The sequence below is a fragment of the Octopus bimaculoides genome, chromosome Z (genome assembly GCF_046866305.1).
Source record: "Octopus bimaculoides isolate indiv1 chromosome Z, ASM4686630v1, whole genome shotgun sequence".
NCBI classification, from domain to species: Eukaryota; Metazoa; Mollusca; class Cephalopoda; order Octopoda; family Octopodidae; genus Octopus; species Octopus bimaculoides.
In genome coordinates, this window is record NC_142944.1 from 6,925,078 (window position 1) to 6,994,487 (window position 69,410).

Genomic DNA, 69,410 nt, shown 5'->3' on the forward strand with positions numbered 1-69,410 from the left:
ATAACCTTCCATGAAGTATGAATTTGTGTCAGCATCAGCAAAAAAAACAAAGTAATTTAACTGACTTGGGGTAAGATTGGGCTTACAGACAGTTAGGGTGGGCAGCTGCTCAAGCAGTATCCACAAAGCCACCCGTGTTACTCATAAAATGTTGTGCAGTTCAATTCATCATCATCGTCATCGTTTAACGTCCGCTTTCCATGCTAGCATGGGTTGGACGATTTAACTGGGGACTGGTGAAACCAGATGGCTACACTAGGCTCCAATCTGATCTGGCAGAGTTTCTACAGCTGGATACCCTTCCTAACGCCAACCACTCTGAAAGTGTAGTGGGTGCTTTTACGTGCCACCGGCACGAGGGCCAGTCACACAGTACTGGCAATGGCCACATTGAAAATTTTTATTTTTATGAACAAAAAGTTTTTAAAAAGTATTCTGTACTTTTGCAGTTTTTATCTTTCTCTATCAATATATCCATCAGTCTATTTCTATGTATATATGCAGTTATTCAGTTTTGCTTCAAGATTTCTTGCCAAAAGAGAAAGAACCAGTTTCTAACCTAGAACCAAGGCTCCTTCATTGGAATTTCAACATCAACAACAAGGTATTTTTGTATGTATGTATGCATATATGTATGTATGTATGTATGTATGTATGTATGTGCAGATTTGTATGTTTCATGTATGTATTCTCATACATATAGTTGCATATCTAGACATACTCAAATATATTTAAATGATAAACTTCTGGAAAGTTTTACAGATTTTTACAGTTCCAGTGATGGACTGGACCTGTAGTCTTTGAATTATCTTTCTCCTTTCTGATTGGTATTTAGGCAGTGTGTTACATATCCCAGGGCCCCAATAATTACAGGTATAAACCTGAACTTATAATCCAGATAGAGTAACTGCAAATTTCTCAATAGTTCAGCATAAGTGTTCTCTTTTTCACTGATCTTCAGCTTTATGTTAACATCTGCTGGGCAACTGATTTCTACAACTATAAACAATTCCTCTTCTCTATCCCAAATCATTATATCAGGTCTATTAAGTTTACATTTTATTGAGGTCTTCACTTTTATTATGACTGGCTATGGCGACATTCAAAGGCATTTTGGATCAATGTTTTCCGCCTTGTTTTCGTTATGTATGTGTGTATGTATGTATGTGTGTATGTATGTATGTATGTATGTATGTATGAGTGCCCCTCTCCTAGAAGAATGCTGTGATAACAGCAAGGGGTCCCTCATTCCCAGTGGTTTTACTGCTCACCAATGACTGAGACAAAGATAAGAGAAAAAAGGACTAATATTGCATCTCAAATGGGTGGCATCAATTCCACCAAGGATGTTTCTACATTTCAAAAATGCATCATTATTTACTGTGAAGGTGCATGGTTTAGTGGTTAGAGTAATCAGTCTGCAGTTGTAAAGTTGTGAGTTCAATTCCTGACAGTGCATTGTGTCCTTAAGCAAACCACTTTATTTCACATTGCTCCTGTCCACTCAGCCAGCAAAAATGAGTAGTATCTATATTGCAAAGGGGCCAGTCTTGTCACATTCTGTGTCATACTGAACCTCCTTGAAAACTAAGTTATGGGTTCATGTGTCTGTGGAGTGCTCAGCCATTTGCCCATCAATTTCAAGAGTGGCATCACATGACCATACCAGTACAGTCATCTCTCTTGCACACCATATCTGATGCCTCTCGTGTCCAATTTTTCTCTCAAGATACTCACACTCTGTCGTACATGCATACTGACATTGCACATCCAGTGAAGCATACTAGATTCATTTCTTTCAAGCTTTCACATGAGGTGTTTAGAGTGTCATGAGTGCCACCCCAGCCATTTTCAAGCTTAGTATATCATTTTCTTTGTCTCAATGTCTAGAATCTGAAAAAGTTGGGAGGAAGAACTTGTGAGGCTTGCAATAAAGTCGAAAATCCAGCTGAAAAATTTGTACCTCGACGCTATTTACACAATGCTCACTCACCCAAACTCAGACCAGAGAATTTAGTAACACACCATTGTAAGCACACACACTCAATCAAAAACTTTGGTGTTGTCCCTGTATCGTTTTTCAAGGTGTTATGGCTCATTTTCTAATATTCCTTGATAATGGGCTATTATCTTACTATTTTGTCTTACTTACCCCTTAAAGATACCTTGGTATATTAAAACAGAAACAATACCTTTGGTGGGTCTCTGTATGTTTTTTCTAAGTATCATGGCTAAAATATTCAAGGCAAATACACCGTTTTGTAGTACTAGTATATTCTACAAAATGAGAAAGATGCAGTTATTGTTCCATCTTTCGGATACATACATAAATAATTTTACATAGGTGGAATGCTTAGAGGTCTTCACGGTCATTTTAAGATCAAAACCAGCTTCCTAACTTCATTCCTGTCTGAGGTATTGCATTCTGAATGTCGTGAAACTTTGACTGCGTTTTTCTTAGCTTTTAAGTTGTGGTGCTTACGACGGTCTGTCACTAAACGCCACATGTGTCCTCTACAGTGTCACAGCCCATGTTTCACTGCCATGTAGTCTGACAGTTCTCACACGTAATCATACAGTGCCTTTCACTCTGAGAGAGAGGCCTTTTGTTACCAACAAAAGTAGAAACTCTCTGAACTTTTACCAACCTATTCTTATTCTAGAAGCTACACTCTCAGGGCATCCACTTCCACTGTTGACTTGGTCACCCACTTAATGAAAGCTGTCAACTACTTTTAAGTATCACCCCCAGGCATTTCACAGAATCTATTTTCTGTATACTTATAGTGTTTATTGTACCTGTGCATCTTCCACACACAAAGACTAGTTTCCCTGTTTATCTTCCTCTGATGTTGCTGTACCTCTTATGTGTCCATAGCTTGCATCAGGTACATCTTATGGAGTTTCTACCTACACCTTTTTTACATACTGAGAGGGTCATCTCCCTGAAGGGATCTGTGATTTCTCTGTTTTCCCACTTACCATTACTTTAGTCTTTGCTACATTAACTCTAAGATCCTTTGATTCCAGACCTTTCTTCTCTAGTTCTGGTAGTGATTCAGCTATAAGAACAAGGTCATCAACATAGAGGAGCTCCCCTGACTTAAATTCCTCTGTTATTTCCTGGAGGACCATGATAAACAGGAGAGAGCTGAGAATTGATCCTTGGTGAGCTCTTACTTGTACACTGAATTCATTGATATGCTTGTTGCAAACCCTCACCCTACTGACAGCATCCCTGTACATGGGATATATATATATATATATATATATATATATATATATATATATATATATATATATATATATATCTCATAAAATATAATTGCCAACTAGATGTGGCGGTCCCATAGAGGACAATGTTACTGTTGATTTTAGCCCCAGGAGGACATCTTCAGCTGGCTAATGACACACTGTCTGTGTCTGATTAGTATTCATGAGGGGAAATCATTGTTCCCATCTCTAGCCTTATGTGATACACATGGACTCAGGTTTCTGGAAAGTAACCCATCATCAGTGCATGATAATCACGAGGTAGTGATGACAACTCTTTCCACATGAAAAATACTTTATGCTTTTTCCAGTGACAAACAGTTCCTGATCTCAAAAAAGGAGAAATAAGCAATATTAAATCTTTGAGAAGTGAAAGAGATGCCCTCCTGGGGTTAAAAACAACAGTAGCATCATCCTCTATAGGACTGCCACATCTAGTTGGCAATTATATTTTATGATTTCATACTGCTACTGTTTACTTCTTGCTCAGAGATTTAATATTGCTAGATATATATATATATTTAGGACACTAAACTCTACTTGCGAAGACCTGTTAAGGCAAGTGAAATCGAATTCGAGTTAAATTCGATGACTGGCACCCATGCCAATATCGTCTCCTTCATTGGACACGAAACTCAGCTTGCAAAGACTTATTGGGGAAAGCGAAAGCGAAATTGTGATGGCACCTGTGCCCAGCATCGCCTTTCTGGCACTTGTGCCCGCGGCGTGTAAGGACTTTCAAGCGAGATCATTGCCAGTGCCCCTGGACTGGCTCTTGTGCGGGTGGCACATAAAATACACCATTTTGAGCATGGCCGTTGCCAGTACCACCTGAATGGCCTTCGTGCCAGTGGCACGTAAAAAGCACCCACTACACTCTTGGAGTGGTTGGCGTTAGGAAGGGCATCCAGCTGTAGAAACTCTGCCAAATCAGATTGGAGCCTGGTGTAGCCATCTGGTTTCACCAGTCCTCAGTCAAATCGTCCAACCCATGCTAGCATGGAAAGTGAACGTTAAACGACGATGACGACTATGATGAAGTTAAAAGTTATGGCTGGTCATAGAGTGGCCGTTGGTTTCACATCTATAAAGCACTTAACAGTGATTGGCTGTAACTTTTAACTCCCTAAAAAAATATATTATTACTTTAATGTTTTAGGGTGAGGTTCTTTTTGGGATATACAAACTACTGATAATTATGTAATGTAATGCAATCCAAAGTATTATGCATATATCTATTTATGCATTATTTATGTGTGTGGGGGGAGAGAGAGAGAGAGAGAGAGAGAGAGAGAGAGAGAGAGAGAAAGAGTATATAAGTGCAAAACAAGGTGGACAAAATAGTACCTAAATATCAAAGATAAACTATAAAAGTTACTCCATTTTTCAATTCTTCATTTCTGTCCATTTTTTAATATGCTTTCCTGCTATTTCAAACCATGTTTTGTCTGTTAATTTTGACCAGTTCCTTTGTGCCTGTATATTAATTGTATTTTTATGTCACCCAACACAATGACTATATTATTCCTTGCTCACCACACTAAAGCATTTTTCTGTCTAATTTCTTATATCATATTTCCTAGCATACAATTTGATGTCATATATAGTGTACAAATTCAAATATTGTTACTATTTTATCAAATCCTGCTGCATTTTACATGGAATTTTTGGTCCTCTGTAGTTGACTTGGTTTATAAAAGGATCTATTTCTTTTGGCATTAAACTTTGGTTTGAGAAATTCAACTTGTATGCCAGAAATTCTGGCACGTGCTTTCCACCTACATCTCCAGCTCAGCCTTGCTTACTAAATATTTTCCAAACTTAAGTTATGAATTGACTAATGTTCATCAGTATTGTGTAAACACTATTTAAAACCTTCATAGCTTTCATGCCTCCCCAGACAAACTTCACTCTTTTTAGTTCTTCACTCCTTCCTTTTCTCACATAAACTCTCTTTTACCCATTTTCCCTATAAAAGATTTATTTATTTATTTACATACTTGTTTGCCCTTGTTTTTATTTTCAAAAAGTTAACTTTCATTTGATGATTGGTTGCATAAAAGTTTAATGAAGTTTTTTTTTACAATATACACACATTATCAGTTATTGCAGGAAACAGAAATTATACAAGTATAATCATACATGTTTCTATATGTCATATTGTAAATTGACCTGTCCATTATTTGTTTGTCTTTTACGGATGCTGAAGTGGACTAAGGTGTTATAATGGAGGCAGTTGAATGCAGATTAGTGATCAGATTCTTATACTTGAAAGGTTGTACACCAAAAGAGACTTTTAATGAAATGAAAGAAGTTTATGGTGATAATGCACCATCATACGATGGAGTCAAGCACTAGCATCGACAGTTCAAATGTGGTTGGACATCGGTGGAGACTGCTCTTATTTCTGGATAACCACATTCCAATATTGATGACGACACCATCCATAAAGTGGAAGCTGCCATTTTAGAGGATCACCGCATAACTATTTAGCAACTAGCCCAAGAAGTGAAGATAAGTGTAGGGTCTGTGGAAAAAAACCATTCACAACCATTAGCAAATGGGGAAATTGTCTGCACGATGGATTCCCCAGACGCTCACACCTTTTCAAAAGCAGGAACGAGTCAATTGGTCCTAGGTTCTTTTGACAATGTGCCAAGAAAATGAGGAGGAATTTTTCAACAGACTTATCACACAAGATAAAATGTGGGTCCATCACTATGGTTCTGAAACTAAAGTCCAGTCAAAGCAAAGAAAGCATGATAACTTACTACCTCCACAGAAGGCTCCTGTCCAACCTTCAGCAGGCAAAGTGATACTCACAGTTTTTTGGGACCAGCGTGGAGTAGTGATGATGGATTTTCTGGCAAAGGGCACCACAATTAATATTATGCTTCTCAGCTGCAGAAATTGCAGGATGCCATCAAAGCAGAGAGGTGTGGCATGCTGATCAAAGGAGTCTGCCTCGTCCGAGACAATGCCCCAGTTCACAATGTGCATATTGCCCAGATGAAAGCACACTCCTGCAGCTATGAAATCCTTCCTCATCCCCCTTACTCTCCTGACCTCGCGCCATCTGACTTCCACCTCTTTCCAACCATGAAGTCTTTTTTTGAAGGGGAAGCATTTTTTGGATGATGGCGAACTTATTTCCAAGGTAAAGTCTTGGCTCCAGACACAACCTACCGACTTCTACAGATGAGGTCTTCACAGCTGCACAAAGCAATGAGAGAGGTGTGTCACCATTGGTGGTGGTTATGTAAAGAAGGACTAATAATTATGCCAAGTTTCATTTATCCCAGTCTTTGGGAAGTGGGTCAGGGAAAATCTTTAGTAAATGCCCCTTTTGTGTGTGCAAGTGTGTGTGTGTGTGTAAATATATATATATATATAAGTATACATATATATATGTATATATATATAAATATACATATATACAATATGTCAGAGTTGACTCCTGGTACATAAGTCAGAGCATGCAGGTATAGCTGTGCAGTTAAGGAGTTTGCTTTCTCACAACATGGTTTTGGGTTCAGCCCCACTATGCAGCACTGTGGTAAGTATCTTCTACTCTAGCCCTAGGTTGACCAATTCTTTGTTATTGATTTTGGTAGATGGAAACTGTGTGGAAGCTCATCATGTTTCCAAATTGAGTCCCACTGTGTGGTACCTTGGGCAAGTGCCTTCTACATATGTATGTGTTTATATAGGTACTAGGACAAGATCTCTCCTGAACAAAATCCCCCACTAGACCAAAACCCCCAGCAGTCAATATCCTCTGGAATATTGTTCTTTCTTTACAATAAAAATATTTTAAGAAAGTGAAATTTTATAAAAAAATTTTTTACAGCTGGATGCCCTTCCTAACGCCAACCACTCCGAGAGTGTAGTGGGTGCTTTTACGCGCCACTGGTACGAGGGCCAGTCACACAGTACTGGCAATGGCCACGCTCAAAAAGGTGTTTTTTACGTGCCCCCTGCACTGGCTCCCGTGCAGGTGGCACATATATATATATATATATATATATATATATATATATATATATCTGTAAAAATATGTGACACTTATTCAGTAGCCATGATAAAACTCCGAGTTTTGGATGCCAGGGTGGGAGCCCACGCCAACATCTCTTCAGTTATCCGGCCATTGAAAATTCCTGTGAAAAATGGCAGCTAAAACAAAGGGAAATTACTGTGTAGTGACAAGGTCAAAATGCGTCTAATATGTGATAATATGCGCAGTTTTAGACGCATTTTGACCTTGTCACTACACAGTAATTTCCCTTTATTTTAATGGTCATTTTTTACAGGAATTTTCAATGGGCGGATAACTGAAGAGATGTTGGCATGGGTTCCCACCCTGGCATCCGAAACTCTGAGTTTTATCATGGCTATTGAATAAGTGTCATATATTTTTACAGATAAATTCCTCTATTTACATGATATCGAGGTATTTCTTTCTTTTGTTGTCCTTCCTATCAATATATATATATATATATATATATATATATATATATATATATATATATATATATATATATATATATATATATATGTATATATATATATAAAATTAAGGACCTTGATGTCTGTCAGATACCTTTAAGCAACCATCTGGCAACATGGGGTCAGAAAAAGTATGTAATATTCCCACTGTACAAACTACACAACTCAAGTGAAATTGAGAGTAAAGTAAGAGGAAATAATTTTATTGATAAATTCAAACCTGTTCTGAATGGACAGTTATAGTAACGGTGCTAATTATAACAATGATGGTGATATTAAAAATAAATACTACTGCTATTACTACTGTTACCCCCACCACAACAACAACAACAATAAATGTGATGGGAAGATGATAGTAGAGTTGACCAAATGAACATTGAATTGATTAAAATCTAAAAATTTCTGGGGTAACAATAGAATTCAATGAAAACAGGAATGTTGTTTACAACATTCCAAAATACAGCCAAACAATTATTCCTTTAAGTGTGATCAAAGTAGAGAATCCTTGACATGCTCACCAAACTGTGATGTCTTAGCCACATACTTATTGGTTGAAATACAATGAGAACTTAGTTGGTATGCTCACCAAATCACGACATCTAAGCCACATGCTGATTGGTCAAAATATAGTTTGTAAGATTTAGCCTGCTTGAGGCCATTGGAGGGTATTTAAAGCAGGGGTCAGGGAACTTTTGAACCAATTACCCCAAAATATATTTATTTATGCCAATGGGATCTTTCTGATTTGGCAGGCGCCACTTTTTATTTATGTTTTATTTAGTGTTTTCTACCGAAACACTTTAAAACTTTGTATACTTGTATATTTTGTCTTATAGAACAGAAAAATTATTATATTCGAAGTTATTTCATGTTAAAAGTTGTCGTATTTCGGTAATTTCAACCAATCACTGACGTCTATTGAGGTGAAAACAATTACTGCTATGGAATGTAAGCAACATGTTCTAGCGGTGTAATGGGATCTTTTCCTTGGAATAAAATTAATGCCATTGTTTGTCAACAACTATTGGTGGTACTGTTATTTATGACATCGTTCGTGCGTTTGTACTGGTTTTAGCTTTAGGGTTTTAGGGTTAGGGTTCGGGTTTTAGAGTTAGGGTTCGGGTTTTAGAGTTAGGGTTAGGGTTAGGGTTAGGGTTAGGGTTTTAGGGTTAGGGTTAGGGTTATGAGTGCTGATAGTTTTTGTTGACAAACAACGGCACTAATTTTATTCAAGGGAAAAGATCCCATTACACCACTAGAAGGTGTTGTTTACATTCCACAGCAGTAATTGTTTTCACCTCAATAGACGTCAGTGATTGGTTGAAATTACCGAAATACAACAATTTTAACACGAAATAACTTTAAAAAGATAAAATTTTCTCAATAACACTAAGAGTAAAATATGTTTTATATGGTACATTCTACCAGTGTCCCAAGTTTGAAAGTGTTTTATTAAGAAAACAAGTGGCGCCTGCCAAATCAGAAAGATCCTGCCAATGTTACTCCCTTGATTTGAAAGGAAGAAAATCATAGATTCTTTGAATTCAAAAGTTTGATTGAATCTATTTATATAGAGAATACAATACTAAATATAAAAGTATAAAACAAATGCAACAAAATAAATTAATATCCTCATTAGGAAACAAAAGGATTTTTCTAGAAACTTTTTCCCTTCAGGTTTTGGAAAAATGATGTTTCATTTCTGTTACAATTACATCAAAATTGGGGCATTTCGATGCCAGAGAAATTTAGATACAGTCTTCAGGGTCCATTCAAATTTGTTAAAGAGTTGAATTAAATAACTACTTAAATCTACTTAAACAAAGCAAAAACATCAAAAAATACGGTTAAGGTGGATAAAAGACAACTGACAAATAATACCTGTTTAGTCACTTGACTAATGCCTTAGTTCAGAATGGCATGACATTTCCTGAACACATCCATTGCTGCCAGAAGGAAAATTTCTGTCATAACAAGGAACATGTTTTTATATAATTTTACTTATGTCTAATGAGTCCTCATTACCCCAAAGGATTTCCTTTTTACCCCACCTGGGGCAATTTACTCCTGTTCACCGACCCCTTATTTGAAGGATAAATCCAACCATTTCACTAAAGTTGTCAATTATGGAACCTGATGATTGCTTAAACACCTGAAAGTATTAGTTTATTTCAATATTGTAAAATTGTAAAATTGTAAAAATTGCAAATAATAAAACATGAAAATCAGACTAAACTGAGTATTACTAATTGGTTGATAACTGATGTTTGTCTCCCATCTAGTTGTACACTTGTGTTTGTCTCCAATCTGGTTGTACACTTAGTATATGCTATACCATTTGTTTATTTACCCTACATTTTTTTCATTTATTATATATATACTTTTATTAAAACTGCAAAGCCCTTCACATAGTGTTACTCAGAATTTCCTATTACTCTTTGTTGGACTGTTGTGATCAATCTAAACTGTCTGATGAACAGTAATGTGAAACTCTGAGTAACAGTTTGTGATGCTTTTTGCAGCTTTAATAAAAGCATATTACTCTACCTCCAGTATTTGAGTATTTTTTCCCACCTTGTTTTGCATTTATGTGCTTACTTGTATATATATTCATATATAATATATATAAAACAGCTTCCGTTCTAGGGGGAAAAACTACAAGTAGTAGATAGCTTCCATTACCAAGATGACCAAGTCAGTAGCAGGGGTGGATGCTCTGAAAGTGTAACTGCTAGAATAAGAATAACCAGAGTAAAGTTCAGAGAGCTCCTACCTCTGCTGGTGAAAAAAGGCCTCTCACCCAGAGTAAAAGTTAGACTGTATGATGCATGTGTACGAACAGCTATGCTACATGGCAGTGAAACATGGGCCGTGACTGCTGAGAACATGCTTAATCTTGCAAGGAATGAAGCCAGTATGCTCCGCTGGATGTGTAATGTCAGTGTGCATACACAATAGAGTGTAAGCGCCCTGAGAGAAAAGTTGGACTTAAGAAGCATCAGATGTGGTGTGCAAGAGAGATGACTGTGCTGGTATGGTCATGTATTGTGAATGGATGAGGATAGCTGTGCGAAAAAGTGTCACACTCTAGCAATAGAGGGAACCTGTGGAAGAGGTATACCCAGGAAGACCTGGGATGAGGTGGTGAAGTACAACCTTCGAACATTGGGCCTCACCGAGGCAATGACAAGTGACCAAGACCTTTGGAGATATGCTGTGCTTGAGAAGGCCTGGCAAGCCAAGTGAGACCGTAACCATGGCCTATACCAGTGCAGCATAACCAGCCCATTTAAGAGTACCCTTCAATCATTGGGCAATAAACTGCACTTGCGAAGACCTGTTGAGGCAAGTGAAATCGTTGTCACGGCCTGATTGGCACCTGTGCTAGTGGCATGTTAAAAGTACCATTTGAGCATGATCATTGCCAGTGCTGGTGGCACATAAAAAGCACCATTTGAGCATGATTGTTGCCAGTGTCATCTGGCTGGTTCCTATGCTGGTGGCATGAAAAAAACACCATTCAAGCGGGATCGTTGCCAGTGCCACCTGACTGGCTCCTATGCCAGTGACACATAAAAAAGCACCAACTACACTCTCGGGGTGGTTGGCATTAGGAAGGGCATCCAGTTGTAGAAATTTTGCCAGATCAGACTGGAACCTGATGACTGAAGGCTAACTTGCCAGCTCTCAGTCAAACCGTCCAAACTATGCCAGCATGGAAAGCGGACATTACATGACGACGAAGATGATGATGATGATGATATAAATGTATGTGTATTTTTTCAATTTGTATAAATAACAAAGAAAAAAAAAATAGTAACCAGGGTAGCAAAAATTCACATAAGTGCCAAGTATTATTGCCAACTTATAAAGATAGAAATTCCAGGGTTTAGTGAAATGTTTTTGTATAACATGGATAAATTAAGAAATGGAGGTAAACGCAGGTTGAATAACACCTGCATACGACTCCATTTCTTAATTTATCCATATATATATATACTCTTGACGCACCCATACAATGGTTTTACCATCATGAAACCAGGATTTTCTACACTTGCAGAATTTCAGTATTAGTCTGAAATCCAACAATCTGTTGATAGTCCAGAACTCAGGTTGACTGTTTCTCTGGAAATACTCTACCTTTATACCTTACCAGGACCCTAATCCTGCAGAACAACAGAGCTAGAATTATCTCCTCCTACGCCTCACAAGCGGGACTGCCAAATGATCAGAAGGACCATTTTTATGATACCCTTCTACAGGCTACCTCAAAAACGAGTGACAATGACTTCATCTTTGCGACTAGAGATTTTAATGGGCATGTTGGGTGGAAATCCGGTATCTTCACTGCTGTACATGGTATTGGTTCCCAGAACAATGAGGGAACTAGGCTACTGGAGTTCTGTGATGCATGTAACCTTTTAATCTGCAACACTAAGTTCAGGAAGCCAGACAGCCACCTGATAACCTATCAATCAGATGACTGCAAGCCAGATTGATTTCATCCTCACCAGACAGTGGGACGCAGTGTTGCTCTTAAATACAAAACCCTCCCAGGTGAGGAATGCACCCTCCACTCCTAGCATAGACTAGTCATTAGTGACTTTTGACTCGAGACCAAGAGGATGCCTAGAAGCAGACTGATCCAGAGGAGAAGGATTTGGAAGCTAAAGAACCCGCATCAAGAAATTGTCACCCTACTGGTGACAAAGGACCTCTCGCTCAGAGTGAAAGGTAGATTGTATGATGCATGTGTGCGAACTGCCATGCTTCACAGCAGTGAAACGTGGGCCGTGACTGCTGAAGGCATGCATAGGCTTGAAAGAAATGAAGCTAGTATGATTCACTGGATGTGTAATGTCAGTATGCACACACAACAGAGCGTAAGCACCCTGAGAGAAATGTTTGACACAAGAAGCATCAGATGTGGTGTGCAAGAGAGACGTTTGCGTTGGTATGGTCATGTACTGCGGATGGATGAGGAGAGCTGTGTGAAGAAGAGACACTTCCAAACAGTAGAAGGAATCCAAGGTAGAGGTAGACCCAGGAAGACATGGGATGAGGTGGCGAAGCATGACCTTCAAACGTTGGGCCTCAGAGAGGCAATGACAAAAGACTGAGACCTCTGGAGGTATGATGTGACTGAGAAGACCCGGCAAATAAAATGAGGCGTTAGGAAGGGCATCCAGCTGTAGAAACACTGCCAGATCAGATTGGGGCCTGGTGCAGCCTCTGGGCTTCCCAGACCCCAGTCGAAGGTAGACTGGCAGAGGATTCTATCAAAATACATAGAAAGCACGGGATCTCCAAATAACAATGCAAACTTCATATAATGAAGGTATCCTGGACCTGAAGAGTAGCTTGTGGTCTACTCCTCGTTTGAATAATCACAACTTTCAAAGTTCTGCTAGCTATGAAACATACATACATGCATGAGTGCGTGCATACGTGCGTGTGTGTGTGAGTCTGTCTGTGTTTGTCCTCCAACAAGAGACCAATAGAATATGTACCAGGTTTTTTTTTTTTTAAATAAGTACTGTGATCAATTTGTTCGCTAAAATTCCTCAAGGCCATGTCCGAGCATGGGTGCAGTCTAATGGCTGAAGCAGGTAAAAGATAGAGGATAAATGATGATATTTACACTCGTGTGATCACGCGCGCAAGCATGTTTGTGTCACCTTATTTTGACGCAGTGCGACATTTGGTGTCATTTGTCTCCAATCTTCTGTGAAAACATGTTCTGTTGTGGGTTGTAATATGAGAGGAAAGGCATCCAGCCATAGAAAATTGGCCACAGCAAATACTGTTTGGCTCTTGCATGCATAGTAAAATCTGATTTGTTATTCGCATTTATTTATATATCCAAGACTCATAACACCAGTTATAAACTATGTTTGAAAAGACAGGAGTGGGTGTGTGGTAAGTAGCTTACTTACCAACCACATGGTTCCAGGTTCAGCCCCACTGCGTGGCACCTTGGGAAAGTGTCTTCTACTATAGCCTCGATGGCTTTGGTAGATGGAAACTGAAAGAAGCCTGTCGTATATGTGTGTGTGTGTGTGTGTGTGTGTGTGTGTTTGTGTGCCTCTGTTTCTCCCCCAACATCGCTTGACAACCGATGCGGGTGTGTTTACGTCTCAGTAACTTAGCGGTTCGGCAAAAAGAGACCGAAAGAATAAGCACTCGGCTTCCAAAGAATAAGTCCTGGGGTCGATTTGCTCGACTAAAGGCAGTGCTCCAGCATGGCCGCAGTCAAATGACTGAAACAAGTAAAAGAGTGAAGTAATAATTGGAAAGTCTTAGAGGCAAGATGTACTAATGCAAAAGTGATTTGAACTAGAATGTCTTTGACTATTTGGTATACTAGAACAGGATTTGATTGATGCTAAACAACCCCAAAATCTCATTATTGTGAGATAATGATAGTGTAAATTATTAATTTTGCTAGCCTCCTGTCATGAGGTGAAGATAACAAGGGGAGATCACTCCAGTATATCTTGTGAATTACAGTACGGTAGCATAATCTAGTGAGAGCCTGGCTAACATTTATCGAAGTGGCGCGTGGCTTAGTGGTTAGGGTGTCAGCATCATCATCGTAAGATTGTGGTTTCGATTCCTGGATCGGGTGACGCGTTGTGTTCTTGAGCAAAACACTTCATTTCACGTTGCTCCAGTCCACTCAGCTGGCAAAAATGAGTAACGCTGCGATGGACTGGCGTCCCATCCATCTAGGAAACACATACGCCTTTGAAACCGGGAAACCGGACCCATGATCCTGGCTAGGCTTTAAAAGGGTGCATTTATTTATTCCCAAATATTGGTTTCGAATTTCGGCACAATGCCATCTGTTTCGATGGAGGTGGGTTACGTCGCTTACATCGATCCCAGTGCCCAACTGGTATTTATTTTATCGAATCCGAAAGGACGAAAAGCAAAGTCGACCTCGGCGGAATTTGAACTCATAACGTAATGAAAAGCAAGATGCCGCCTCAGCATGCTAACAATTCTGCCAGCTCACCGTCTTAATCTGAAATATTGACGTCTTTTACTTTTGTTTAATGATGTAAATTTTACTGCAAAATGATTTGTTATAATGCATATGAAAGTTTTTTCTAATAAAAAACAATGCGAAAAGTACTTTAGCATCAATAACCCCTAGACATTATTATCCCGCGTCCACGGACTAACAAGGCCAGTTACTTGGTTTCCATGGTATAACCACATCTTTAGTCTGTAGCGAAAGTGGAGCAAGAAGCAACCTTTCAGGTATAAGCACAAGGCCATTATATATGGCAATTGTGTTTGGAAGAGATTGATTAGTCGATACCAATGACTCTTAACCTGGTTTTTTTACTTTATTTTACTGAGCCTCAGAGACGAAAGGCAACGCAAGGATTTGAGCTCAGAACGTAAAGAGCCGGAACAGATACCGCTGCAAAGCATTTCTACGGACGTTAATCAACCATGTTCAGGAAGTTGATAATGAAATAGATAACACCATACTTTGTAGAGAACACAATGTACGCCTACCTCAAATTACGTCGTTTCGTGTTACGTCTTTTTTTTTACTTGCATCGTTTTTTGTTTGTTTGTTTTTTTTAAATAAATTAATGGAGAAAATAAACTTCACCCGATTTATCTGTCAGTCTCAATCAACGTCTTTTAAAAGATTAGCATTTTTAATAATACATCTAAAACTCAATACTGAAATGAAAATCGAATGAATATATGTAAAAAAATATGTACAAAAAATTATTGATCTTTCTAGTTAAGTCGCATGTCATGGAATCAATTACCGGCGTTAAGTATGCCAATATGTGTGTGTGCGTGCGTGTGTGTGTACGTACGAATGTAATGCGTGATAAATGGTTGCGTAAACCAAAGCAAGGGAGACAACTCGAAATTTCGTTTTCAATGAGTTCTTTGTTACTGACTTGTAACAACAAACTTTTCAGCTAATAGTTGATACTATTAAACCTCTGGTGTATTCACAAGAAAAGCATAGGAAAGGGAGGGAGGGAGGAAAAGAAAGGAATAAAACCAAAGTGTTTTGTTGGCAAGGTACACAACTCTTTTCATCTCAGTATACTCTGCTTATGATTTTGTCAGCTCCTTTTGTTGGAAATGGTCGCATAGGAAACCACTCTCAGATCACAATGCATCTGCAGTGATTCTTAAAACTGACCAAGTGGTTTACTGCAGATAAAGGAAAATATCGATAGCATACATCATTGAAAAATAAATACAGGTTTAAAATGAAAACTTTAGGAAGAAAAAAAAAGATACAAACGACTACTTATTTTCTTTTATTATACATATTCGCTTCAGATTTTGGTACAAACTCAGCAGTTTCGGAAAGGGGTATGTCGATTACATCGATTGGTACCTATTATATCGGTCTCAAACGGATTAAAGGCAAAGTCGATCCTGGCATAATTTGAACTCAGAACGTAAAGACGGACAAAATGCCGTTAAGCATTTTGCCCGACGTGTTAACGATTCTGCCAGCGTGCCACCTTTGTTTTTATTATTTGTATTCGTCTTCTGACTTCTGCTGTCAGACCGTCCAACCCATACCAGCATGGAAAGCGAACGTGAAATCTTTTTTTTCTTTTTTTCTTTCTTTTTTAGGACGATGAGCTGACGAAAAAATGTGTAGCGGTATTTCGCTCGTCGCTACGTTCTGAGTTCAAATCCCGAAGAAGTCGACCTATTTTGTCCGACCCCTGTATATACACTCAGCTGTAGAAATGAGTTGTGATGTCACTGGTGCCAATCTGTATCGGCCTTTGCTTCTCCCTTGGATAACATTGGTGGCGTGAAGAGGGGAGGCTGGTAAGTGTAGTGAAACTACCTACCGCCATTAGATACAAAACTGCTATCGCCATTCTTCTCATTTAAATATAAATAAATGCGAGCGTAGTAGAGAACCCATTCCTTGTCATCACGTGACTGATTATTATTCGAAGCGGCAAATTCTTCGAACCTTTCCCGCCAGAACGCAAACTGACCAATCACGGCCCCTAATAAGGTCACGTGATAGAGTAAAATTCTGAAGCCATTTGGAGCCCTCTTAACGCCTTAAATAGAGCAACTGATACCCAACAATTTGTCTCGGTCCAGTTTCTCTTTGAGAACTGTTCCGTGTACCACACAACAGCAGCAGCAGCCAGCGACCACTTCAGCAGTTTCGTCCAGCCACGATGACCTCCGCCGTCGCCACATCAGCAACAAGAGTCTATGACTACTAACCAACACGATTACTACCAAGCAGCCTCAATCTCCACCAGCGTCTACACGACTTTCTATGTACACCAAACTACCGCGGCACATCTCTCTCTTCGATTCTGTTAGGTGACTTAGCTTCACCACGATAATAAACAGACAAGATTCTCAGCCAGCGACGAACATCTGTATAACAAGAATCACGGCCCGGCATCAATGCCACGACATCACAACTAGTGATCAGCACTGCCACACTCAGCCAACTCACTTCACATACAGATTCATATTATTGTGTACCCAAGAACTGGTATAATTGCTCACGTGTTATTGACTCTTTCTATTTGCTGTAAATACTGACATACACACACATGTATCACTCACATACACACTTTTCTTTGTATGACGGCCTGTCTTTGATTATGTTCTTATATGTCGCATTCACACTCTCACACAGACATACATCTTTAACGCCATAATAAATATCTCTGTTATTCATCTTATACGGTTGTGGTCTTTCATTACTGGTCATCTATGTTATCGTCGCATAACATATCATGTATATCATTATTGATATATATTATTTTGTGTTCGACCGTGTGACGCGTTTAAATAAAAGGAGTCCTCTGTTTTTCCATTCGTCACCATTTCTCCTTTTTGAGTTCGCACGGTCGTTACCTTACATATGCATGAGCAATTACTGATCTTCCATAAGCAATCTTACCTGTACTTGTGCCTTGGAGGTGAACTTTCTAAGTGCAATCCTATGCTCATTCATGACCGAAGTGGGGTTTTACCCTCTTACCTGACAGAATCATTAGTACAACAGGTGAAATGCTTAACTACATTTCGTCCATCTTCATGTTCTGAGTTTAAATTCCACCAATGTCAACTTTGATTTTCATCTTTTTGGGGTCAATAAAATAAGTACCGGTTGTGTACTGGGAGAATGAGGGGATCAATGTAACCAACTTACCTCTCAGCCAAAATTTGAAATCAGTATTATTATTATTATGTAAAGTGACAAACTGGCAGAATTGTTAACGGTGTTTCATCCTCCACTACATTCTGAGTTCAAATTCTGCCAAGGATGACTTTGCCTTTTATCCTTTTGGGGTCGATGAAATAAGTACCAGTTATGTACTGGTTTGATGTAATCGACTAACCTCCCTCCAAAACCAAATTTTCAAAGCCTTGTACCAAGAGTAGAAGTCATTATTATTATTATTATTAGTGTTTAACAAAATGATAACGTTTTAGAGAGATGATCAAGCATTTGTAGAGTTTTTCTAAAGCTTTTAATGATGCATAAAAAAAAAAAAAGAGTCTGTGATCCACCCTTTTTTCATTGCTTAGTCAACAGCTAGAAAAAAGGGCAGTACCTTTATAGGGCTTCCAAGACGGGTAGGAAGGAAGAGGACATCCTTACACCAAAGACTTGGTATGAATGCTTACAATAGAATAAACCATACTAAAGGAAAGCACTTAAAGATCAGGTGGTGGTGTTAACATGTTAACTACCACAGCCTGTTACTGGAACTTAGTGGTGACACCACATGTTTCCAGTTTCATTGTCATCATCATCATCATCATCATCGTTTAACGTCCGCTTTCCATGCTAGCATGGGTTGGACGATTTGACTGAGGACTGGTGAAACCGGATGGCAACACCAGGCTCCAGTCTGATTTGGCAGAGTTTCTACAGCTGGATGCCCTTCCTAACGCCAACCACTCAGAGAGTGTAGTGGGTGCTTTTACGTGTCACCCGCACGAAAACGGCCACGCTCGAAATGGTGTCTTTTATGTGCCACCCGCACAAGCCAGTCCAGGGGCACTGGCAACGATCTCGCTCGAAAATCCTACAGGAGCCAGTCAGGCGGTACTGGCAACGGCCACGCTCAAAATGGTGCATCTCATGTGCCACCCGCACAAGAACCAGTCCAGGGGCACTGGCAACGATCTTACTTGGCTTGCCGGGTCTTCTCACGCACAGCCCATTTCCAAAGGTCTCGGTCCGTAGTCATCGCCTCGGTGAGGCCCAATGTACGAAGGTCTTGCCTCACCACCTCAGCCCAGGTCTTCCTGGGCCTACCTCTTCCACGGGTTCCCTCAACTGTTAGGGTGTGGCACTTTTTCACGCAGCTATCCTCCTCCATTCTCACCACATGTCCATACCAGCGCAATCGTCTCTCTTGCACGCCACAACTGATGCTTCTAATGTTCAGCTTATACTGTTTAATTACAAGGAAGAATAATTTTTTGGCATTTTTACAATATTTCATAATTAAACTTTAATATATAACACTCATGTTATTTAAACATCTTCAAAACAATGTGAAAGATACAGAATAAAATATTTTCTCCACTTATGAAAATGTAGCACTGTTGATACATATGGATGCTGTGTGTAGTTTGCAATGAACCACAAAAGGTCCATGTGGTGGTCAATGTGTTACACCATGCAACAGATTGAATATAACACCTGAATTGAAACTATCGCAGGATTTGAACTCAGGATACAGAGAGCTGGGACAAAGACTGCGAGGCATCTTGTCCAATTAACATTCCACCGACTCTAGCAGAGCCTATCCTGTTACTACTCTCTTTACTTTTACTCTTTTACTTGTTTCAGTCATTTGACTGCGGCCATGCTGGAGCACCGCCTTTAGTCAAACAAGTCAACCCAAGACTTATTCTTTGAAAGCCTAGTACTTATTCTATCGGTCTCTTTTGCTGAACTGCTAAGTTACGGGGACATAAACACAGACACACAAACACAAACACACACATAAATATATATATATATATATATATATATATACATATATATAGGATGGGCTTCTTTCAGTTTCCGTCTACCAAATCCACTCACAAGGCTTTGGTCGGCCCGAGGCTATAGTAGAAGACACTTGCTCAAGGTGCCACGCAGTGGGAATGAACCCGGAACCATGTGCTTGGTAAGCAAGCTACTTACCACACAGTCACTCCTGCGTCTGCTAGATACCATTTTGCATTAAATTATTTGAGAACCACCATCCTAATGTCTTTTTACCATATTTCTACTGAAATACACAGCCCTTGTTTCAATTAATTTAAAAGATAATGAAGATGTTAGCAAAATAACCTAATCCTTATCAAGCTGGTATTTGGTACATAAATTACCATGAAATTTGATGGGAGGTTTTGATGTAGATCACCTTAAAATAAAAAGTTGATATCACAGAGCCAGTGGCAGTCAGATGTGTTGGTATAAAAAGGGTTAAACAAGGTAAGACATAGGGGATAATGTAGTTCTAGATTTACTTATAACTGAAATAAAAGACAGGGATATTCATGATGGATGAATGCGTTTTATAAAACAGGGTTGATTTGGGGCTTAACCACATTCTTAGAACAATATTGCCTTTGCAGAATGAAAGATGTCATTGTATGAGATGAAATATTTTTCATACACAGATAGAAAGATATACACACACACAATCAATATAGCAGACAATAATATACAATCATTGGACAAGAGCTTACTGTACACAACTATCATCATATGGTACATTTGGAATCTATAATTGGAATACTCCTGGCTGACAGAATTATAAACAGTCAAAAGTTGACTAAACAAATATTCTTGATGTGATCACTCTCAGTAATGCCAAGGACAAGTGATTGTGCAACAGGAATTCAAATTGCTGAAGTTGTTCTTGAATAAAGGTAATTTTTTTTAAATCTGAAAAATTATCTAAACCTCAGATTAGTTTACAGAGCAAGTCAGCTAAAGGCATCAAAGATTAGGTGGTGGTAGTGGTGGTGGCAGCAATGGAAGTGTTAATCAATGGGACAGATTAAGTCTATCACTGAAGAACAGGAATGGCTTCCAAATAGCTTCCATTTATGAAGTTTAACTTACAATGCTTTGGTTTATCTGAATCTATGACAGAAGTCATTTGCCCAAGGTACCAAACAAGTATTATTGAATCTGAAACCACAAAGTTAGTTAGGGCACTTCTTAATCATCCATGTCTGTTGTTTTCATACAGATGGTTTCAGAACAGTTCCATCATCATCACCATTTAACGTCTGCTTTCCATGCTGGCATTGGTTGAACGGTTTGGCCAGTTGGAGACCTGTCCAGGTTCCATTCATCTATTTTGGAATGGTTTCTACAACTTGATGCCCTTCCTAATACCAACCACTTCACAATGTACTGAGTGCTTTTCATGTGGCACCGGCAGGAGTACTTTTACATGGCACCAGCACAGTGCCATTACATAACACTGGCACACATTTTATATGACAGCAGCACCTGTGAGCTCTCAAAAAAAGAACCTCTAGGCTGAGAAAAGGATGTAGAGGACATACCTGTATGTATGGACAGTTACACTTTTACTAAACTTGTTGGGTCTTCTCAAGCACGGCAAACTACCAGGAATCTCCTCTAAGGCCCGTTTGAAGATCTCTCTCTACCTTGTCTCACATCTTCCTGGATTTTCCACATGTTCCCTCCACAGTTAGAACTCAGCACTTATATATGCAGCTGTCCTCATCCATATGCATCCCATGATCAAACCAGCAGTTTCCTCTCTTGTACACTACAGCTGACACCTCTTGTACCCAATTTTTCTCTCAAGACACTTACACTCTTTCATATTTGCACACCAACATCACCCATCCAGTTAAGCATGTTGGCTTCATTTCTTTCAAACCTTCACAAGTCCTCTGTAGTCACAACCCATGTTTCATTGCTGTGTAGCAGAGCTGTACATACACAGGCATCATACAATCTGTCTTTCACTCTAAGGGAGAGGCTTTTAGTTACCAACAAAGGTAGAAGCTCTCTGAGCTTTGCCCAACCATTCTTATTCTAGAAACTACACTTTCAGAACTTCCTCCTCCACTACTCAGTTACCTAGGTAATGGAAGCTGTCTGCTAAGGACCCCCAAACATTTCAGGAAGTCTATTCTCTGTACATTCTTAGTATTTATTATACCTGCACATCTGTCACACACAAAGGCTCCTTTTTGTTAACCTTCCCATGATACACCACATCTCTTATGCATCCATTCCAAAATAGACGAATGGAACCTGGACAGCTCCCCAGCTGGCCAAGCCATTCAACCATAGTGGGTACACTGTATGGAGTTTCTACCAGTACCTTTCCCACATCTTGAATAAGGCCATCTCTCTAGAGGGATTTTAGATTTGTCCATTTTCCTATTTGCTAGGACTTTGGTTTTAGCCCTTAGATTACAGCCCTTGTACCCTCAACTAAAATTTCTTCCCATTAGAATTCACACTAAACATGCTAATATAGAGTTCACCAAAAAAATGTATGCACACTTCAAGAAAGGAAAAATCTGTATAAATATCTAACTTGTATAAGTACCTCAATAAATATAGATGCCTCTTTCCATGATTTGTCAAACTGCGATAACACTAAATAAAAAACGTTAATAAAAATTTTTCCTTTCCTGAAGTGTGTATACATTTTTTGGCAGTTCTGTATGTATTTGGTAAAGTTCTGAGCAACATTTTCTTTTGGCCTGCACATCACTGGCTCCCGTATCGGTGGCATGTAAAAAGCACCATTCAAGCGTGGTCGATGCCAGTACCGTCTGAATGGCACCTGTGCCAGTGGCATTTAAAAAGCAGCCACTACACTCTCAGAGTGGTTGGTGTTAGGAAAGGCATCCAGATGTAGAAACATTGCCAGATCAGATTGGAGCCTGGTGCAGTTACCTGGCTTGCCAGTCCTCAGTCAAACCATCCAACCCATGCCAGCATGGAAAGCAGACGTTAAACGATGATGATGATGATGATGTGGTTGGAGAAATAAAACCTAAGAGTCACCTTCATATCGTAATTTTCAAATTACTTTTGTTGCCTCTGCATCTGCAGTGGACCATTTATTCCAATGACTTGCATAACAATGAGGTCAAGTGAAGATTATTCATTTGTCATCATACTGTGAATTCCAGAGAGAAGTTAGTCTTTTTGGCCATTTGAGGCTATGGCAGGTTGAAGTCACCCAGTAGCGATACACTGACGTTCTGATGCAAGTTTGTTAATGCTTCTTTCTTGCAGAGACTTTTTGTCTAATTTTAGAACAATGACCAGTGAGTTGGGTTGGCAATATGAAAGGAATGAATGGAAGAGACATGGACTGCACAAGCCACAGAGCAGACAAACCACCTAGGAGCAAATAACTGAATAAAATTTGGGTTTGAGTTTTTTTTTTTCCCTTTTATTCAAAGTTATTAAGAAGGGGCTATCTAATCATGTCACAGACAATCTTTTTAGTGCCAGTGGTGTGATAAAATGCGTAGAGTCTATGCTGCAAAATGGTTGCTGAAAATAAAGGAAGCCAATCATAAAATTATATACACAACTAAGATTGGTTTCCTCTGCTACCATATCCCAAATGACAAAGGATCTCAGAGTCTCTGTGAGACTCACGCCCAACCAAGCATGGAAAAACGGTTTATTTATTTGCTTATGTATGTATGTGCAAGTGTGATGTATAAAACAAGAATACAGTATAGAATCCTGTTACAAATATTTATTCTGAAGACATGAATTACAAGCAAAATTTCAATATGTTATTCTTCAGATCAATAAACCGTTTTCATTTTTTTAATTTTTTTTTTTAATGTTTTATTCTTAATTTTTAATTTTACTTTTTGATCGATTCTTGTTCTGAAACAGTTTTACCATAATATATACCTTATTCTTCATTTTAAAAATATCTACTTCTTGATAGGGGGACATCATTTTGCCAAAACAATTAGCACAATCACTTAATCTATTGAATTAGATACAGAAAATTTAACCTAAGAACTTGAGTTTCAGGGGAAATCTTTAAAAAAATTATTTTTTTTATCAGAGAAATATTTTCTTTCTGAATCAAATTATAAAGATGTAGCTGTGTAAACTAAGGACATCTAAAAATATCATATTTTTCACAAGATATTTGTCTAAGGCAAGGTTACAATTTAGGATCAAACAGTCATTCGCAAACACTCAAAGCAAGATCTCTTTCATCAAGAAGTTCTTTGAGAGTTATATCCAGTTTAGATCTGGAAAAGTCATCAATAGCCAAGTCTTTGACAATTTCATAACTATGATCAGGTTTGGTAATCACCGGAAAACTGAAGATGAGACCCTTTTCAATACCATAGGAACCATCTGAACAAACAGCCATTGATACATAAGTACCCTGAAATGAACAAAAGAAATCTTTATTTTATTAAAATATAAAAACTAATGGTGTGTCCAAAAAAACATTGGAAACATTTAAAAAAAAATTTTTAATTAAAGTTAGTCATGAAACATACTTGTAGAGACAAATTGTATGTCAAAAATTCCTTGAAGTAGAAAACATTGTGAAATATAATGATTTAGAAGAAATAAGGCTGACAAAAACAAAACTAAAAGAAGGCAAGAAATGACACCTTTTAAGAGCTGCTCTGCTTCAACTTTGACATTACTTCATGAGTTAATAATGGAGATTCTACATCAATGGTTCCTAATCTTTCATATATCCTATGACCCTGCAAAATTTTTCATTTTCACAACCCCTACAAAAGCAATATCAAATTTGAAAATTATAAAGTTAATCTTGTAATTCATTGTTGATGTTTAATGTCCACTTTTCAATACCTGCATGAGTCAGACAGAATTTGTTGAGGCAGTTTTCTATAGCCAGATGCCCTTCAAGATGTCAACCCTCACCTGTTTCCAGGTAAGATAAATATTCCTTTACAACGAAACATGTTTTTCATGTAAGTTTGGAAATGAACAATACCACTTGTGTGACATTAATTCTTGAAGACAATCCCATACTCAAACACACACACACACACCACACACAATATACAAAAGGGACCTCTTTCAGTTTCCATCTACCAAATCCATTCATACGGCATTGGTCTGCCCAGGGCTATAATAGAAGACAGCTATCCAAAGTACGATGCAGTGGGACTAAACCCAGGACTGCATGGTTGGGAATCAAATTTCTTAACCACACAGCCATGCTTATATCTATTAACTATTTTCTTTCAATTGAACCACATACATACAGAACTGTAGGTCAACAAATTGAACTCAAAAAAATATGCTTTTGATTCAGCGCATAAATCACAAATATAAATTGAGTAAATACATACATCCATATATATATATATATATATATATATATATATATATATATATATATATATATATATATATATATATTCTTACACTATTTATACAGTCATGGGCTGGTGATTCAGTTCATCCCCTGTTCAATTCAGGTACATAATGTTGATAAGCCACAAAAATGGCGAAATATTGGTATCCATCACACCTGGATATGACAGTTGTCTTGCCTGTCTGTGATTTTCAGTTGTTTTAACATTCAGTGTTATGAGGGAGTCAACTGCGGAGTGCTGTACGGCAGCGAACCAGCAAACATGCAAAAATACATACACTGTGTATGTGTGGCTGATAATATATATATATATATATATATATATACATATATATATATATACTTTTATTTGTTTCAGTCATTAGACTGTGGCCATGCTGGGGCACTGCTTTGAACTTTTAATTGAATGAATCAATCCCAGTACTTACTTTTTAAGCCTGGTACTTATTCTACCAGTTTGTTTTGCTGAACCACTAAGTTATGGGGACACAAACACACCAACTAAGTTGTCAAGCAGTGATAAGGAGACAAACACAGACACAAAGACACACACGATGGGCTCTTTTTCAGTTTCCATCTACCAAATCCACTAATGTGGCTTTTTTAAAACTAAATCTCTCTCCATTCTTGATCATTTTCATAATTCATTGAAACACAAAGTCACTATCAAAACAGATTTGGTCTTAAAAAGCTTACACTTGGCACTCCATGCCACCAATCATGGACATGATCACAAATAGCTTTAGCAGCAGACATTGCACTCGACAATTTCCTGGCTTTAATAACTGCAGCTCCACGCTCTTGAACACACTGAAAAGAGAGAGAAAATACCAATTAAGAATCAAATATATTCTTTCATAATTCAATTCATTCCAATCAAATACCTGTTTCTTAACAAAACATGCCATTTCCAGTGTCATTGTTGATTTTTATAAGGACCATTTTGAGTAACTCCACAGGTTTAAACCAAACACAAGCCACACTGATTTATCATCATCATCGTTTAACGTCCGCCTTCCATGCTAGCATGGGTTGGACGATTTGACTGAAGACTGGTGAACCAGATGGCTACACCAGGCTCCAATCTGATTTGGCAGAGTTTCTACAGCTGGATGCCCTTCCTAACGCCAACCACTGAGAGTGTAGTGGGTGCTTTTACGTGCCACCGGCATGAAGGCCAGTCAGGTAGTACTGGCAATGGCCATCATCATTAAGCATCCATGTTCCATGCCAGCATGGGTTGGATGTTTGACAGGATGTGATGGGTCCCAGGACTGCATCGAGCTCCAATATCTGTTTTGGTATGGTTCCTACAGTTGTATGCCCTTCCTAATAACAACAAATTCACAGCAGGAATAGGGTATCTTTTTTTTTCATGCCACCTGCACAACAGAGGGTGCCATGCAATTTGCAGGATTATGAGCCCTGGGTAGGAAGTGGGGATCAGCTTCATATTAACACATTAATATGGCAGAGGGAGCAGAACAGGTTCATGCAAAGGACTCTGCATGGTTACTGCAGATTACTGTAATTTATAATACATTTTTCAGCATGTTCTTCAAAGTGACTTAAAAGTGTGAAAGCAATGATAAATTCCTAAGTAATAACAGTGAAATATCTAGTTTAAATGTACAAACTCTATCATCACCATTTGAATGTCGACATTTGCTTTCTTTTATGAGTAGGGTGGAATTTGCTGTGGCAGATTTCCAATGAATGGATATTGCCAGCTATCACCTGTTTCTAATCATGGTAATATTTCCCTATGGCTAGACATGTGTTTCATGGAAGATTGGTGACAAAGAACATTGCTTGTATGACAAAGATGCTTATTTACAACTGTCACGTGATGTCTAGACAACACTACACACATACAAGCTTCTTTCAGTTTCTGTCTGCCAAATCCATTCACAAAGCTTTGGTTGGCCCTGGGCAATAGTAGAAAGCACTTCTACTACAGCCCAGGGGACATACAGTGAAACTGAACCCCAAATCACATGGTTGGAAAGCAAACTTCTTAACCACACAGCCAAAGACGCATCTGTTATTTTTAGAGATGAATCCTTAAAAACAAAAACAAAATGTTTTCATCCTAAAAGAAAACAAAAAGGTTAATAGCTCATATGATTAGTATCGTATGGACATTTAATTGTTCAAATTTTATTACTTCTAACAACAACCTGCTCCCATCACTTACAACAATAAAAACTACGACAAGTTAGAAATATTGCAGACGAGATTGAATAAATAAATACAAAAAATATACTGTGTCAATACAATTCAATAATTATTGGAGTCGTTACATCAGTGGTCTCCAAATGGGAGTGGAAATCACAACATTCTAGGTTGTTATAAACAGTTGTTATAGGAGTGTATAGCAAGATATCCCTTGAAGCTTAAACAAGGGTGCTGTATACCTCGGTGTAGGGAGATAGGATGACAAGGTACCAGAGAAACATTGCAAACTGCCATTCTACATGGTTCTTTGACTTGCTAGAAATAGCAGCAAAACAACCTTTCTTAAGTCACATCCTACTGGGGTTTTTTTTTATAAAAGAAGGAATGGTGCATCAATAATGTAATCTGAGATATATTTTTTAAAATCACCCCCACCCCCAAAACGAAAAACCGGAATGGTCATCGCTGGAAGGCTTTTGGTCGTATGTCAGCTGACCAGGACTGACATTACGTTAAATAAAAGTGATTAGTTGATACCTTTAAGAAATCATTCTTCAAATATTTATCATCCTTAACAGCCTCTTTAACCGACTTCGTCTCAGATGATAATTTTACAGTTGCGTGGGAAACGTCTGGGTATTGGGTGGAGGAATGGTTCCCCCAGATAATCACATTGTGGACATCTTGGGCAGAGACACCACACTTAGTAGCAATCTGGTAACAGAAGGAAAAAAAGAAAAAGAATTTTATTAATACTTTAAATTACATTAATAAATACAATGGTGCATAAGTTTCTCTGAAAGTAAATTGAACCCTTCAACAATCACATTGTTTATTTGTAGAAAGACATTGTAGGGTAAGTATGAGAGGTTGGATCTGGAAAGTTTGAACATAAAACAAGTAAAATATTTAGGCCAGGCCAGTTTAACCTTTTAGCATTCACAGATTATTCTGTCAACGTCATCCTTATTCATTCATGTTGCTTTGCAATTACTCATGCATTGTCTTGTAGCTTTGAGATTTCAGTGACAAGGTTGTTTATTTTATGAATAACATTGTAGGGTAGGTGTGAGAAGCTGGATCTAGCTGGTTTGAATATAAAACAGGTAGCATACTTGGACCTGATATGGCTAGTCTAAATGCAAAAAGGTTAAAATATAACCAATAAACCCAATGGTTCATAAGTAAGTTCATTATGAAACATTAAAAATCTAATTAGAAATGAATAAATTCTTTACTCTCAGATAATAAGAAAGGGTTTGGTATTCTTTTTCTTCATTCGCTCATACATGAGGTGTTCGTTTAAAATGTTGAATTTTTTTGTTTATTTTTATGTATCTTGACCATACTGTACTGAAGAGCAGAACTTACATATTGCTGTAATAACTGTGAAATCGTCGATCTATAGTTTAGTCTGTTTTTAAGAGGCTAGCTTGGAGAGTTACATTTCCTCGCGTTTGGTAAAAAAGTGTTTATGATGATAGTTTGACCTTAGAGTCCCTCTTAGCATGAGGCATTCATGTATAGTAATGCCCTTATATAAATAAATATATTCTGGGGAATAAATGATTTTTCCCTTATGAGGTTTTTTCACACTAGCAACTTGATAAATTCTTATAAAAGATTTTATCCTATTATTGAATGAAAAATATATATATATATATATATATATATATATATGACAGGCTTCTTTCAGCTTCCATCTACCAAATCCACTCACAAGGCTTTGGTCGGCCCGAGAGGCTACAGTAGAAAGCACTTGCCCAAGGTGCCACACAGAGGGACTGAAACCGGAACCATGTGGTTAGGAAGCAAGCTTCTTACCACACAGCCACTCCTGTGCCTATGATATATGAGAATATTCATTTATCACAGCAACTGAACATATCTCACTCAATGATTCCCCATTAACAAAGCTTAATCCAAAAATAACATTTTTTTTTTTTTTTGGTAGGGAAAAAAAGAACAAACAAAAAAAATACATACTTGATATTGGGCCCGATTTTGGTCAAGTCGAGTCAATGCTGAGAAATTTTGTGGTGGAATAGAGGGAGCATATTTCATGCATATGAGAGCATTTGTATTGGCAGGGTTCCCAACCACGACCACCTGAAATATAAACAAACACATTACACATCTATAAAAGGTATCAACTGACATGTACATAAAATGTTGTCAATCTTCCAACTACGACCAAACTGGAGTACCGCCATTATTCTTTTATTTTTTTTTTACTTGTTTCAGTCATTTGACTGTGGCCATGCTGGAACACCATCTTAAAGGGTTTTTTTAGTTGAAGAAATCAATCTCAGGACTTATTTTTTTTAAGCCTAGTATTTATTCTATTAGTCTTTTTTGCCAAACCACTAAGTTATGGGGATGTAAACATACCAACACCAGTTATCAAGCAGTGATGGTGGGGATAAGCACAGACACATACACACACACACACACGACAGGGTTCTTTCAGTTTCTGTCTACCAAATTCACTCAAAACTGAACCCAGAGCCATATGGTTGGGAAGCAAGTTTCTTACCACACAGCCATGATTCATTATTTATTATATTGTCTCATCTCCACTCAGTACTTTTGTCTGGTATTTATTTTATTGAAATCCTAACAGATGAATGGCTGTGGGCACATTGGTATAAAATGACATAATTTGGACTAAATATCACAAGATATTTTTGTTTCATTCATCCATTTTCTTCACCCACTATTCCTGGAAGGGTCCTGGGAGTTATGTTCTCAGATACCTCCTCCATAGGGTCTTATCAGAAACAAGTGTCAAGCATGACCTACTGAGACTATAGATATTGTCCAACCAGTTCATTCTTGGTCTATCACTAGCTTTCCTGCTGGTTGGCTCAGCTTGAAGACTCCCTCTGGTGATTCTTCCCTATGATGTTCTGATTGCATGCCTCTAATACCAGAGCTGTGACCTCTCAATGCAGCTTGATCCTGTCCAGCAACATCACTTCAGACATGCTTCGGTGGAACCCCATTTTGGTCACATGTACTTGTAATTGTACTCTTTTGATCATTACCCAACATTCATGACCATAGGTGAGGAGAAGCACAAAGCCCAACTCCTCCTCTTCTAAGGCACTTTACTGTACAACTACAATTCTAGCATCTAATTTAGCCTCCTACTTCCTGGTGCAGCTCTCCAGTCTGCCAGTTCTGGTCAAACCATCCAATCCATGCCAGCATAGCAAACAGACATGGGATGATGATGATAATGATGAATGTAAAGACAAGTAAAATGTTGCAAAACATTTTGTCTGGCATGCTAATGATTCTGACAGCTTGCCACTTTAATAATAATAATTTTATATTTTGCCACAAGGGCAGCAATTTTGGGGAAGGGAATAAGTCGATTACACAGACCCAAGTGTTCGACTGGTACTTATTTTATCGACCCCTAAAGCATGAGAGGTAAAGCCGACCTCGGCGGAATTTGATATAATAATAATAATAATAATAATAATAATAATAAGTAGGAAGGTAGACAAACCACAAATCCCTTCAGGTAGATGGCCCTGCTCGATCTGTAGAAAAGGTGTAGGTAGAAACTCTATAAGATGTACCCAGTGTAAGCTATGGACACATAAGAGGTGCAGCAATATCAAAGGAAGGTTAACTAGCAAGATAGTTTTTGTATGTGGCAAATGCTCAGGTAACTATAAACACTGAAAATGTGCAGGAAACAACTTCTGCCACATTCCAGGGGGAAAAAACTAGAAGTAATTGATAGCTTCCATTATCTAGGTGACCAAGTCAGTAGTGGTGGGTAGATGCTCTGAAAGTGTAGCTGCTAAAATAAGAATAGCCTGGGCAAAGTTCAGAGAGCTCCTACCTCTGCTGGTGACAAAGGGCCTCTCTCTCAGAGTAAAAGACAGACTGTATGACGCATGTGTACAAACAGCCATGCTACATGGCAGTGAAACATGGGCCGTGACTGCTGAGGACATGCATAAGCTTGCAAGAAATGAAGCCAGTATGCTTTGCTAGATGTGCAATGTCAGTGTGCATACACGACAGAGTGTAAGTGCCTTGAGAGAAAAGTTGGACCTAAGGAGCATCATATGTGGTATGCAAGAGAGATGACTGTGCTGATATGGTCATGTGCTGAGAATGGATGAGGATAGCTGTACGAAGAAGTTTTACACCCTAGCGGTTGAGGGAACCTGTGGAAGAGGTATACCCAGGAAGACCTGGGATGAGGTGGTGAAGCATGAACTTCGAACATTAGGCCTCACCGAGGCAATGACTAGTGACTGAAACCTCTGGAAATATGCTGTGCTAGAGAAGACACGACAAGCCAAGTGAGACCATAACGATGGCCTGTGCCAGTGGTTTAACCAGCCCACTTATGCGTACCTTTCCTTCATTGGACACTAAACTCTACTTGCGAAGACTTGTTGAGGCAAGTGAAATTAAAGTCGAAATCAAGAGTGTACTAGGAATTACCAATGAGAGGTAACCTCAATCTTATTACTAGTGCAAAATACATTATAGGGTGCCTAAAGCACATAACTATTTCCTTTTATGTTGTCAGGCAACAGGTTTCTCAATTATTTTACAGCTAGCAATAAGGAAAGATAGTAAAAATAACTACTAAAACAATATGAATGTATCCAAATTTGCTAAAAATCACTGAATTATTACCAGCATGGAAAAGAAAAATTAGATTTAAAATAGTACTCGAAATTTTTCGAGCGAGATCGTTGCCAGTGCCCCTGGACTGACTCTTGTGCGGGTGACACATGAAATGCACCATTTTGAGCGTGACCGTTGCCAGTGCCGCCTGGCTGGCCTTCGTGGGATTTTCGAGCGAGATCGTTGCCAGTGCCCCTGGACTGGCTCTTGTGCGGGTGGCACATAAAATGCACCATTTTGAGTGTGGCCGTTGCCAGTACCGCCTGACTGGCCTTCGTGCGGGTGACACGTAAAAGCACCCACTACACTCCTCTGAGTGGTTGGCGTCAGGAAGGGCATCCAGCTGTAGAAACTCTGCCAAATCAGATTGGAGCCTGGTGTAGCCATCTGGTCTCACTAGTCCTCAATCAAATCGTCCAACCCATGCTAGCATGGAAAGCAGACATTAAACGATGATGAACTGACCAAATATTGCAGATTATAATGGGAAAAAAAAAAAAATCAAACTTCTTAATAATTGCTGAGAATTTTATATTTCAACCAAAACCTTTTTTTTTTGTCTAGATTGGATTTATCAAGGTAAATTGGTTAATTAAAGTCATAGATACACTACATTTGAATAATAGATGAGATGGTCATGGTAAGAACATTTTTCATCATATGCTGCCATGGAGTTAAACAAGAACATTACAATAGGATTGCATTACAAGATGATGATGCCCAACATGTCGAATTAAATCTGTATGTTATTTTAATTCAGAGATTATAATTCCAGACTTGAAAAGGAGTAAAATATATAGAACCGAAAATCTGGTCTTACCTTGACAGACTTTTTGGCATATTTATCTAGAGCCTGCCCTTGACTCTTGAAAATTTTCACATTGGAAGCCAAAAGATCTTTCCTTTCCATTCCTTCTCTACGTGGCATGGCTCCAACAAGAAGAGCCACATCAATATCCTTAAAACCAACATCAAGAGAAGCAGTTGAGGTTATTTCTGAGAAGAGAAAGACAAATAATAATAATAATAATAATAAGAGGTAACTCGAATGTGGAGTCTAAAAACAGAAACAATTCCTATCATAGTAGGTGCCTTAGGTATGATAAAAAAAATATTCAGACAAATACATAACAAAAACACCAGGACTTACAAGTATATATAACATACAGAAAATTGCACTACTGGGTACTGCACACATCCTATGCAAAACACTTTCAATACAGTAAACATAAGAGCACCACAGCAAACCACAGCACATACCCAAGGCACACAGAGCTGTGCTCGGTAGTGAAGTGAAAGCACGTTATAAAAATAAAACTACTGAACAATAATAATAATAATAATAATATACAGTAATAGAAAGAGCAATGGTTAAAATGAGCATTATTCTACAAATTTGTCAGGGTAATGCATTGTCAAATGAACTGACTAAAACACTTGACTGGTATTTGTTTCTATCAGCCCTCAAGGAATAAAAGACTAACTTAACTGACAAAGTTTCAAATACTGAGACATCATCGTCATTTAATGTCCGTTTTCCATGCTGGCATGGGTTGGATGGTCTGACAGGAGCTGGCAAGACCAGGGTTTGTACCAGGTTCCATAGTCTGTTCTGATTTGGCTTCTGTTATAATGTGAATTCTCATCCACTTGTATGTTGTTGGCACTATAATATTCTTGTCACCTCTATTATGTTGTGGCAGTATTCTGTATCTTCTTATCTTTGATTTGTCTATTGTGCTATTGTTGATAGTTCCACAAGACAACTTTGAAACATCTACCTTAATGGTAACTCGAACTCGTATATAACATGTAACTGACTCCAACTGAGAACTCATGCAATGACTCTACTACTACTGACCTCCTACAATGACTGGCAATCTGACTTTATAGTGGTTGGTTCATACCACTTTGTCACATGGGAAGGAGTATACCATTTCACTACAACAGTTTCTACAGCTCGACACCCTTCCTAATGCCAACCACTTTACAGAGTGTACTGGATGCCTTTTACATGGCACCAACACTCTATAATCATTAAAACAGTCAATTCAATGTTCCATAATCATAATAGTAATGGCTTTTTGAGACATGGCCAGTAATTTCAGATGGGGATGGGAATAGTTAGTTAATTACATTAAACTCAGTGATTAACCCCTAATAACACCCAATAGGAACCTTGCACAAAAAAAAATTCAATAGACAAATAAAAAATTAACACAAAACTAAAAATGCAAAAAGCTACAGCTGGAGGTATGAAGGATGCTACAAATGGAAACACAAACCATCTCAATAATAAATGAAAACATTTGAAATTCTGAACCAGGATTAACCATTAACATTGAAACCAACCACATCTGGCTCAAATATTCTACATGTTTTATGTTGAACCTGACCAGATCCAGCCTCTCACACCTACCTTACAATGTCATTCTAAAAATATACAATCATATCATTGAAATCTTGAAGCTATGAGATAAGGCATGATTAATTCCAAAACAATGAATAAAGAAGAATTACATTTGACAGAGTAAGATTTAATAGACTGGATGATCATGAGAACTGCTCAAACAGGGTTGACCTGGGGTTAAACAACAGCAACATATTAATGTTACAAGCCAATGCCAGAACCTCTAAGTGGTTGCTCAACTTGCTAGACATAGCAGCCAGATCTTCAAATAATTCCTTACCATTTTAACCCTTTAGCATTTAAACTAATCATATCTGGCCTAAATATTCTACCTATTTCATGTTGAACCTGACCAGATCCAGCCTCTCACACCTCCCCTACAATGTCATTCTAAAAATATACAATCACATTATTGAAATCTCGAAGCTACGAGATAATGCATGATTAATTCCAAAACAATATCAATAAATAAGGTTTACATTTGACAGAGTGACCTGAATGCTAAACAGTTAAAGAGTCAATTCAGAATGTCCCAGATTCACAGAGTACACATACCCTTACTGGGTATGGCTTATTAGTACACAATGTACATATATCTCATTGAACTGTTGTTGAGTCAACCTTGAAGTGGCAATACAATAAGGCAAATGAGAAACTCATTAACCCTTCAGCATTCAGATTAATTCATCAAACCTAATGCTTATTCATTCACATTTTTTAAAATTAATCATGGAGTATCTTGTAGCTTCAAGATTTTGAATATGTGACTATTTTTGGAATAGTCATTGTGGGGTAAGTGTGAGAGGCTGGATCTGGCCAGTTTGAACATAAAACAGGTACAATATTTGGGCAGGTATAGCTGGTTTAAACGCTAAAGGGTTAATAAACTGAAGAAAAAGAAAGAAAAAAACAACAATAACAGCAACAGGTTCAAAAAATGAGGAGCACAACACGAATAATTTTGCTGTTGAAGAACCTTACTGAGCTGGTTGTAATACAAAATAGTTCTCCCACTTAAAAAATGTTACTCTGTCTTTAATAAAACAGTCTGAAGACATTTTCTCCCATCAACATCATCATCATCGTTTAACGTCCGCTTTCCATGCTAGCATGGGTTGAACGATTTGACTGAGGACTGGTGAAACCGGATGGCAACACCAGGCTCCAATCTGATTTGGCAGAGTTTCTACAGCTGGATGCCCTTCTTAAAGCCAACCACTCAGAGAGTGTAGTGAGTGCTTTTACGTGCCACCGGCACGAAGGCCAGTCACATGGTACTGGCAATGGCCATGCTCAAATGGTGTTTTTTACGTACCACCTGCACAGGAGTCAGTCCAGCGGCACTGGCAACGATCTCGCTCAAATGTCTTTTCATGTGCCACTGGCACAAGTGCCAGGAAGGCGACGTAGGTAACGGTCACGCTTGAATGGTGCTATTTACGTGCCACCGGCACGAAAGCCAGACAGCTGGTGCTCTGGCAAAAAAAAAAAAAAACTTTTATTTTTCAAAATTTTATTTATTTATTTTTTTCTCTTTCGTATCCCTTAAAATTATGCAGGATATTTGCAACCAAGGCTGTGTTGTTAAGAAAATCAGCTTCATGACCATGTGGTTCCAAGATCAACCTGAGGTTAAAAGACATGAGCAACTATCCTACCTTCATTTTGACAACGGCTTTGTAAGTAGAATTCGGCAAACAGAAAACGAGTGAAAGCCTCCCCTCCTACATACACACTCATCGCTTACCAATATACCAACATGTAGATTGCAAGAAAACCAAGGATTTAAAAAAAGGGAGTGGGGGCTTTCAAACAAAATCCCTTTAGCACCAAATCACAGGCCCTTCCCTCATGACCCTTACCACCCTCATCATCAGAAATAGGTCAACCAGTGGTTGGCACATTGGAAATATGTGACTAACAATGCTACTATTTACCAATTGTAATATTAACATATTACCTACCAGTGATCTCATATGAGATCACTTAAAAATTACAAATTTTGTAATTATCTGTCAATATTTACACGTATCTCACCTTTTTGCTATATCTACTAGGTATATTTCTCTGATATTCAAATGAGGTTTGCTAATTTTTCACCCAATATCTCACTTAGTTCTATTTAAAATGTTATTTTGATCATTTCAGCGTGTTTCTAAGGCTGTTTTATGCTAGAAATCAAAGTTTCATTAAAAAATTCCAGTTAATAGAATTATGGGAGGTAATGGGTTAAGTAAAAAAATAAAATCTTATAATAGAAGAGTTCAATTTCTAACTGGATGGCTGCCCTTCATTTTACTAACCACCCAACTTGATCACTAAAGGTAAAACAACTACAAAATCTATTTTCATCTATTTTAACTCTTTAGCATTCAGATTTCTTTGTCAAATGTAATGCTTTAATTATTCACATTGTTCTGAATGAACCATGCATTATCTTGTAGCTTTGAGATTTTAATGATGTGACTGTATAATTGTAGAATGACATTGTAGGGTAGGTGTGAGATGTCAGATCTGGTCAGTATGAACATAAAACAGGTAGAGTATTTGAGCTGGATATGGCTGGTTTAAATACCAAGAGAGTTAAACAAAACAGAACTTAAAGGTACAAAACAGACAAAGTCTTAACTCAGATCTTTAATGTCAATAGATGCTGTTTTCTTATGCTTTATATGAGATTCTATATAAATGGATACTTTTGTTTTCATTTTTGTCAGTATTAAAACAGATTATAAAAACTACAAGAGATGAGATGAAATTATATATCAAAGAAACTTACCCTTCAGCAGTGGGAGAGCACAGTCTTTTAGTTCCATGACAACTCCATCCAGAACTTGCATCATTGGTTCAATATCCAAAAGTACCAATGATATAGGCTAAAAAAAAATTTTTTAAATAAAAATTTTTTTTTAAATTAGAAAATTTTTTTAAAATAAGTAATATTCGTGGCCACTTCAACATGGCTGTCAATTTGAGCGGACTCACTGCAATTTTTTAACCCCAAGAGGACATCTCTAGCTGGTTAACAATGCACACCTGCATCCAATAAAATTGTAAGCAGGGAAGCGAACCCCTACCATCTCCTAGCAGCGGGACCAGTAGACCAGTCCTGGTTTTGGGCTATTTCTGCCACTCCTAGCATATAGAAGTCTTCTTATTGGCTCACACATACAGCGAATGGACAAATGAAAGTAGCACTCACCATAACAGGTATGAGTTACATATATAATGTAATAACAATTTGATTCAACTCCATGCAACTTAACATTTCATAGGTTTGTAAAACAACCCTGCCTTGTCAGATGAGACAAATTCAAGATGTCTTCTAAATGTAAGGCCTCTATAAAAACATAGTCAAAAGAACTGCAAGCTGGAGGATTATTGCTTGGGAGTATACTTGTATGAGCTGAATGTAGATTTTAGAGATAAGGATATTTAGTGTCAGGAACAAACTGTTTAAGGGACATCTGCATCCTCATCACCATTTTATGTCAGCCTTCTATACTGACATGGACTTGGACAATAATAGAGATTTCTCGGTCCTTCTACAGCAATAAATGTTAAATGTCTTAGTAAAGTAACTGCATGATAAACAATTTATAGATTGCAAAAATTCTACATTCATATGACATTTAACAAAAACCTTTTAACAAAAAGTAATTGAAAAGCAGCCAATTTTAACTGTGTTTCAGGCATACAGGTGCATGAGGCCAAACCTTATCTGGATATTCAAAGTATTTAGGCTGAAAGAACAAGACTATCCTTATTGAAATAGTGTGTGAATTTTGCAACATCATATTGATTTTTACATTATCCATTTTACCCTTTTAACATTCAGCTTACTCTGTCAATTGAACTGCTTAATTTAGTCATTGTTTTCAATTAATCCTGCATTATCTCAAAGCTTTGAGATTATGATGTGATTATACCAGTGCCCCCTGACTGGCTCCCATGCTGGTGGCATGTAAAAAGCACCATTCAAGCATGGTCAATGCCAGTGCCCCCTGACAGGCTCCAGTACCGGTGGCACGTAAAAAGCACTCACTATCCTCTTGGAGTGAACAAAGCCTTGGGCTGAACAAAGCCTTGGGCTGAAAAAAGCCTTGAGAGTGGATTTGATAAACAGAAACTGAAACATATTAATGTGTGTCTTTGTGTTCGTCCCCAACTTCTGCTTGACAACCGGTGTTGGTTTGTTTACATCAAAACAGACCATTACAATAAGTAGAAGGCTTAAAAAAAAAAACCAGTATTGGGGTTGAGTTGTTTGACTAAAGCCCTTCAAGATGGTACCCAACATGGCAACAGTCCAATGACTGAAACAAGTAAAATATAAAAGATATACATAGGTACAAGTGTAATTGTGTGGCAAGAGGCTTGCATCCCAATCACATGGTTCTGGGTTCAGTCCCACTGCATGGGACCTTGGGTAAGTGTACTTTACTATAGTCTTGGTCCAGCAAAAGACTTGTGTGTGGATACGACAGATGGAAAGTGAAAGAAGCCTATCATATGTGTGTGTGTGTGCGTCTGTATTTGTCCCCATATCACCGCTTTTCAACCAGTGCTGGTGTGTTTATGTCCCCATAACTTAGCAGTTCAGCAAAAGAGACTGATAAAATAAATACTAGGCTTAAGATATAAGACCTCGAGTTGATTTGTTTGACTTAAAGCCTTTTAAGGTGGTGCTCCAGTATGGCCACAGTCAAATGACTGAAACAAGTAAAAAAAAATAAAAGAATACGTGTGTGTGTGTGTGTCATAGCATGTAATTTAGCTGTAGATTTTCAAGGGAGAGAATTGCAACCAACATTATTGAACAATTTTATATAATCATTGACATTGTGGAGATGAAGAATATCATAACACACACACACACACACACACACATTAATAACTATGATAATTTTCCTACCGTGTCAGCACCAAAGATGTTTCCCTTTGCTACATTGAAGAGGAGAGAATAGGCAATCTGCCCGGCTGCTCCTGTAACCAGTACTTTTATAGGATTGCTCTGTAAATTTAAGAAACATTTTATATTAAACAACATGCATAACAAAATATAATCAGTTTTAAAATGAAAAGCAAAAATTTCCATACCAAAGCATTTTAGGGCAAAAATAAACAGATCAGGAGAAAATTATATTTCAAAACACTAGGTAATATCAAAAATTTAATACAAAGATATTTTCAAGAAAGGACTAAATATACATACATACATCTTATTACCACTTCCATTGCTAAGAATTTTTACCCAGTCTGCTAGCTATGTGTGTGTGACAACTGTGATTTGTTAATTACTGCTTATATCAGTAGTGTCAATTTGTCTAACCATGAGGTTGGGACTAACGGAGCCAAGGTGGCTGAGCTTCTTTTGAGCATTGCGTCTCATAGAGGCAAAGCGGCCAAGTTCCTTTCGAGTGTCGAGCCGCACGGAGGCAAAGTGGTTGGGTTCCTTTGGAGTGTTGGGCCTCGTGGACAGAAAGTGGCTGAATTCCTTTCGAGTGTTGGGCCTCACGGAGGCAATGACCAAGACCTTTGGCGTTATGTCATGCTTGAGAAGAAGACCCATCAAGCGAAGCAAAATCGCAGTTGTGGCAGATACCAGTGTTACACAAATTGGCACCTGTGCCGGTGGCATGTAAAAGCACCCATTACACTTTCAGAGTGGTTGGTGTTAGGAAGGGCATCCAGCTGTAGAAAACTATGTCAAATCAGACTGGAGTCTGGTGCAGCCTTCCACCATGCCATCCCAGTCAAACCGTCCAACCCATGCCAGCATCGACGTTAAATGATGATGAAGTTGATAGAGGATATTTGCTTCTGATGATGTGAAAAGACACAGAAATCATAATTTGGCAATTATACCACTGCTACTGGATGCTTTTCTTCTGCTACCAATACACCAGTTTGCAGATTAGCACTGCATGTCTATACAAGGAGCTTTCTCAAGATGAATACTTTCACATTGTAGCTTTCTACAATATACCCAAAACAGATAAGATATATAGAATGTTATACTTGGGGATGGTCATATTTTACCAATTAAGCACACACAATATATATATATATATATATATATATATATATATATATTTGGTCTTCACTTCAGCTTTATTATTATTATCATTTTAGTTTCTTTGTCAAAGCTTTTTCGTCACACATCCTGCAACCTCTTCACTGATACTTTATCCCCATGTCTCCTTTTGTTCTCCTTGGTCTTTTTTTTTTTTTTTTTTGGAAAGGGAAAAATGGAATAAGTAGAACAAAAGGAGACAGGAGATAAAGAGTCGCTGAAGGAATCACAGGATGTGTGATGAAAGAACTTTGACAAAGAAACTAAAATAGTAATAAAGATGAAATGAAGACCAAATATTATAGTGCAATGTGTTTAACTTGTAAAATATAATCACCATCCCCAAGTATAACAATATATATATATATCATCATCATCATCGTTTAACGTCTGCTTTCCATGCTAGCATGGAAACTGAAAGAAGCCCGTTGTGTGTGTGTGTGTGTGTGTGTGTGTGTGCGTGTCTGTGCTTTTGCAGACAGCTTATTAACATTGTTTCCCCAAATTGCATGGCAAAAACAAACAAAAAAAACTCCAATTTGAAGGGTGATTGGTTGGTTGAAGAAAATAATCCCTTCTACCCATGCTAGCATGATTAAAAACAGGTAATATTATAAGAAAAATATATAATAATGAAAATCAAAATGGTGATATACTGTACTTGAGAAGACCCATCCATCTCAACAGAATTGAGGCTCCATCGAGCCTTCTTCCATAATTCATCTTCTAGTACCCCTTCTTCCATCAATCTCTCGTGGTACCCTATTTCCTTAATTCCCCCCCACCCCCACCGAACTGATATCCCCTTAGTCCAACTCATTTCCTGTCTCTAACAATCTTTCACTCTACTCCCACTCCAGTGATCTCCATCCTGTTCTGTCACTCATAGTCACCTTATACTCAATCTCTTATCTCTCTCTCTCTCTCTAGCTAGAAGATGAGCTGTGGGAGAAGGCTCAACAGAGCTTCAATTCTGTTGAGATGGATGGGTCTTCTCAAGTACAGCATATCACCATTCTGACTTTCATTATTATATATTTTTCTTATAATATTACCTGTTTTTTTTAATCACACTAACATGGGTAGAATGGTTTATTTTCTTTAACCAACCAATTCACCTTTTCTTGTTGTTTCTTATCCATCAATACTGTACCCCACTCAGTAAAGGGATCTCTTGTGGCTACTTGGTGACCTCACAAGAGCTGATACTACAAGAAAATGCAGCCAGTACAGTTGGCATCAGGAAGAGCATCCAATTGTAAAAACCATGCCAAAGCAGATGTTACAACTTGGCACTGTCCTCTGGCTCAGTGGTTCATGTTGAACAGTCCAACCCATGCCAACATGGAAAAAGGGATGCTAAATGGTGGTGATGGTGATGATTAGTAACCAAACTTATTCATGTTAATAATAGTTACATGTTTGCAGTATTTCAAGTAATATTTTCTGGTTAATATTTCTACCTAAAACTCTAATCTCTTCCAGCTGTGTTTGCTCCACCATCTCTCACAGCAACTTGAATATGTAATCACTTATTTATGCATATCGTATTTCTTACAGCATGTATTGTTATCTATGCAATGCCTCACATCATGTATGTTAATGTCATTCCTCTCTACATACATGATTAAGGACGAACCAATTCCTTATAAAATCAATAATCTACTAGCTAATCTTTGTACTATTACTGTGATAAACTACTACTTCTACTACAATTGAAACTACTACATCACCATTCATATCAAAGTCACACTAATTAATAAGCAACATTAATTAGTGCCAAGCTTATTATGAAACTAGAAATATGGAAGTATTTCTGATTTCATGATGATGACCATCATCATCACATCTACCTGCTGGCATGGTTCCTTTCCAACACAGCTGTAAACCAGTTTCTTTGTTATCTCATCTGTGAGGGTCAATATCATAAGATCAGCTTTTACTAATTCTGTCCCAGTCTTCCATCATACACAAGAAGAGTAGAGTCTATTCTTTGTTTGACTAAAGAATCCCCTCATTGCCAGCAATGAAGGGATTTCCAGCTTTTTCTACCCCATTCTTACTCAGGTTATTATGCTTCCTCTTCAAGACATCTTCCTCTTCAGTTGATTAGTTTACCGAAATGTGTTGGCACATGGAAAAACTCATTGGATGTCATTAGAAAAACAATTGAAAAAGATGGAAGCCAAAGTCAAAACTGGATGTTTTTCCATACAAGTTGTGACAAATGACTGCAGCTCGAATACCAGGAGTCCTACACATTTTATGAATTACAAAAAGCTAAAGTTATGAAAACATTTCAGTTCTCAGATATGTCTCAACTTTAAAATTGTTTTCTCAAAAAGACTTATTTTCTGGTTCATGTCTGCTTATCCAAGAAAAATGGCATATCTCAGTCAAATATTAAGATATTTGAAAAATTAAAAGTGTTTTGACATCTGTGAATTATGCTTTTCCTCAATAAAACATATACCACCAGTTCAAACATTCCACCATGTTAATGGTTTTTCCCATGCATCATCAAGAATAATAGAAGTTATCAGTACTATGCAACGTTCTAAGCATTGAAAGCATTTCATATTTAGTTACTTATTAATGAGTGACTATCAGAGCAAGATTGCTTGGCTTTATCACTGATGTGTAATAGGTAATTAATGAGGGGTATAAAAGCATTTCTAACTGTAGTAAAAGAGGACTGTTGGCTGTTAGCCAAACAGATGCTTTAAATCTACAATTCAACAATGGAAAATATTTTCACAAGCCACCGGTAAATTCAGCTGTATATTTGCAAATGTCAGAATTGTATAACACTAAAGCTCATCTCAGCAGCAAAACATGCAGAGGAGTGCCCTAATAAAGAGAAATACAAAAGACAGAAGAGAGAATGTGGAGCAAAGTTATAAGCTAAATATAACCTGATTAGCAGATTAATTTTCACAGAAAAAGGTTCGATATCTATGAACAAAAAAAAAAAAGACTTGTGGATTAAAATAAGAAAATGAGGATGAAGTGGTGAGAAAGGACCTACAGATGTAGGGATCCATAAAGGGGATGACAGGGGATTAAGACTCCTGGTGGTTTGCTGTACTTGGAAAGACACATCAAGCTAAGTAAGTGTGGTTGCCCTTGCAACCCTCTCCAGCTGAGCATCCCTAACCTTACGGGCTTATAAGTGCTGGTGTCACATAAAAAGCACCAATGCTGGTGCACCCCGTACACTCTGTAAAGTGGTTGGCATTAGGAAGGGCATCCAGCAATAGAAACCATGCCAAAACAGATATAGGACCTAAACAGTTCTTCAGCTGGTCAGTTCCTGTCAAACTGTTCAACCCGTGCCAGCATGGTTAAACAGACATTTGATGGATGATGATGATGATTTAGTTTTCTGTGACTCAAGCATCGATTTTTCAAATGACACCAACAACAAAACAAAACATTTTCTAAAAATTAGAATATCACTATTCCATAGCAAAATCATACAAAAGAACCAAACAATAAAGAAGGGAATTTGGTTATAGACAGGCTGAAAACCAAGTCCAATACATCAAGCATTTAAACCAGCCACATCCGGTCCAAAATATTCTGCTTGTTTTATGTTCAAACTGGCTAAATCCAGTCTCTCACAGCTATCTTACAATGTCATTGAAATCTTGAAGCTGCAAGATAATGCACGATTAATTCAAATCAATTTGAATAAATAAGCATTACATTTGCCAGAGTAATCTGAATGCCAAAGGGTTAAGAAGCAATGTATTAACAATTGGATAACAGGTCTGACACACTTCTGAATTCATAACACCACCACTACCACCATCACTACCACCTGTTCTTTGATTGACTTTAGATCACTATACTGCAAGCATCTGACACAGAACCCTGGCTTCTTTCCCCACTTACATTTCCCATTTACATGGTGTTAGGAAGGGCATCCGACTTCAAAAACCACGCCAAATCAGACTGGAGTCTGGTACAGCCCCTCGGCTTACCCGCCCGGGGTCAAACTACCCAGCCCATGCTAGCATGGGCAACAGATGTTAAATGATAATGATGGTCAAAGTGAACACTGGCTACATAAATTTGGGGTGGGGATTGTAAAAGTCTTGAACAATACATATCTTTCTTGGACCAACTTTTAAAATATTACTAGAAAATATGTTTAAAAAACAAATAAAAACTTTTATGAATGGTGATTTGGATATCTTTAATGGATGAACACTATAATACTGTAGTATTCGTCTTGAGAAAGCATCTCACACAGACGTACAGTGCTAAAAAGTACAGCAGTCTCAGCAGCAGGTGAATTACCATCCATTTGCCTAACTTAATCAGAATACATCATCATCGTCATTTAACATCTGTTGTTCATGCTGGCATGGGTTGGGCGGTTTGACCAGGGCTGGTAAGCTGGGAGGCTGCACCAGACTCCAGTCTGATTTGGCAAGGTTTTCTACAGCTGGATGCCCTTCCTAATGCCAACCACTCCAGTGTCACACAAATGAGTGCCATTTGTGTGACACTGGTATCTGCTATGACTGCGATTTTTCTTGGCTTGATGGGTCTTCTTCTCAAGCACAACATAATACAAAAGGTCTCAGTTATTGCCTCCGTGAGGCCCAATGCTCAAAAGGAACTCAGCGACTTTGTCCCCATGAGACCATATTTATATTTTTTCTTGAACCCTGAGACCCATAAAACTACCTATCCAGTTTCCACAGCATATAAGCAACCAAAGAACAAGACAGCCCCCTGAAAGGGATATGGTCTGTTGCAGGGTTCAAGGCCACCAGTTTTAGTGGGAGGGGACACATTGATACCATCAATCCTTAGTACTTGACTAGTACTTTATTTTACTGACCTCCAAAGGAATGAAAGGCAAAGTCAGCTTCAGCAAGATTTGAACTCAGAATGTAAAGGGCCGGAAGAAATACCACCAAGCATTTTATCCAGTGTGCTAATGATTCTACTAGTTTGCCATGAATACAAAATGACAGTGTATATATGGAATTTATTGGTAGCATAAAAGCAAAGCCAATATTTCTGTTAAAATTTGATTGAAAGAGGTTTCCTGAAAGTCCAGCAATAAACTGTACAATGACAAACAAGCCAAGGTCAGATCGGTAATGTGACAAAGAGCATCAATAAACTTTCATGAAACAGATACTCTACACTGAAGGACTTCAAGACAAAAACATTACATCTTAAGCTATAAAAGCAACAAAGGCAATAAAACAGACATGTAATGCAGCTTCTATGAGATTCAACAGGATAATTGAGACATTGTATATTATTAACCCAATTCTCTGGAAAAGAAGCATTATTGTGGAAGTAAGATGAAGTGCTCAAGAAAAGGAATAGTAATTTCCTAGACACACACACTATACATACACACACAAACACACATACATGCAGACATGATTTTCTCTCCACTCAACACCCATTACTCATTCACAAAAAAAGTATAATAGAAAAATGATTTACAGAATAGATTCAAATAAAACAGGTCATCATAGAAAATAATATAAGGAAAAATTAAAAAAGATAAACAAATATACATTAACAAGAACATTATTACATTTATTATGAATGACAAAAGCAGTATTCAAAATAGTAATCTGAGTATAATACTTAAAGTAGACAGATCGCTGAAAGCTTACAGTATTCATATTTTCTAGACATATAGTGTTAAAAAACACAGAAATTTATCAGCAGCAGTGGTGGCATTGCCAAATAAGTATTTCTGCTGCATCAGTAGCATTTCTACAGTTCAGTAGTTGTAACAAAAATCTCATACATGAGAAATCTTTGAATTCTTACATTAGTTAACTTCATCTTACTTTACATATCAACTCTCAAGAAAATAAAGTTGTGCACCACAGATCAAGATTACTGGGTCAGTGACAAACAGATATGCGCCATCCCAAACAGGTCTATCCACAACAACTTACACCTCATGCATTACATTTATTGAGAGGGTTAGTAAGAAACCTGGCATGGGCGGGCCCTGATCAAGCTTTTGATAGGGTCAACCACCAATACTTAAAGGCTATCCTTGCAGCAGCCAGTTTCAGTCCCATTTTCAGATGCTGGATCACTGCGATGTACAGTGACATCCATATAAGGGTCAAAATAAATGGCCACCTATTGAAATCCTTTAGTATCACATGCTAACTCCATCAAGGATGCTCACTCTCACCCCTGCTGTATGAGCTGGCTATGGAGTCATTGCTACAGAAGTTGAATGTTTCAAGAGGCATCTCACATGAACTAGGATACAGCAGGTTTGTGTAGGCTTATGTGGACAACATCACCATAATAGTGTTGGACATCTTGGAAATCAAGGTGATCGGCACTAACTTAAGGGAGTACAAAACAGAGACAAAGATTAACCAGAAGTTGGTGGGCCCGCAATTCGGCACCTGGAGAGACAGGTCCATGTTGTCCAACAGCACTATAGTGCACTAGATGATAAAAGGGTTAAGTTGTTCAGGGTCTGGTTCAATCCAGTCCTCCAGGTGGACAAGAACTGAGGAGGTGGGGTGATGGGAAGGATGGCCTGTCTCAACCAGAAATGGACAGAGGTGGTGAATGCATACATTGCTTCAGTCATCTACTACTGCCTGACCACCATCCCCCACCCTGCTTCATGGCTGATCAAACTGAAGTGCTTGCTCATTCACTTTCTGTGGAAAGCGATGTGTTCTGCTCATCAGCCAATCCATCTGCTGTTAGCAGCCACTGAGTGGGTGACTGAGCTTTCATGATTAATGATGCACAGACATGCACTGAGGCTGCGACATCTTCAGTGCTTCCTTGGTGGTGAGCAGGTGAGGTCACTGTTTGTCAGACAGGATTTTCAGCAGCTCATCTCATTGACAAAATTACACTCCTGGATCAAGTGTAGACTGAGAAGGTGTGCTTGGCATCTGGGGTGTTGGCAAGCGCTCACAGCTCTCTGCCAGTTAGACAATACAGTCAGTGGAAGATCCATATTGGAGTTCTATAGTGGATTAGTGACAGACAAGAGTGATGAAATCCTTGGGGAAAACTCTGGACACAGGGAGGGATCAATTTACTAGTCTTTTCCAGAGAACATTTGAAACAAGGTCTATAGATAATTTTCAGAAATCCCTGGCCTGGCAGTGTTACCGGGGAACTCTGCCAGTTTGAGACAAGCTCTACAGGTATGTAACTGCAGTCAGATGGATCTGTCTGAGATGTGGTACACAGGTCAATGAAACTGTTCTGTAAGCACTTGTCCAGTGTCCAAGCATTGCTAATTTATGGCGTTTTATTGAACAGCTGTTGACGTGTGTAGGACAGATCCAGTTATCAGCCAAATCCATCATGATGATCACCCCACCGCCTTCTTTTAACTGGAAAGGGAAGACAGTTTTCCTCTGTCTGGTGGCCAAAGCAAAAGAGGTAGTGTGGTGGATGAGGTTGAAAGGACTGAAGACAGACATTTTGCTCTTCAATCAAACCCACATTGACTTTTTCAGTTCCACCTTCACAGAAGTGGAGGTAATAAATAAAAATTCTCTCTGGAAACTGCTGAACAATCAGCTAGAAAAATTGGCAAGATGGACACCATAAATGAAACAATGCCTTGTGGTATATGTAACTGATGCATGTGTTTATTACTGGCATAATGACCCTAGTGAGATACAACAAAATCCATTTCAGCACAAGTTCACATCAAGAATTTTGCAAACAAACTATTGTAATTTTTAGTAGATTCAATTCACCTATAGGTTAAAAAAAAACTTGCGAAAAGTATACACATTGATCAAAAGAAATACAAGTCAGACTAATACAGTTTATAGGTACATATTGAAAATCAATACATAGAAATATTATGTAGGTGGAACATACAATAAATTTCCATCACCTTCAAAATACTGAAGCAATAAATGGCCTTCACATAAAAAATGCACCTTCTATTTTGAAATTTTCAGTACCCAAGACAATTTGGTTGCTATGGTATAGGACCAATCAACCTTGAGTGAGCTTAGCTGAGAACCAAACACACAATGCTTTCTGGTGTACAACATACTGGAGTACAGTGACATTCGAGCATTGTGTTTATACTACCATCAAGTTTGCTCTTATATATGTAAGCCTGTATTATCACACATCAGTTGTAGGTTGAAAAACTAGATGTAGTTACTTCAGATTCGATCTTCTAGATGTAGTTCACTGATACATTGTTCCCCAAAGCTGAAAGGGATACTGAACATCCAAATCTTATGATTTATTATGCAGTGCACTAGTTTGGACATGTTGATTTCCTCTTCTTTACTACTATTATTGCCCAGCTTTTTATATGCCAGTAATTGTTAACTCCAAGTGAGCCCCGACACAGCAGGCCTATAATCAAGGCTATACTATCAATTTAGAAGTATCTCACAAATCATATTATCCAGTGTATGTGCCCTTGCTTTTCACAAGACAGTAAGGTATGATATGAATAGAGAACTAATATATTTCTGGTTATTTATGTTTTACAATATGGTATTTTTAAATGTTCTTAACAGTATTTATATCATCATTACTCAACCATCTCATTTATACTCTGATCCCCTTGTGAGTATGCCCGGCATTTTGCCACCATCTCTATCCTGCTGTCTCCCACTCTCTCTCTCCTTCTCCTGCATTTCCCTCAGGTTGGGTAACTGTGTAGTACCTTTGCAGTAGCACACCTGTTTCTGTCTTCATTCCTATCTTTCTCTAGGTAACCTTGTACTTCCTCTACAACAAGACACCTGTATCTGTCTCACTATAACCTTTTCATCATCACCTCCTCCAATGCTTCCTTTTTGTCTTGCATGTACCTGGTGACCCTGTCACTGCAGGTGCCACTGAAAAAAGCATCCAGTCCACTCTGCTGAGTGATTGGTGTCGGAAGGGCATCCTGCTGTAAAGATCCTGCCAAAACAGTCACAGAAGTCTGGTTGTCCCACCCATGCTAGCATGGAAGGTGGACATTAAAATGATGATGATGATATGCTTTCTTTACTAATTACTATGTCACCTAGAGACATAGGTGAATATCAAAGAAGTATTTGTGCATAGCATATTGGATACTTAAAAGCATTTTTTACTAATCATCATCATTGTCATCATTCAAAGTCTGCTTGTTCATGCTAGCATGGGTTGGATGGTTCAACAGGAGCTGGCGAGCCAGAGAGCTACACCTGGCTCCAATAGTCTGCTTTGCCAGGCTGAATGTCCATTTTCTAACACCAATCACTTCAGAGAGTGTACAGAGTGATTTTTACATGGCACCAACATATTTAAATGAAGACAGATATGAGCAGGCTTTTTTTTCAAAATTTTTTAAAAATAAATAAAACATACTTTATTTTAACAGAAAATTAATGATCCTTTAGAAAAAATCTGAAGATAATAAACTAATCCAGCAGAAAGTCGAGTGATGAAAAGTTCAAGCAACTAGGTCGATTCTATCTAACATTCTTTGGTATTGTTAATGGATCTGCTAAGTGCTACTTTTAATCTACATATTTGGAATCATGATCCTAGAGAGAATCTATATAATCAACCAATCTGCTAGCAAAAAACTGCCAAATATCCTTTAAACTCCTCCTTTAATGCCAAAGAAAGAGGGGAAGGGGGGAGAAGATGGAATACTGAACATTCTAATTCTGGTTACTCAATATACTCTCCCACCCCACCCACACACACGTTTGGTAGGAAAGAAAACTGGATAAATCAGCTGGAAACAGCCCAAAATGATTAAAAAAAAAGTTGGAAGAGAAAATTGGGCACTTGACTTTGATAAGAACCAGTATTCTCCAATTCATCACAAAAACCACTTAAAATATATAATAGAGAAGCAATTCTTAACCCTTTTGATAACAACCCAGCTGAAACTGCTTCTGGCTCTGTAGTACAATTGTCTTGTTTTCATAAGTTCTGAATTAAAACTTACTACTAAACCTTAGTCACAATTTATGTTCCTAACACTAGCTTAATGATAACTAAGTTATTTTACTAAATTCTTTGTTATATTTAAAATTAATTGAAAGAAACACAGAGCATCTCAACAGAAATATGGTAACAAAATGGTTTAAATATATAACCTTTCCTACTCTAGGCACAAGGCCTAAAATTTTGGGGGAGGGGGCCAGTCGATTAGATCGACCCCAGTACGCAACTGGTATTTAATTTATCGACTCCGAAAGGATGAAAGGTAAAGTCGAACGTAAAAACAAACGAAATACTGCTAAGCATTTCGCCGCCTTGGTTAAAGCATATAATAGAGAAACAATTCAATTGACTGAAGTAAAAGCTAAAAATTATATTTGACGAAGGACACCTATCCGTTTGCTGAATATAACTTTTATACATAAAGTTTAACAAAAACTTATGTGGACCTCAGTTGAAAACTGCTGATGTAGACCGCGATAGTTTGTTAATTCCAAATCAGCTAAGCGCAAGAGGGCTTATATATGTAGAGCATTCCAGCCATGGCCTTGCAGATTTTTATGAGGGAGAGAGGATATGACTATGGATATAGAGGATATTATCTATGGTGTTGGTAGGCTTCTTAAAGCTGTTGAATGAGATTTGGCTGTTATTTCTAGCAGATCAAACAATTACATTTAGTTCTATGTCCAAGTTATCTCCCTTAAAAATATGAAGACTATGTTCTCAAATCAGTCTATTTATACAATGTTATTATGCAAGAGCATGGGCGAAGGTTGCTATTTTACTTTCCTTCTAGGGCGCGAGGTAACTGACTTATACGTGAGAATCCGCTTTTCATAACTAGTAACCCATATCACCTACCGATGAGAAACATTGACACGTTGATTTACAATTGCAGAGCCACCTCGCGTTCGATCGACTTAACAGAAATAGCAGCCAAGCTATATCAAAATCACACTTAACCCATCAACCCATATAATACCACGACTTCGTCCTTGGATACCTTTAGAAAAGTCCCACTTTGTTGCAAGTATTCGGGTCAGGTTCCCATCTGAAGATACTCGTACAACTAGTCTCGAAAGTAATGAAATGAGTTGCACTCCGACCAGCGGAGATAAAGAATACGCACACCACCCGTTTTCGGCGAAAACGGGTGGTGTGTGTGTGTGTATTCTTAACCTTCGCCCTCCGATCCTCCTCCTTTGAAAGCATTAAAATGTCTGAAATATCGAAGGTGATGGAAAGAAAAGTCTTTCTGTGCACAAGACCAGTTGTTCCGAACCTTTTCACTACCAATGACCCCTTTTATTGAAATGAGTTTTCTCACGGACCCCTTTTAATATGCTAATCCTTATGTGAAACTTTGAATTTAGTTCACAGACCCTCAGTACTACCTTTGCGGGCCACAGATTGGGAACCACTGCACTAGACGATTGAATACAAACTTTCTTGCCCAGTCTAAGCAGCCATCTGACGATGGTATGTCCGAATGACTAGATATTGTACGTGTGAATATCTCATTATTGATTCCCCTATCTCCGTGTTTACTGATTAGAAAGTGACACGTTGAAGCCACTTAACTGTCAATACACGATTTGTAAAAGAGGATGGAGCAAAATGAGTAATTTCTGATTTTTCGTTTTTCCTTATTTGCTTGAAGCTATACATTGCGAGTATTGCATCATCGTTTTGTACACTAACATCGTTTTTCGGAGTAAAAATTGGTCAGTATAGCTGAAACTGAGTTTGAAATATTGTCAGACAACAGGTACTTTTTTTTCAAGAAATTGTTCCTCAACTTTTACCCGATTGTAACTGAGGTTGCTAATAAAATATCTGGAAAATTTTGGGTGTTTAACAATCAATATTCTTCTTTTTTTCTCCCCACACTAACGTCTAATTTGATAATTTTCAATATTTAAAAAAGGAAATTAGTCTAAACTGGGGCAAAATGAGTAATGACTGATTTCAATTTTTTCTTTTTAAATGCATTGTGCGTAAATAATCAGAAGAGATCCACTCATGTAGATCTTTAGATTTAGTCGAGTTTAGTTAATTTCATATCATGTGCCATTTTTCCATGACCTTTCATTTGACCTAGATATTTTAAATTTTCGTTGCATTTCTCATCTTTCTGTCTAAGGATGGATATTGATGTGTGGGTCCTTATTCAAATGTAATTCTGGAGAACTCAAGTGGCAAATTAACCTTATCTTATCTTACTCATTTTGCCCCAGCTAAATTTGTCTTTTAATTCTCATAGAGAACCGTGATTTTCTGAAATAGGGTTCTGAATATGTTATGGTGTTTTTAATGCATATAGGGAAGGTCTTTTTCTTAGTTGGTATAGTTTTTGTACAGTAGAGAATTTAGTAAGAAATCAAAAATGCAGTAACTCTTACTCATTCTGTCTCGCCCCAATACAATGAAAAAAATTTGAAATAACATAACATGTATCTCATCTTTGACTTCTTTTAGTCATTGGACTGTAACCGTGCTGGGGCACCGACTAGTAGGTTTTCACAATATTTTAAAGCCCGATACTTATTCTCGGTTTCTCTTGGCCGAACCGCTGCTACAGGGGTGTAAACAAACCAATATCGGTTGTCAAGCGGTGGTGGAGGACTAGCAAATACACAAACACACACACGATTGCGAAAATATTCTTTCAGTTTCCGTCTACCAAATTCACTCATGGATTTGGTCGGCCTGAGAATATACATGACGTTTGCTAGAGGTGCCATGCAGTGGGACTGAAGCCGAGAAACCATGTGGATGGGAAGCAAGCACACGCACACAGACACACTCATCTCTCATGTTTCAGTAATTAGGCTGCGGCGATGCTGAGACGTCGCCCTCAATGGTTTTAGCCGAATAGATTGATGGCGAAGGTAAAGAATACGCACACCCGGTGTTTAGGGTTAGGGTTTCGCCGAAAACGGGTGGTGTGCGTACTCTTTACCTCCGCCAAATTGATTCCAACACTTCTATTTTAAAATCTGGTACTTAATCGGCTATCTTTCGTTTTATCTATTACGTATTTTCGCCGAATAGCTACGTTACGGGGATGTAAACAAATCAACACCGGTTGGTGGTGAGGTGCAACATATATACACTATGCGCGCGCACGAGCAAACACACGCACACACTCAAACGATGGGCTTCTTTAATTGCGTTAGCTGTTATATATCACTACAACTTCGTTGCATGTTTGCAAAAATCATTGAAGATGTTATTAATCTTTCAACGAGCGAGAAATCCAATAAAAACAGTGATTGGTACCTTCCGCTATTTGTTCCACCCGAGCTGCATACATACACCCCTGTTACACCACACCATCAGATATTGTCGTAAAGCAACGATTGGTCCGATGTAAGCCTGTAACTAATGACGCTTACAAAAATACATACAAAATAAATGAATAAATAAAGTGAATAGCCTTAAATCACCTGGCCTAAACTACAGTTATTTGGGCTAAGATCGAATTTTTGCATCTCCCCCAAATTTCCAAATTAAATAAAAGTTATTGCTAACTCTATTCTTACCCACATTCCCATACCGCCTGTCTTTCAATTCACATAAATTACAAAATCTTATCCAAGGACAATAATTACGAAATCTTTTCTTTCTTCAAATCTCAGAGTAACAATATTTTTGAAATATAACAACCCCTTGAGTGAATATTAGATTGTTGACGCTAATTTGATCGTTAAATACCGTCTTTTTCTATTTTGTTTAATCCATTGATACAGTGATAATCCTCTAAGGGATAGGAGCGATCGGCCATGTACCTTACAACATAAAAAACTAAGTCATACTTTTATTATTAATGAAAATCAGTCGAAAATACACTCTTCAATATGCAGTAACATTATATATATATATATATATATATATATATATATATACACACACACACACACAGAGACTAAGCAACACCTTGTAGGGTACCGCCACTTCGTCCGTCTCCTATTTCCGCCCTTCAAGTTTACATAGAGGTCAAGGTTATATATAGCTTAACAGCTTTTCATACTTATTTTATTGCCAACACACCAAAACTTCAATAACAGAAAAGAGTTGGGATTAATTCGAACATTGCCCTTACCCTAGTTACTTGAACTCTCAACATCTATACAGTCTAATTAAGCTACAGAAAAGTAAAACAGGTGTTTTAAATTATTTCAATTATCTTTAGTGTCGTAATATAACAGTGAAAATAATTAAATAATCACAAATTTACAGTAATATAACCATATCTTGGTTTCCTCACCCGTGCTGTTTCCTAATAGCCTTCTGGAAAATGCATAATTTTTAATGAAATTACACGATAATACACTTCGAAAGTGTACATTACGATTATGTTGATAACATTAAAGGTTTTTTTCTACTTGTTTTTAATGAGATTTGAATCGTTCCTCCCTCTTCTCGTCTTTGTTTCTTCATAAGTATCGTTAAAACTACATATTTTATATATGACATTTTGCAGATACACGTCTTTTAAGAGTAGATTTCATAATGCTGTTTCTAATGTATAAATCATATATATATATATATATATATATAGGTAGTGAAAAGTTCTAATGCCAGGAAATTTGGTGGCAATTAGGTCGGAGCCCGAGAGGAAAACCTTAGGAAACTCCTTCAAAGAATCCTTTTGTTTTAATTTTAACATAATTGTCATCTACACTCCCAAAAACGTAATACTGCAAAATGCCATTTAAAAACATGCATTATAAAGTTGTAAAAGAAACAAAGCTGGGGTAGTATATCAACCCATTATTATTCCTTCCAGTCTTGCAGAATTATATCAAAAGAATGATTATATCACATGTCCGTGAGGGAGTATCGACATGGTCGCTTAATATTTTAGAAATAACAGCTAAATCTCTCAAATCACACCCAGTGATCTAAAAAAAATGTAAAGATACAACAGATAGTTTAGTACAAAACGAACATATTCTAATGGGGTTGAAGGGTCAAAAGACCTGAGAGACGTTGCTAATGCAGGACCTCAAAAAGTAAACTGCTTCGACATAAACAGTTTACTCCAAGAGAAAATACCAAAACTAAGCGAAACGATGTGAATCTTCTTAAAGATGTGTGTAACATAATGAACGATTGCTCACAATTACAAGGACGAGTATATATAATATATATATATACTATAAACTATGAAAATATGGATATGCAACCAACACATTTTTTTTAAGTGAATAAAAAACTAGAAAGCGAAACATAAGTTGGTTTAATATTAAAAATGCCATTATGTATATAAATATACTTTGAATGTAACATACAGTGAAGGTCAAACTAGAGAAGCAGGAATATACCAGAGTAGCGGTTGCAATTTGTTATTCAAAAACAACCCCACATATGAAAGCGACTGTGATCAAAGCATATAGTGAACGTAAAGTAATACTGCAATATAATTAACGAAAAGTAGGTATATATGACAAGATAGTTCGATATGATTACACTAGTAAAACACGATAACCTAAGTGAGAATGTATATATATATATATATAAATATTACACATATATATATATATATATATATATATATATATATATATATATATATATATAATACACACAGACATATATATATATATATATATATATGTCCATGTAGACCTATATATATATAAGCACAGAAAATACTTACCATGATTGCTTAAGGTGTTGAGAAGCTTAATTTGAACCAACAACGCCGAAGTTTGCTTTGAGGACAGCACTAAGTGAACGTCGTGTTGAACAAAACACAAAAGCAGCAGCAAGAGGAGAGCGTGAGGAATAAACTAATAGAGAATAACTCTCTCTATTTATCTCTCTCCTCCCCTTCTTTCGTCAAGAGGAGTGCGTGAGGAATGGACTAATACAAAACAACTCTATTAATCTATCTCTCTCTCTCATCTCCCGTTCTTTCGCTTTCTTTTCTTCCTTTACTTACACTCATGCGCTCTATCTCTCTCTCTCATAGATAGATAGACAGACAGATAGACAGAAAGATAGATAGACAGATAGATAGATAGACAGAAAGGTAGATAGACAGATAGACAGACAGATAGACAGAAAGATAGATAGACAGATAGATAGATAGACAGAAAGGTAGATAGATGTGTTTGTGTGTGTGTATTTTCATATTTTTATGTATAAAAGTAATGGGTTTTTTTCCATTAATGGAATTTCTGTGGTAGTTATTGCAGTTTTAGACACAGACGAAAATGTCTTATCGGTAGTCCTATAGACATTTGGTAAAGTGGAAGAGAACATGTTCAAAAATCTTAAGACATAGGAGACGTGTAGACCTACAATGTGGAGAGCAAAGCGAGGAGGAGAAAATTATTTTTTTTTTTTAGATTTGCAAAGAACATGTTCAACCCTTCTAGAATAAAAGTGAAGAAAGAAATATATAAAAAGCTAGATGATGAAAGAGAAATCGATTTTCAAAATTTAGAAAAAAAAACACTCTATAGTTTTAGAATGCATAAGAGAGCAAAAGGAAAAAAATGTAAAAGTTAAAAGCTGAGATGAAAACGAAGATTCAAGATTTAGAAAGAACACGGTCAGAACTTTTGAAATGCTTGAGAGAGGAAAGGGAACTAGATGAAGTACTAAAAATGAGAGGAAAATTATATTTGAAGAAATGAGGGTTAATATACAGTTTGAGACCCTTTAACGAAAACAAAAAGAAACCCAGCCTATTAGGTGTAAAAGAATATGAAAAAAAGTTTGCGTAAACAAATATGAAAAAAAGTTTGCGTAAACAAATATGAAAAAAAGTTTGCGTAAACAAATACGAAAAAAAGTTTCCGTAAACGAACGTGGGGATGGAGAGAGGACTTTTGGAAAATTCGCAAGATTCGATTTTCGCCTTGTAACTTCCAGGAAAATGGGTATATATATATTGATGAAATTTTATAGAAAAACCGTTCAAATGACACAAATTACAATTATAAAGATATTTCTGGGGGAAATTTTTTTCCGAAGGGGTGGGGAAAGGACTGTCGGAAAATTCACACGATCCGTTTTTTTCCCCTCGTAACTTTCAGGAAAATGGATATCTTTTAATGAGGTTTTACAGAAGCACCTTTCAAACAGCATAGATTACGATTATAAATAAATTTATAGGGAAAATATTCTTCCGAAAGGGTGGGGAGAGGACTGTCGGAAAGTTCACTCGATCCGTTTTTTTCCTTCATAACTTTCCGGATCTTGTTTAGCGTCCGGTCACCAATACGGAAAAAAAACAGTCTAACAGGTGTAAAGAAAAGTGTAGAAAACGAATACGAAAATAAAAATTTGCGCAAACACACATGTTTATTCCTTCGTCTTGGTTTGGTAATTATTTGACGGCAACGATTCGAGAGAGAAAGGAGGTATACCTTGGCTGCCTCCCACCCCACCCTCCGTTCATTTGCGTAATTTGTTGTTCCCCCCCCCCCATATTATGTTTCCTGCACATTTTTTTACACCCGTTAGACTGGGGTTTTTTCCGTTTTGGTAACCGGGCGCTAAACTAGATCCTGAAAGTTATGAGGGGAAGAAAACGGATCGTGTGAACTCGGACAGTCCTCTCCCCACCCCTTCGGAAAACATTTCCCCCAGAAATTTCTTTGTAATCGTAATTTGTGCCATTTGAACGGTATTCTATAAGATTTCACTAATATATATCCATTTTCCTGAAAATTACAAGGGAAAAATCAGATCTTGTGAATTTTCCGAAACTCCTCTCCACCCCTCCCCGTTCATTTGCGCAATTTTATTTTCATATTCGTTTTCTTTCTACACAGTTTTTACACCGAGTGAGATGGATGTTTTTTTCTTTAACGGGTCTCAAACTGTATGTTGACCGAAATGAGTACTAACTGTAACAACCTAGTTGCTTGTAAACGGGGCCGTACCCAAATGTTCACGACACCCATGAGTACAAAAGAAAAAAGTTTTTTGCTGATGTGGTTTCGCATGCTGCGCTCGGAAGACTACCCCACATCTCCATAGCGATAGTTCCCAGCACCTATGACTTCAACAATAACGTTTCGTATTTTGGTAAAATCTTTGATTGAAATTATAGATTATGGTTTTAATAAAAATAAAAAAGTTTGAAAATTATCTGATCATCTGCCAGTCACTGTTTTTTGTTTGTTGTTTTGGTGAGAACAGGCTTTCTGGAAAATTTGTCCCTATTATAATGAAGGTGGACGTAAGTAACTTTTATGGGTGCAGTGCAGTTTTTCTCGCTCTCCCACTTGACAATTATTAATATTCTTTTATTGCAGAAAGCCAACATCAAATCTCATTATATCCGGCAATAACTATTTTAGTTAAATGTTCTCGGTTTTCTTCGGATATTATTCACGCAGCCAACGAAATACATCTTCATTTCTCCGCTCCCCAAACAACCAGCGACAGAAGTATGTGTACATTGGTCTTCTCAGAGTAGATGGTGGTGCAAACATCGCTGCGACCAGACATTTTCCTGCTATCCAGGAGGGCAAAAACAATCATTGTGATTGAACTCACGGTATTCTGGAAGGACAAATTTGGCATTTCTCACCTGCTGAAGAAAACCAAATACGAAGACTTGATGATGAACCGCTTTGTACCCCCACAAAAAAAACACCCCTTTTTTTCCTTGTTTAATTTTTTTTTTGTCCTACACAGACCCCCCTTTTCGGCTACGGAGAATACGAATCTGCAAAAAAATTGGCAAAAAGCGGCAATTTGAAATTATCCCCACCCCCACCCCTACATTCTTCATTTTAAACTTTTTCAGAAATTTTTTTTATTTAAATATACAAAAAAAATTCCCAAAATTTTTCTACTTAGGGTTAGGGTTTTAGGGTTAGAGTTTTAGGGTTAGGGTTAGGATTTTAGGGTTAGGTTTTTAGGGTTTTAGGGTTGGGATTTTAGGGTTAGGGTTTTAGGGTCAGGGTTTTAGGGTGTTAGGGTTAGGGTTTTGGGGTTAGGGTTAATGTTTTAGGGTTAGAATTTTACGGTTAGGTTTACGGAAAAAGTAAAAAATGAAGAAATTGTTGGGGAGTAAGGGAGGCGGTAAAACATTTCAAAATTCCTATTTGGGGCAATTTTCTGGAATCTCCGTATCTGAAAGCATGGATTTTTGGAAAAAAAAAAATATTAAGCAATAATTTGCGAGAAAATGTGAGGTGGGGGACGGTAGGAAGTTTTTCCCTCCTGTAGTTTCTACATGGGGCAAAGAATATCTGGTGTTTATTTCACTCGCGTTCAGTAATTAATGTTCTCGCACGTCTCACTGCTTGCCAGGCAGAATGTTGAGGCAGTTGAGCGAAATGTGACCTCATTCTTGCTATCAATTAGTTCTGGACATTTGCACGGACATCTCCAGGTTTTAGCACAGACTGAACTAAACATTCACACAATCTCATAAGTTACTTCTTTTCACGCGGCAAAGCTTTTCCTTCTCTCTCAGTTTGAAATTATTGCTGTTGTAAATGGTTAATGCAATTTGTTTTTATGTCCAACAATAAATTCTTCTGTTAAATGTTCGCAGGTGTTGTTTAATTTACTTCGTCACGCAGCTCAAGAAACGTATTTTCATTCACCAGTTCAATGACAACAACAATAAATGGCTGTTTCCATCAAAAGTTGCAGAAACTGCGACGTGGTGCTGTTGAACTTGACTGCTTTGGGGATCCGTTACTCTCGAGCCCTCGCAAAGCTTCAATGACACGCATCAGCAGGAGACAAACAGACAGATGGACAAGACATTTATGTATTGTTGAATCGTATCTCTGCATTTCAGAAGTTATTTTTGGTTGAGTTAATAACTATCTGAAAAAATTACATGTAGTTTAATAAGACAAGGTACATTTATTCTGATGACATACCGAGAAGCGACAAAAAGTTAATATTTTTTTCTTATGCTCTTTAGATTGTTGGGAGAACTATGAAAATGTTCGGGGCATTGTATAAATAGATAGCTTTGTTCCCCAACATACTTTTGTTGTTACTTTTTTAAAATTTTTGTGCTATAACAGGAAAACTTATTATCTATCAGAATTGGGCCACTAACGGCAAAGTTTTTGTCATCGTTGTCAAGTGAGCCTCGCCATCGCCCGTAGCAATGCCGTGAGCGTGCTGGCTTGCTTCAGTAGATTCCGTTGAACCTTATCGTGTGTGACCAATTGAAGCACTTAGTCCTGCATTGGTGCTATCCCCCTTTTTTATTTTCTGTTTTCTTTTTCCTTTGTCTTTCTTTTGTAAAATATATTCCTGTTCATATTTTGAATAAAAATCGTCTTTTAGTTATAAAACCTGATCGATTATTTTTGTTTTATATTTTGTAAATAGCAATGACAGACAGACAGACAGTTAATTAGATCTTGTAGTGAACTACAGTATAGCTAAGCTGTGATTCGAAACCAAATCCACATTTTTATACATTGTCAAATAAATTTTCAACCTAGTGTTTTAGCCTTTTTTGCACTCAAAGATCAGCACATTCCCATTGATCTCTGAGTGCAAACAGGCTAAAACAATTGAGAACTTGTTTGACAATGTATAAAAATCTGGATTCGGTTTCGAATCCCCGCTTAGCTATGCTGTAGCTTGTTCGCTACATTGTGTTCTTCGGCTTCATAAACGACTTGATAAACTCGGTCGTTTACGAAGCCGAAGTCACAGCAGTACTACAAGGTAACGTAATCAAAAAAAAATATTGCGTCAGTTTATACGAAGGCAATTTTGCTTGGTCACCACCTTGAGGAATTTTTACTCGAATGTATAGACCCCAGAATTTTTTTTTATGATTTTCAACCAGCACATGAGGTTAAGCCTAGGTCTCTTCACATGCTAGAAATAAGTCAAATGTTTAAAAAAAAATTTTTTTTTTCATAATTTCATATAAGCAAAAACGGAAATCACGGTTGTAAAAAAAAACTTTTATTTTCCAAAATTCCAATTTTTAAGTAAATAAAATATATTCAATCGAAAATAAGTAGAATAGAATAACATATGACTCTTTACTATCCAATGTACATATCTGAATTCTAACAAAAGGGAAAGCATTTAAAGAAATGTGTAGAAACATAAAAGCGATACGATGTACGTTTGAATGACTTGCCTTGGGCGCCATAATTCTGTTAGACCTTCAACAGTCGGAGAAAATTCAAAAGGTCGGCTCATTCTCATTAAGCTGTAAGTGTTTTAGAGAAGAAAACAAAAGACTTTAAATTTTAATTTTAAAATGCTGACTTCTTCTGTCACTAGAAATTCTTCAAGGTGGTGCTCCAGCATGGCCGCAGTCTAATAACTGCAGCAACAAGTAAAAATATTTAAAAATTCTGGCGTTGATACATTCAACAAAAAATTCTTCAAAGCGATGCCCCAGCATGGCCGCAGTCTAATAACTGCAACAACTCTTTTACTCTTTTACTCTGTTTCAGTCATTTGACTGTGACCATGCTGGATCACCACCTTTTAGTCAAGCAAATCGACCCTAGGACTTATTCTTTGTAAGCCTAGTACTTATTCTATCGGTGTCTTTTGCCGAACCGCTAAGTTACGGGGACATAAACACACCAGCGTTGGTTGTCAAGCGATGCTGGGGGGACAAACACAGACACACAAACACACACATATATATATATATATATATACATATACATATATATGACAGGCTTCTTTCAGTTTCCGTCTACCAAATCCACTCACAAGGCTTTGGTCGGCCCGAGGCTATAATAGAAAACACTTGCCCAAGTGGGACTGAACCCGGAGCCATGTGGTTGGTAAGCAAGCTACTTACCACACAGCCACTCCTATGCCTCTCCATGCAGTTGGTAAGCAAGCTACTTGCCACACAGCCTAGAAATAAAAAAAATAAATAAAAATTCTGTCCCCTTTAATTTTGCTCAGATTGCTTTCAATTTTGGTGTATCAATGCAGCTCTGAATTTTGATTACGATCAACCAATTACTCTTTCTCGAAAATTAAAGAATCTGATGTTATTTGGAATTAAAGTTGGAAAATTTGGGTAATTTTAGCCAATCAACAGATAGCATGGCATTAGCAGCTTATTACCATGATAATCGCACGCTGTGTTGTGTTTCACTTCACCCATGTCTGTGCTGCATGTTGTTCTGTGTTGATTCTTCACACCTCAAGATTCTTTTCGCCTGTGTATTTTGTTTCAAGTTTTCTGTGTTAGTATTTTTCTGTGCTTTTTCTCTATGTTAGTATTTTTAAATATTTTTCATTTCATATATTTTTGGGACAAATTCTTTGTGGACCAGTGTTATTCTTACAAATTCAAGCATGAAAACGTTACTCCGCTTTAGAGTTTTGGAGACAGACACCCCCTTTTCACACATACACATACGCACACACTTATATATTAATGAAGTATACAAATACATGACAGGTATACATAATACTGAAATACGCATAAAGTAAACACATGCAGACAAATATAATTAATATAACAAATTTTTAAAAATAATAAAATCATACAAACAATGAAGAGACAAAAGAAACAGAGAGATGGTACATGTTGATTTTATTAGGTATTTCTGTTTATTTAGAAACCTACAATGAACAGGTCATTTTACAAACGCTAAACTATAAATTTCACAGAGTACAACCTTAAAGTTAACACCACTCTGCTAAAAGTAGAAAATTTCTGTCTCGCTATTGGCTAAAAATACACAGTTTTTTCAATTTTTTTCTTTCTTAAACTTCTGTAATCTTTTCCTTCCATCTACCAAATCCACTCACAAGGCTTTGGTCGGCCCAAGGCTATAGTAGAAGACACTTTGTCCAAGGTGCCACGCAGTGGGACTGAACCCAGAATCATGTGGTTGGTAAGCAAGCTACTTACCACTCAGCCACTCCTGCCTATATAAATAAAATAGAAACAGAGTTAATCAAAACTCACTGGTCAGGCCCCCTATGTGTTAGATCAAGTCAGAGCACCTTCTGGGTTGGGTTTTCCATTTATGTGTTGAATGTCTGTAGTATATTCAGAAATGGTGGATAACTGTCACTGCTGACATGCAGACCATGGCTCTGACAGCTTGCTCATAGCGAAGGTGACTGCTTTGTGGTCTATGAACACTGAAAGTGCGACCTTCTTTCATTGCTTCTTTCATTTAGAAATCTTCATATTCAAACTCAGAGTTAAAAATGGACGTTCTTGTTTTCCTTCTACTCCTACACCTTTTCTTGTGGTGGTGGCTTACAGCCGTTAAAGCAAGGTGAGAGGTGATAATACTGTTGTCCCAAATACTACTTACCTCCCTCAGATATTCTGTGGAAATTAGCCAAACTGACCAGCTTCTTAGAACCCTGGTCAGTTTTCCAACAAAATCGCACAATAATAGATGTTTAAACAAAACTTACAAGTGACTCATAGGGACGTTTTGTCAAAACAAAAACATAATAATAAGACTGCACCACACCTCAAGAGGAAAACAAACCTGACACAATACAGTACTGAGAAGAGTTTGCATACTCCCAACAGCAGAAAAGACCACAATGCTGCACTCACCTCAACAACATGGAGGTGATGCAGTAAAAATTTTCCTCAATCTACTAAATGTCGAACAGTTAGATAATAATAAAAATTCTTTCTACTATAGGCACAAGGCCTGGATTTTGTGGGGAGGGGGTAAGTCAATCACATCAACCCTAGTACACAACTGGTACTTAATCTATCAACCCTGAAAGGATGAAAAGTCAAACTCAGCAGAACTTGAACTCAGAACGTAGCGACAGGCAAAATACTGCTAAGCATTTCGTCCAGCACGCAAACAATTCTGCCAGCTCACTGCCTTAAAAATAATAATGATGATGGTGATGATGATGACGATGATGATGATGATGATGCTGGTGGTGGTGGTGGTGGTGGTGGTGGTGGTGGCGGTGATGGTGGTGGTGGTGGTGGTGGCGGCGGCGGCGGTGGTGACGATGATGATGATGATGATTAATAATAATATTTAATAGTAATAATAATAATAATCCTTTCTGTTATAGGCAGAAGGCCTGAAATTTAGCAGAGGGGGATAGTCAATTAAGTCAACCCCAGTATGCAACTGGTACTTAATTTATCAACCCTGAAAGGATGAAAGGCAAAGTCAACCTTGGCAGAATTTGAACTCAGAATATATAATAATAATAACAATGATATTACAATGCAGGAACTAACTCAAGTTCTATCCAAAGCTCATAAGTGAAGGTCTCCTGGATATGATAAAATCCCAAACTTCTGGCCTCTCCTCATCACACCGTCAGTTAATGGAATGTTTCTCTAACATCATCAGAAACCCCAAAAAGACTCCAACCTGACTAAGATTAGGAACAACATACCTACTCCCTATAACGAGCAACACAAATCAAAAAACTACAGGCCAATCATTTGTTTGACCACCATGTACAAACTACTTGCATCCATCCTCACTGAAAGAATTTATCAATTTCTCGATGAAACCAACATCCTTCTCCTTGAACAAAAAGGATGCAAAAGAAACTCATATGACTGCAGAGACCAGCTATTAATAAACCATGTGATACTCAAAAATTGCTCATCCAAAAAATGAAATTTTAGCACAGCATGGATTGACTACCATGAGGCATTTTACAGTGTCCTACATGGCTGGATTTTAAAGGCTCTAAATATATACAAGGTCTCCCCTTTCGTAAAAGGTTTTCTACAACACAGTATGGGACTGTGGAACACAAAATTATTTCTCAACCATGAGGAAGGATCATATGTTTCAGAGAACATCAGAATAGATCATGGAATAGTCCAGGGTGATTCACTCTCCCCTCACCTGTCTTTCCCTCATTCCTTTGTCCCACAAGCTGAATAGAACAAATCACAGTTACAAAGTGTTTGACAAGATGATCTCACACTTGCTCTACATGGACAATCTGAAGTTATATGCAAAAGATGAAAGGACTACTAATAACTGAAAAAATTCAGTGATGGAATTTGGTCAACTAACATCTAATACCATGACCCAACTTAATCATGATACATCTATTGTTGTGTTGACGCCCCCAGGCGAAGAAGTAGGATCTCCCAAGATATAAATAGAGGTAACCTGGCCATGGGAGGAGGGTTGAGTAGCAGTCGGGTAGCAGTTGTGTAGTGGTTGAGTAGAGATCATCCGAAGGTGCTAGATAGCAGTAGCGTTGAGACATAACATCTATCAAGGACCCAAACCAAGAAGGCTTCTGTAAGTATCTTGGGGTACATAAAGGAAAAGTTATTCAACACAGATCAATGAAAGATCGGGAAAAAGTATTAGAAACATATCAGAATGGTCCTGAATACTGAGCTGAGCCCTCAGAACAGAGTTGCAGCTATAAACTCCCTGGTGGTACCAGTTGTCCAGTATAGCTTTAATATCATCAATTGAAATCTGAGTGACCCCCAGCATACGGACATAAAAACCAGGAAACTGCTGACACTAAACAGGATGCACCACCCAAAATCAAACATCCACAGACTCTATCTCCCACGAAAGGAAGGCGCGAGAGGCTTAATCCAGCTTGAAACATGAAAGGGCTTCAAGTGTACATCCAAAGTAATACCAGCTGGATGATACAGAAGGTAAGGCAACATGAACAGATTAAGAAACCGCACTCAATCCCAAAGGAAGCATATAAATACAGACGAGAGCTTAACTTGATTGATTATGATGATGATAAAGACACACCACCCACTAAAGCAGCAAAAAAGAGTAAAACAAAAGCCAAACAGGAAAGCTGGAAGGAAATATCAAGATTGTGGAAAGAAAAATCATTGCATGGGCAATACCCCAGATGAGCTGGAGAAGCTGATGTAGATACAAGGAGAACCTATCATTGGCTGCAGAGTGTTGGTTTGAAGTCGAAATAGAAAGATTCATCCTAGCAACAAAATATCAGTGTCTCCTCAACCAGAACTATCAAGTTAATGGCACACACAATGAGGTAGACACAAAGTATAGACTCTGCAATGATAAACTTGAGAGTATTGAGCACATTGTTGCCGGTTGCTTAGTCCTTGTCTCTACAGAATATAAAACCAGGCATGATCGAGTTGGCCAATACTTGCACTGGAGAATATGCCATCACTGGTATCCTGCACTGTAAGAACTAGTATGAACACCATCCAGATCCAGTCACTGAGGGAGAGAATGTTACCATCTTATGGGATTATGGAATACATGACAGACAGGCAAATAAATACTAACATACCAGACATCATCATCAAAGACCTAAAACAAAAAAAAAACATGCCTGTTAATTGATATGACAGTACCTAATGATAGAAGCATCTCAGCAAAAGAATTTGAAAAACTGTTGAAATAAAAGGACCTTGAGATTGAGATATCTAGGAGATGGCAATTCAAAGGCAAAACCATCCCTGTTGTTGTAGGTGGCCTGGGAATGATCAAGAAAGGTAGTGACAAGCTTTTTGACCAAATTCCTGGGAAACCAACATTCTATGAGATTTAAAAAAATTTGTGTTGACATCAACCACCCACATTCTCAGGAAATTTCTTACCATCTGATATTTATGTGCCTTAGGTCTCTAGTTGAAACACGGTTGGGAGATGAAATAAAATGCAATTCAATTGGAAAATAATAATAATAATAATAATAATAATAATAATAATAATAATAATAATAATGATAATAATAATAATAATTAATAATAATAATAATAATAGCTTTTGATCTTAACTAATTGGAAGTGTTAACGTGTGTGTTTTGCTTTGATGTAAAAGATGGGCTACAGCAAATATTCTGCTCAATACCACAGATTTGCTTGTCAGTTGCTTAACCTTAACTAGTTGAGCATGTCCCTTAGTGGCTGACAATGTGTGCAACTCTCATCACAAGAAGTAGTGGAGGAATATCATAGCCATGTGTTGAGAGGAATTCTTTGGGATTTGAATAATACACTTTTGGGAAAATGGATATTTCGTTCAACATCCTTAAACAATCCTTATTCAGGGACTTTTTGAGCAGGATGGGCTACACAACCTGAAAAAACTTGGCCCCATCTGCAAGGCCATGCGCTGTTTATCTTGATGTGAGATCACCATGTCACGTGGTAGTGGTGGTGGTGGTGGTGGCGGCGGCAGCGGTGATGGCGGCGGTGGTGGTGGTGGCGGCGGCGGCGGTGGTGGCGGTGGTGGTGGTGGTGGTGGTGGTGGTGTTATGACTTTTTCGACTAGCTACAAGAGCCTGAAGAAAACAAAGGCAATGCAATACAATATAAATACAGATACAGGGAAGGGTTTACAAAGGGCATGTAAAAAAATGGTAACAAGAACAAAGAATAACAACAAGACCACCCCCCTCAATCCATTGGATAGCTGCTTAGGGGTTCAATCAGGGAAATCTCACAAAACTTTGATCATCCTGACCACCAACTCACCCGAGTTCCTCTTGACCAGGAAATTCGGATCGAACCAGACACTGAATGATATCTTATCTTTATTTGTTTCTGTCATTTGACTGTGGCCATGCTGGAGCATTTTAGTTAAGTGAATTGATTCCAGTACTTATTTTTTGCAAAAGCCTGGTACTTATTCTATTGATCTGTTTTGCTGATTACGGGGACATAAACACACCAACACCAGTTGTCAAGCAGTGGTGGAGGACAAACACAGACACATGGACGGACACACACACACACACACACACATACATATATACAGAAACAAAGAGATACCCAAAAGTAAACGGAAACATTCTCTGTGGGACAAATCTGTAGTAGTTTCGCTGCTAGAAGCCACTTGATGCAACCTTCAGGCATCAGTCTGCCAACTGGCATTTCCTGGGAGAATCGTAATGCAACGTGGTGTGTCTTTGCTTTGCAGTGCTTCTCCTCTGTTCAACAATTTTTGCAATGGCTGAAACGAAGGAACAGCTTGCTTCTGTGAAATTCTGTTTTCTGCTGGAGAAAATGGCAGCCGAAACAGTTGTCATGCTTCTAACAGCTTACAAGAACACTGCCATGAGCAAAACACAAGTTTACGAGTAATTTTCACGCTTTAGGAATGGACACTTGTCGCTTGAAGACCAACCTTGTTCAGCACTACCATCAACCTGAACGAATGAAAGCATCATGAAAATAAACCAACTGACCTTGGAGGACCATATCTGACCAATTGACAAACTTGATGATATGACTGGTGCGTTCTGGAACTCCTGCCAATGAATTTTGAGCAAAGAATTGCGAATGAAAAGAGTTGCAGCAAAATTCATGCGTCGCTTGCTCATGAAAGATCAAAAGCAGTCACGATTGAATGCATGCACACACACATGCATGCAGTCATGTGCATATGCATACACATAACTATAGTGTATCCCAGAAATATGTATGCATACATTAACAGCTGATAATATACTTAATTTTTGTTCTTTTTAGATTTGTCCCATTAGAAAGGAGCCAGACCAAGCCTTGAACAAGGGAAATTTATCTTGAAGGCAAGTGGAAGTGTGAAAATGCACTCAAAATGCAAAAGCAGTGTATGGGGGGAGTTTCAAACAGATTCACCTATGCAACTTACTATCTGTAGAATTAGAGATAAGCTTGAAGCATGTGGAACTGTTCAGAATGACTGCAAGTAATATTCTGGAAGACTACAAATATTAATTTCTTTATTGCCCACAGGGGGCTAAACATAGAGAGGACAAACAAGGACAGACAAAGGGATTAAGTCGATGACATCGACCCCAGTGCATAACTGGTACTTATTTAATCGACCCCGAAAGGATGAAAAGCAAAGTCGACCTCAGCGGAGTTTGAACTCAGAACATAATGGCAGATGAAATGCTGCTAAGCCTTTCGCCCAGTGTGCTAACAATTCTGCCAGCTCGCCACCTTGCAAATATTGATAAGACTATAAATATTGACAAGTCTCACAAAGCAAGAAAGATTATTAGAAACACATTATCAGAGTTCAAGAAA

At 37.8% G+C, this 69,410-nt stretch overlaps 1 protein-coding gene across 2 annotated transcripts; it reads right to left on the minus strand.

The window, feature by feature from the left end:
- Window positions 1-23,540: 23,540 nt before the first annotated feature.
- On the minus strand, window positions 23,541-56,236 carry LOC106879647 (malate dehydrogenase, cytoplasmic). 2 transcript variants are annotated; one of them, XR_016244812.1, is made up of 9 exons: window positions 56,127-56,236; window positions 39,353-39,451; window positions 37,217-37,313; window positions 32,848-33,023; window positions 29,352-29,474; window positions 27,903-28,079; window positions 25,884-25,997; window positions 24,448-24,573; window positions 23,541-24,212 (listed from the first exon to the last, which is right to left on the minus strand). XR_016244812.1 is itself a non-coding variant. In XM_014929308.3 (8 exons), the coding sequence occupies exons 1-8, from the start codon at window positions 56,127-56,129 to the stop codon at window positions 24,003-24,005; spliced, it is 999 nt and encodes a 332-aa protein (XP_014784794.1). In that variant the 5' UTR covers window positions 56,130-56,236; the 3' UTR covers window positions 23,541-24,002. The 2 variants fall into 2 exon arrangements, 1 of the variants encoding a protein (XP_014784794.1); XM_014929308.3 differs by lacking the exon at window positions 24,448-24,573.
- Between the last annotated feature and the right edge of the window lie 13,174 nt (window positions 56,237-69,410).

Coding starts and splice junctions, on each gene's coding strand:
- LOC106879647 (XM_014929308.3), bottom strand. Junction 37,314..39,352: donor ACATCTTTGGTGCTGACACG/GTAGGAAAATTA, acceptor ATTTTTTTTTAG/CCTATATCATTGGTACTTTT. Junction 24,213..25,883: donor GGTGGCATGGAGTGCCAAGT/GTAAGCTTTTTA, acceptor TGTTCATTTCAG/GGTACTTATGTATCAATGGC.